Source organism: Arvicola amphibius, chromosome 5 (assembly GCF_903992535.2).
Source record: "Arvicola amphibius chromosome 5, mArvAmp1.2, whole genome shotgun sequence".
In the NCBI taxonomy this organism is placed as follows: Eukaryota; Metazoa; Chordata; class Mammalia; order Rodentia; family Cricetidae; genus Arvicola; species Arvicola amphibius.
In genome coordinates, this window is record NC_052051.1 from 134,742,483 (window position 1) to 134,806,822 (window position 64,340).

Genomic DNA, 64,340 nt, shown 5'->3' on the forward strand with positions numbered 1-64,340 from the left:
TTATGGGTAATAACATAAATAACTAGTATGCTGTTCAGTATGTATCGAGTGAATGCATTTTCTTCCCCTACAGCAAAGCACTTTTTCCAAAATGCAATTCCATTAAGTGTAATGTGAATTAAACAGAGAAACTAAAGCTAAACACAGACCAAAATCTTCTGGTAGACAGGAATGTACTCTAATAACCAGGCAATGACAACAGAATTGCCAGTGTCCGACCCTTAGCTGAGGTATTAAGAGTTCTCTAGAAGAACAGACATGATTTAAGAGAAAAAAAAAAGATGAATTAATGGGATTATCTTTGTTAGGGTTTCTATTGCTGTGCCAAACACCTTTACCAAAAAGCAAGTTCGAGAGAAAAGGGCTAAATTGACTTCCATTTCTACAGCACTGGTCATCAGTGAAGGAAGTCAGGACAGGAACTCAAACAGGACAGAATCCTGGAGACAGGAGCTGATGCAGAGGCCATGGAAGGAAGCTGCTTACTGGCTTGCTCCTCATGGCTTGCTCAACCTGTTTTTCTTATAGAACTCAAGACCAACAGCCCAGAGATGGCACCAGCTGCAATAGGCTGGGCTCTCCCTCATTGATCACTAGTTGGAAAATGCCTTACAGTTGGATCTCTTGGAGGCATTTTCTCAACTGAGACTCTTCCCTCTCTGATGACTCCAGCTAGTGCCAAGTTGATACACAAAACCAGCCAGTACAGCTGACTGCCTGTCAACACAACACACAAACACATCACTATTAAGGCACAACCCTTCCTTTCTCATTCATCTCCAAGACCTCAAATTAAAATAAAAAATAATTTAAAAAATTCCAGTCTTTATAAATTCAAACACATTAAAAGTTCATTCTCTTTAAAATAGCCAATCTCTTTAAAAGTTCAAATCTTTCATCTGTGGGATCCTTTAAAAACCAAAATTAAATACCTTCAAGAGGGAAGAACCAGGGCTCTGTCACAATCTGGACTGAGCAAAAACAAACTGCAACAGCATAAATAACTCAATGTCTGGTTATCTGGGATTCACTCACATTTTTCTAGACTCCTCCAAAGGGCTTGAGTCTCTTCTCCAGCTCTGCCCTCTGCAGCGCACACAGCATGACTTCTAGGCTCTGGCTAGCTTCGCCCACTGTTGCTGCTGTTCTTGGTGGTCACCCCAAGATCGTACTGGCATCTCCAAAATGCTGGGGTTTTCTGCTGCAACTGGGCTGCACTTTCCTCAATAGTCTCTCATAGTTCTCTTCATGGTGCCAATCCTCAACTTCTTTGTATGACCCCTTCAGTCCTGGGCCTTCAAATGCTACTAAGACTGAGCCTTCACCAATGGCCTCTCCTGGTCTCTCACAGTGTCAGGTCTCAGCTTCTCTCCAAAACCATTTCATGCCTTCAAAACCAGTAACACCTGGGTGACTCTTACACACTACCAAGTCCAGCTGCCAGCAAGAGGCACAACCTTGGTCACAGATTCTCTGGGCTCCCAGGAAACACTTCCCAGATTTCACCTCACTGATGCTGGTCTCTTCTTAATCACTGCTAATTGCATAGCTCCAGCTGAGCAGCATCAAGTATTCCAGCAAAGCCGGGTTTTGGTTTAGTAGTTCTGGTATCTTGTTCATCACAGTTGATTCTTCAGCCCCAGCCAAGCAGAACCACAGAATCTTAATTCAAAATAACAAATGGCCCTGGTAGACTCTTTAAACTTCCCTCTGAAACTTTGCAAGTCAGTTGTCCATCCTCTCTGTGCTGCTCTCGACATTATTTTCCAAGCTCCCATAGAACATTCCATAGAGCTCTTAACTCTCAATAGATCTTCTAGTCCAAAGTTCCAAAGTCCTTCCACAGTCCTCTCCAAAACATGGTCAGGTCTGTCATCGCAAGCCCCACTCCTGGTGCTAATTTGTCTGTTAGGGTTCCTATTGCTATGATGAAACACTATAACCAAAGAGCAAGTTGGAAAAGGTTTATTTGCCTTACACTTCCAGATCATAGTTCAACGTTGGAGGAAGTCAGGACAAGAACCCAAGCAATGCTCAAACCTGGAGGCAGGAGCTGACACAGAGGCCATGAAGGAGAGCTGCTTACTGACTTGCTTCCCCTGGCTCGCTCAGCCTGCTTTCTTACAGAATCCAGTACCAGCAGCCCAGGGATGGTACCACCTACAATGGGCTAGGCCCTTCCCCATTGATCACTAGTTTAGAAAATGCCGTACAGCTGAATCTCATGGAGGTATTTCCTCTACTGAGTCTCCTTCCTCTCTGATGTCTCTAGCTTGCATCAAGCTGACGTACAAAACCAAGTAGTACAGGGATTTATTTGAACGGCTATTAGGCTGTGATCCAGATAGCCCAAAAAATGGCTCCCTACCAAAGGAAGGTCCAAGAAACTAGCAGTTATTCAACCCATGATGCTGGATGTCTCAGCTGGTCTTCAGTATATGCCAGAATTCCAAAGAAGTAGGCTGTAATGACGGTGAAGAAATGACCTCACCAATGAGAGAGAGGACACCCAAGCAAAGAGTGAAAGCATCCTTTTTATGACCTTTATATGGGCTGCCACCAGAGGGTCTGGTCCCGATTAAAGGTGGATCTTCCCACCTCAAAAGATCTGGATTAAATGTGTGCATTCCCATCTCAAAATATCCGGATTAAAATGGGTCTTCCCACGTCACTGATTTAAATAAGAATAAATCCCTCACAGGTGTACACAGCCGCATGAGTTTTAGTTAATTCCAGATGTAGTAAAGTTGACAAACAAAAATAGCCATCACAGCTGACCATGTCCTCTTGTCCCCACAAAAGCTCTAGCTAATGGAGAAGTACAGATGGCCAAACAGGAATCACTGTCAATTATGTTACTGGTCAGGCCTGTATCAATCACCCTAGCATGTGGGGGCAGGGGCTCAGCGGTACACTGTGAGAAAAAATAAAGTTCAGGTCTTAGGACACAGTAGTGTTCAGGCCCTTCCCAAACATAAGCCCAGACTATGAGAAAGCAGCTGCAGAGACTATCCTGCTGCTGGGTGGTTGCCTGGGGAACACAGTACTGAAGAGAATGAGAAGAGGGCAGAGGGTGGGAGAAAGCAAAACCTGAGATCAAAGAGCTTGGGATGCTCTGCTGTCAGAACCCACCCCCATCCCTGGCACTTTGATTCCATCCACTGCAAAACTACCTGATCAATTAGCTGCACCACTGGCCTCCTACTGGGAGAGAAAGGAACCATGGAGTGGCAAGCAGGCCTACCAGCTTTGTCCAGGGTGTGCATCTCGAACTTGGTATATCTTCTCATATATACCCGGGCATCCCAGAAATGCTGGATGTGGTCTGCCATGGGACATGAACATGAAGAGGGGTGTAAGAAACTCCACAAACCCATGATCTAAGAGCCCTAAAGGATGAGTCGGGGGGATTTCAAGTTTGAAACCAGCCTGGGCTACATAGCAAGAAGCAAGGGAAGAAGGAAGAAACAGACAAGAAGGAATGTAGGGAGGTGGGGAGGGTGGAAGTAGGGAGGTGGGGAGGGTGGAAGTGGGGAGGTGGGGAGGGATGGAAGTAGGGAGGTGGGAGGGCAGAAGTAGGGAGGCTAGGAGGGGTGAATATGTGCTTTACAACCCACCAAGTTCCAATTTCTTCTAGGGATCATTGAAACAAGAGACTGTCTCCAAGGGCAGGGCCTGTCTTTGAAATAATGACATGTGACAAATTTGAACAATTCGGTGATTTTCCTCCCATGCCTGTATTTTCTCTCTCCCATGCCTGCATTTATAAAAGATAAGGGAAAAAAATGTCAAAGGAAAAACTTTCTGGGTTTGAGTTAGTGTTGCTTTGGTTTGGGGTTGTCTCAGATCTGAAAAGTACTTTTAATTCAAGAAAGGGATCTTCAAAAAGAAGAAAGAGATCCCAAACCCCAACTTTGCTGTGAAGACTGCCTCTGGTCCCTTCAGCAGTCAGCTCCAGGGCTCTGTTCCTTCCGCAGCAAACAAAGCAAGGCTTCACATTGGAGGCTTTGTACTGTTCTATTCTGAGACTCCAAAAGTGAAGACACGCCGACAAAAGGTAGATGATTCCTTCCAGCCACCTCTTAGGTTCCTTTCCCACAACCAAAGGAGACCATCTCCCCAGAATGCCACAGTCCCAGTGTGCTTTCAACTCTACTTTGGGGAGCCTAGACCCTGACAGTCTATGGGAGCCACCCAGTGGTGAGCAGGTGTTTCTGGGTCCTATGGCAAAGCTGTCCACAAATACAAGGGTTCCTGAGCTCAGGTCAGAAGACTCTGTTTACCATCAAGCCCCCATCCTTCTCCCTCCTTCTATTTTCCCTTTTTTACTCTGGAAATGATTGAGAAAGGAGGAGAGGGAAAGAGCAAGGGAGGGAGTGAAAGTTTTTTTATTGAAAATTTCCATCTCTTCCTCTCCTCCTTCCCCTTCCCTCCCCTCCCTTCCACCCATACCCTCACTCCTTCCCTCTCCAGGCCAAGGAGCCATCAGGGTTCCCTACGCTGTGTTAAGTCCAAGGTCCTCCCAACTCCCCCCAGGTCCAGGTAGGTGAGCAACCAAGCTGACAAGGCCCACACAGAGCCCGTCCACACCGTAGAATCCAAGTCCATCGCCATTGTCCTTGGCTTCTCAGTCAGTCTCCACCTCCGGCCACATTCAGAGAGTCCGGTTTGGTCGCATGTTCCATCAGTCCCGTTCCAACTGGAGTTGGTGATCTCCTGTTAGTTCTGTCCCACCATCTTCATGGGTGAATGCACCCCTCACGGTCCTGACTTTCTTTCTCATGTTCTCCCTCCTTCTGCTCCTCATCAGGACCTTGGGAGCTCAGTCTGGTGCACCAATGTGGGGCTCTGTCATTTTCTCCATCCATCGTCAGGTGAAGGTTCTATGGTGATATGTAAGAAATTCATCAGTATGGCTATAGGATCTGGCCTTTTCCGGCTCCCTCTCCTCAGCTGCCCAAGGAACTAGCTGGGGGCATCTCCCTGGATACCCGGGAACCCCTCTAGAGTCAAGTCTCTTGACAACCCTCAGATGGCTCCCTTAATTAAGATATATGCTTCCCTGCTCCCATATCCACCCTTCCTATATCCCAAGCATCCCATTCCCCCGAGCTCTCCCCATCCTCCCCTTCACACTTTTCTCTCCCCATCTGCCCTTGGCCCCGTCCCACCCCACCCCCAATTCGGGATCCTTGAGAAGATAACAAGAAGGTGAACCCAAAGAAAAACATATAGTAATCCTCCTGGATATTGGAAGTAGACAAGATCACTGGGCAAAAATTGGGAGTGAAAGTTTTTAAACACTACCTATCATGGCAGCACTTGTCTCTTGCTTCACGTGTAGGTTTCAATTTTGCAACAAGGATTTGACTGACTCTGCCCCAGTTTGGCCCACCCAATCTGAATATAGTCTCACTATTAACCATTGAATGACTGTGCCAGCAATAGACTTCTTTTCAAGTAGCTATAGGGTTTTGTAAACACCAAGGATTTCATTGTCTGCACCGTGGTAAGGTGGCATGCAAACAAAGTAAGGCTCGCTTCTCACCTCATCAACACAGCTCAAAGTTCCTGAGGCTGTGCAAAGCGTGTCCCATCACATTTGGAGAGACTCAGAAAGCTCTGTCTTCTTCGGGCAACCTTCTACCAGGCAGCAGAAAATCCCGCTTAAACTTGCCAGCCCTCTCAGAAATTAGGGAAGGAAAGCTTCCATCTACAAACTCAGGGCACTGTGAAATAATGTGCTGGGAGTAGAACGGCTGCCAGGTTGGAAGGCAGAGTCTACTAGAATGCTCTCTGAGCTGCAGAGCTGGCACAGACTCCACATAGTCCCCCCTCAGGCTTCCTCTTCCCTGGAAGAGGTGGGTGGGGAGGGCTGCTTGTCTTGCCATTCTCCACCTATCTCCAGGGCCTGTCATCAAGAGGATGAACTCTAAGAATCGTGGTGCAGTTGCCCTCCAGGCTTCTGTGTTGTTTCCTAATACTGAAATGTGGATCATGTAATATAATATATCTAAATTCTAATAGGCAACTCCAAATTCCCATTTTAAGGCAAGAGATAAAACCGCTATAAGTCGATGTCTTTGGAGATCTAATAACTACTCCTTTCCATTTCTTCAGGCATGGTACAGTGAGTGGCAAAAAGATTACTCTGAATTAAATTCTTCATCAGGACAAAGTTTTGAATGAATCAAGTTTAAAACTCAGAACATTAAAAAAAAAAAAAGACTGAAGGCATATGCATAGGATGCTACTGAATCATTTAGAATTGTTATTGTATACTGATAAAGTGGGAAATCTGGCCATGGCAATGGTTTGTCCAGTAGATGCAATTAACACCACACACGTGCTTGTGCACATACATACACACACACACACACACACACACACACACACACACACCATTATAGAGTGTTAATAGTTAATTCCCTATGTTTCAAAGCTTTCAGTATATAAATTCAAAGGCAAAGTTAGCTAATGAAATTTATCAGAGACAATATGACTTCAAATTTAATATCAAAAGAAATTTTGAAAAAGCGATTATATCACAATTGTTAAAATTAAAATGGTAATCTGGGTTATCATGAACTAAATAGTTCGTTTCTGTTCATACACATTAATTATAAATTAGTAAGTAAATAAATAGATAAATGTGGTTTAAAATCTTTTGGCAAAAAGAGAGTAAGAGAGAAATCATGGGACGGATGAAGTTTTTGTCGTAGAATAGAACTTTCTCCATCAAATGCCATTTAAGCTCACGATATTAAACTATTTTATTTAAACAGTGTTAGATTTGTTAATTCATAGTTCAAGCCCTAGGCTTATTCAATGGACCAGTTGTGTATATATAAGGTTGATTACATGCTTCAAATTCTTTTTTACTGATAAATACAACTGGGCTGGGCTGGATTATATGTAAAGCCCTGCTGTGTTAACAAACAAACCCAGTATTCCAGAAGGGAAAATAGAAAATACTGTGAAATTGGGATTCTGCTAGGAAAGTTTAATAAGGGAATTGATTGACCAGATATGGGAGGGAAAGAAGGTGATGCTGTACCCTGAAGCTATTGGTAGCAGCCTGCCACTAACCTTAGAAAAGGAAAAGATATGGATCAGTTCCCAGAACACAAAAAAGATGCCATAGAAAGCCTACAGGGGAGGATTAGAGAGTAGCTTTTCCCTAGAGAGACTTTCTGTACTTCCTTGTGGCCAAACAAAATGGGACAAAGAACAAAGCAGCCCTTAATGCTCCCTAGAGGTCAGCCTCCTGGGACACTGGTGGTAAGAGTCAAATGAATGTGCCTGGCATACAGGATAATCCCCTTTCATTTCCATAAGAATTCTTATTCATCCTTGAATATTAGAAGATTGAGATTTAGAGAAATTAAGAAAATTTAAGTCAAATAAAATGACTAAGTGAAGGAATCAAGATTAGCATCCAGCTCTGCCCATACCTATGATCAAAACTACTGGTGAGAAAATTTGCAAGTAAATGGATGAAACTAGACAAAACTCTCCTGAGTAAAGTAATCCAGACCCAGAAAGATAAATATGATATGTATTAACTTATATGTTTATATTAGCTCTGAAATCAATTATAACTGTACTGATATTTCATTTGGATTTTAATAAATAAAGCTTGCCTGAAGATCAGAGAGTGAAACAGCCCCACTGGTCAGCCTTAAAGACCAGGCAGTGGTGACACACACCTTTAATCCCAGTAGCCACACTAGTTTGCCATAGAAACCAGGCGGTGGTGGAGCATGTCTTTAATTCCAGCACTAGAGAGAAATATAAAACAGGAAGAGACAGCTCTCACTTACAGTCTCATTCTGAGATTCCTGGAGGCAGGATCGCCATTTCAGACTGAGGTAGAGGTAAAAATCAGTGGCTGGCTGTTTTGCTTTTCTGACCTCAGGTTAAATCCCAATTTCTGTCTCTGGGTTTTTATTCAGAAAGCAAGGAGGTGGGAAAGAACTGGGAGGAGTAAAGGGATAGAAAACTATACTCAGGATATTTTATATGAGAAAAGAACCCATTTTTTAAGAGAGAGAGAGAGGAAATTTTAGTTTTTTTCAAGGTCTCACTGAGGAAGCAAACCACTCTGAAGTGATGGCATACAGAAAAATAAACTCAGTAGCGTTCTTGGAGATTCCTTGCCTCATAATGTCATGTCAAGGGTTTTGTTAAGCTTACTTTTTGTTTTTATTTTATTTACATATTTTTGTCTATCGTTTTACCAGACAGGTCCTTTGTGTGTGTTTTTCTATATATATATTACTGCTTCCAGTTTAGTATTTTTATGATATTCCTAAATTCCTAAGTGTGCGAACAAGTGGGTCTCAGCATCATGTTTCTTGTGACTGTCTTTGGCCACTTTCTTTTTCTGCTTTGTCCTACTCTGATGTGTTTGGCTTTGTTTTGTTTTAATTTATTTTGTTATTTTATTATCACCCCTTAGAAGCTTGTTTGTTTTCTAATAAGAGTCATAAAGGGAGCCGGGTGGTGGTGGTGCATGCCTTTAATCCCAGCACTCGGGAGGCAGAGGCAGGCAGATCTCTGTGATTCAAGGCCAGCCTGGTCTACAAGAGCTAGCTCCAGGACAGGTACCAAAAACTACAGAGAAACCCTGTCTTGAAAATCAAAAAAAAAAAAAAAAAAAAAAAAAAGAATCATAAAGGGAGTGGATCTGATGGGAGGAAGGGTAGGAAGGAACTGAGAGGTGTGAAGTAAAGGGAAACTGTAGTCAAGTTATGTTATGTGAGAAAAAAAAATCTAATTTCAATTAAATTTTTAAAATGCTGGTTTTCTATGAATGCCGTACCAGTAAGAGTCTTTTAAACCATTCCAGTTTCAGAAGCGAGGTGTGATGGTTACACGACTTTAATCCCAGCACTTGCAGTCACCATCAAGTAGGTCTCTGTGAGTTCAAGACCAGCCTGGTCTACATAGTGAGTGCCAGACCAGCCAGAGCTCTACAGCGAGTCCTTGTCTCTAAAAACCAAAACAAAATATTGCTATCTCACCGTAACAATTCAATGACATGATGGCGAATAAAATGTTGGCCATGGGACAGAAAAACCAGCAAGTCTTTGGCACAATGCAGGCTATGTTCTTAAATTTGTTTTAACTTTCAATTTTTTTTTTAAACCAAGTTCTCCAATCTTGGAAGAATAACCATTAGTGTCTGATTTAGGAATAGGTTCTTCAGATATTTTTAAGGTTTTTCACAACCGTTTCTTATCACGTGGGCTCCCCCACCTGGCAACGCTTGGAAATGCAGATGTCGTTTTACTTTTCTCTTAATGAGGGCTTTAAAAACTTCAGGTGCTGAAGTTGGGTGTATTAGATATCATATCAAAATAAACGATAGAAAAGGTGTCATGATTAGCCCACGGTGAGCCATCAAGTACGGTTCACACAAAATGCTTTTGTCTAGAACATTCAAAATTAGCCACACCATATTATAATATATAATCTGTACAGTTTCCCTGGGTAACAAGTGTCTGTTTGATGAAGAAAAAAAATGCAGTATGAAACAGGCTAATACTGGGAGGACAGATCAAATGTGCCTCAAAGCGCAAAGAGATAGGTAAAGGATGTCATATGAAATTCATATGAACAAACAAACAAAAACAAGAAATAAATGGAACAAAAGGTTAACATAAAATTTAAGCTCAAAACGGCTACAACAGTACCAAAGGAAAGCTTAGAACATGAAGTTTGGGAGTGGGACTCTTAAACAGTATTCATCTGCAGCACATAAGATTTCTTTTGTTCATTTCTTACAAGCAAAAACATAAACTGGAAAGCATTATGCCAAAACTGTGGGTTTGCACTGTTTTGACATCTGTAGGATATTTATCTTCAGAGTGCCTAAAATTTTCCCAGAATCCAAGAAATGTTGGTTTTTAGTAAACAAAACAAAACTAGGAGGGGCTTGACAAAAAGAGATGTCCTGAAATTGATTGAGCTATGTCTTCTAATTTCACAGATAGGTATAACGAGAGGTTTGCCTGGCCAATGATCAACAGTTCCAGCCACGCCAGTAAGAACCCACTTCATGAGGGAAAAAAGTCATCATTCAAATGTGCATCTCGGTTGAACTTCTCATGATGCCAGCCTACTCACCATCTGCTTACAACTATAAAAAAGATTACCAAAGACAATCCTCCCGTGGAACTGTGAGATAGAAAGTTGTTGTTTGGAGCTGCCATATATTGGAGCAGTGTGCTGCACAATAGCATATAGCTGAAACATTCTGTGTAGCTTTTAAGTACAGGGCACACAGACTTCAACTGCATCAAATTGTACTTTGCCAAACAACACCAACAACAACAAAAAATCAACACACAAAAAATTAGAAGGTTCAGTTTGACAGAAGGGATTTAGAAAAATTTGCACAAAGCATGACATTCCCCATCCGAAGTTTAGAGAATTTGAAAGCTAGTCCTTTGATCATTAAACACATTCCGTGAATGCCCTCCCTGTAGGAGACCAGAATGAATTTCATGGGATGAAAACTCAATAAGCCCATTTCTCTTAGTATTTATGATAGTCACGTTAATTGAACATGCCGCGATAATGAAATTACAAGTAGTAATCAGATCTTCAACTGAAAACTGCTAGTGTCTTTAGGGTTGGCACTATCAACCCTGATATGAACAGCAACCTATAAAGTCCCTGCTGCAAAGAAGACAGGGCTTGGTGTAACAATATCCATTTAACAAGCCAGTCATCCTACTCACATCTCTAACCTCAGCTCCAAGCGAGGCAGAGACAGGAGGATTCCTGAGATCTGCTGATCGCCAACCTGGTTTAGAATACACAAGCCCTATGCTCAGGTAGAGAAGCCACCTCAAAAGAATAGGTCAAAACTATAAAGGATGACATCTGGCACCCTCCATGGCATTGACACATGAGCGTACACTCACAGACACATGCAAGTAAATAAATAACTTATTAATATATATTTATATTATTTTTAAGCATATGTATATGTGGGACAAGAGGCATGCACATGAGTACAGTGTCCTCAGAGACCTGAAGAGGGCACCAGAGCCCCTGGAGCTGGAGTGTGGGTGCAGGGAACTGAACTCTGTTCCTGTGGATGGGCAGACAGTACCCTTAACCACAAGCCAAATTTCCAGCCCCGGGAAAACCAGTTTTAAAAGTCACCAAGATCGACTGTATGAATTCACATTTCTAAAATAGGGGTTGTTTGGTGTGTGAAAATAAATCTGGTCAATGACTCAAGCACTAGCTAACCCATCTCAAGAGGCCACTGAAGTTGGTGTTCTGCTCTTGGTTCTGCTGTATTTACTGGTAAAAAGAGAGATCACTAAGCATTTGGAGACTTTGAGTTGCCTCAAAAACCATAGCTACTCAGGAGAGAGAGAGAGAGAGAGAGAGAGAGAGAGAGAGAGAGAGAGAGAGAGAGAGTTAGAATATTACCCAACCTCAATCCTAAGGAAGCCAACAACTCAGTAAAACCCTGACTTCACTGCTCTTAGAGTTTCTTTGTGGTTTGGTGCTGAGATTTGAGGAGTGGGGAGGGCAACTGTTGAAGGTCCTTCAAGAATAGTGTCACATTGCAATTTAAGGAACTGTGAGCCTCTAATGCCACACAGAAAACTGAATAATAAGGACCCAATTATTTCCAAAATTGGAGGGTTGTCAGCAAGATAAGTACTATTAGTGCCTACCATCTCTAATCTGTGGCACTTCCTTGAGTACTTGGTTTTAGAAAGGCTTGCAGAAATGACTAATTCGGGTTTCTTGACCATGGTAGGGGTTCGCTATGTATACAACCATTAATTTGTAGAATTATAGGGATGTGTGTGGTTTGTTATATTTAGTGGGTTATTATTTGCCTTGTAGGCTAACATAGGATTTTTTTGAAGAATTAACTAAGCCTTTCCAAACGGTGTGAGATTTAACTGGGAAAGTGAATCCATTTCTGTCAGTCACCCTGAACATCCCAAAGAGAGTGTCATGTTGAATCATTTCTCTACCTGCTGACCTGATAGAAGTGACAACATGCCTGGAACTTACAAAATCCACACCAATAAATTTAAGACGTTGCTGGTTTTCTTTTCAACTATAAAAGCTAAGAAGTGAATGGATCACCATCTGTTCAAAATTTTCCATTGGTTTCAGAATCTGTGACAGCAATAGCACACTAAAACGTTTGGAAAACAAAGGAGACCAGTCCGTTTAGTTCCATTATTTCCACTCCACTTTATTTTACTTTATTTTGTCCTTTACTTATTTTTGGTTGGGGTTTTTGGTGTTGAATCTAAGATCTTAAATATCTAGGCAAGTCCTGTGCCATTGATGCAAACATGTCCAGACCTTCTGATTTTATTTTTCCTCACTGGGTTTTCCAGGATGGCTGTAAGCTTGAGACACGCCCACCTCAATATTCTGAGTGGTTGAGATGATAGATCTGTGGCCCCCAGGACAAGCTTGACTGCAATTCATGTGATATAAACATTTTGATCTATTTCTCCTTGATACTGTCTTTTCTAAGCAGGTATTCGCAGGTATTCCTTCTCAGATTGGAAATGCTGAACAGAAATACCAGGGGTGAACTATTCATGGGATGGCATTTCAAGACTTCAAAGCATTAAAAATGGTTTCTTTTCTTTCTTAAATATATATATGTGTGTGTGTGTGTGTGTGTATAAATATGTATATATGTATATATATATATATATGTATATATATGTACACGTACACACCCTGTTTTGAAATGTGTACACATTATAGAATGGCTTAATCTAATGAATAAACATTAGATTTTTATATTGTTATTTTAAACAACTAGGTTTTGGGAGAAAAAACTCAACAATTTCTGAGTAAGTCAAATGTTTAAATACTAAGAAACAAAATTTAAGCCAGGTGGTGGTGACACACACCTTTAATACTAGCACTCAGGAGGCAGAGGCAGGTGCATCTCTGTGAGTTTGAGGTCAACCTGGTCTACAAGAGGTACTTTCAGGACAGGCTCCAAAGCTACAGGGAAATGCTGTCTTGAAAAATCACAAAGGAAAGAGAGGGGAGGAGAAAAAATGAAATTTTAGAAGAATCCATGGAGTATTCTACTAAATTTACTTTAGCATTTGAGGAAGGTCTTTCTCAAGCAAAGCCCAATGACAGAGGGAAATAGGAAATAGTAATAGGCTTTACTGTGCAAACACTGAGTTTTAGTAGTAGACTGTCATCACCCTACTCCCAGTCCTACCCCCAGTCACACAGTTCCTGCATTAGCCTTCCCTGGAGAGTCACCCAGAACCAAGCCTGCTAGTGCCATCTCCACACTCCCAGACTTACTTCCGGATCCATAGGTTTCACACAAGATTTACCTATTCAGCTCCATAGAACCTACCAGCACCATCCCCACATTCCCAAGCCTGGCCCAGTTGCACAGTTTCTGCGCTGACTTTTCTTGGCATCTTGGTTACTTTTCTTTTGTCATGACAAAACACCATAACTAAGGCAACTTATAAAAGAAAATATTTAATCTGGGGACTCACAGTTCTGGAGAATTAGAATCCATGACCATCATGGAGAGAAGCATGACAGCAGGAAGGCAGACACATTGCTGGAGCAGTAGCTGAGAGCTCACAACTGAGCTACAAACACAAGGCAGAGAGAGATAGCTAACTGGGAATGCTGTGGACTTTTGAAAGCTCAAAGCCCACCTCGGTGACATATCTCCTCCAACAAGGCCACACCTCTTAATCCTTCCCAAACAGTTCCACCAACTGGCGACCAAGTATTCAAGCATATGAGCCTATTGGTACCATTCTCATTCAAACCATCACATGTGGTCATTCCCTCCGAGACCACCCTGCCTGTACCACCATCTACACACTCCCAGACATACTTCAGCGTATGCAGATGGAGTAACCAGATTTGTCCAGTGTATCCATAAAATCTCGTGCTATTCTCATTCTCACAGGCACAGTTTTGGTCACCTGGCTCCTACACTAGCGTATCCTCAGGCAGGTTACAATCTCAAATTAGATACACAACCAAGGAAAGAACTCTACATGCTAGGTCGTAATACAAAAGCACAAACATTATAAAACATCAAAACAATACTTCCTCTCCAGACCCAGTAGTCCTATACAAATGTTATCTCATAAGAATTACCTAGTTTAACTCTAGAAATCAGAATTTAAACTAACAATCTAAACTTTATCAAAAAATTCAAGTTTAAGGAAAATTTGAAAAAAAACAACTAACTTAAAGAGACAAATAATAAGTGTCTGAGTTATGTCGAATAATATAGAAATATATGGCTGAATTAAATCATTTAAAAACTGAATTCAGTAATAAATTAGAAATATTGAAAAAAACTCAAGCTAAAAATAAAAAGGAATTTTAAAACACCATAACTCATTAAATGATTCAGAGATAAGTTTCACAATTTAAATTTAAAAAATAGAAGATGGAACATGAGGACCACACAAGCAAAGAACATGAAAAAAACTAAATACATAAAAAAAACATGCAAGAACTGTGGGATGCCATACGAGATAAAATGCAAATATATGTGTAGAAGTACACCAGATCAATATATGTGTAGAAGTCACCAGATCAATGGCCTAGACTACGTCTTCAACAAGATCATAGAAGAAAAGTTACTGAAAGTAAGGAAAGAGATACCCATAAGAGATGCAAGAAGCACACAGAACACCAAACAGATGAGATCAGAAATGCCTCACAAATTATATTTAAAATGTTAAATAAATAGAACAAAAAGGGGGATAGTGAGAGTAGCAAGAGAAAAAAATCATAAGTCATATATAAAGGAAAACTTATCAGAATAACGTCTGATTTTTCAATGAAAATTTTTATTTATTTAAAAAAATAAAAATAATCTTTTCTCATTTTATATACCAATCCCAATTCCCACTCCCTCCCCTCCTTCCATTCCCTCTACCTTACCCTTTACCCCACCCCATCCACTATTCAGAAAGGGTAAGGCTTTCCATGGGAAATCACCAAAGTCTAGAACATTGCTTTGAGGTAGGACCAAGACCCTGCCCACTATAGCTAGGGTTTAAAAGCCAGAAGAGCATATAGCACTGTACTTCAATTCAAGTTCTTAATAATTATGGATGACAACCTAGTACCCAGCAAAACTGTCATAATTGAGGGAAGAAGGAAAGTTTTCCATGATATAAACGGGGGGGAAAGATCCATGTTCCACCAAATAAGTACTACAGAAAATATCAGAAGCAATACTGAAGAAAGAAATAAGTATAACTGAAAGACTACAGAGAGAATAAATATATTTATTGAAACGCAAAATAGGCATTAGAAGACAAACAGCAAAAAATTACAGTAATCAATACATTTAAATACTAATGGTCCCAACTCTCCAATCAAAAGACACAGATAAGGTGATTGTGCTAAGAAACAAAATTCACATCTCTGTTGCCAGCAAGGAACTCACTGTAACTTCAAAAATGGAAGCCACTTTTAGAGAAAGGAAGCTTGGCGAATAGGAACATGAAGTCATCAGGTCGTGCTAGCCTATCACCTGGAAAAATAGAATTCAAACTAAAACAAATCAGAAGAAATAAAAAGGACACTTCATTCTAATCAAAGGAAATAATAACTAACCAAGAAGACTTTACAATCCTGAACATTTATACTCCAAACTCTGGTGCACCCAACTTCATAAAGAGTGTACTATTGCCATTAAATACAGATTAAATCCAATTCAGTAACAGTAGATTAATTCAATAGTGTTCCAGTAGACATATCATCTGGGCCAAAAAAATTAACAAACTCCAGAATTAAATGAGATCATAGATCAAACAATCAAAAAGATAGCTATAGGATATTCTACCCAAACACTAAAGAATATACATTCTACTCAGCAGCTCGTGGAAGTTTCCCTAAAATAGATAATGTACTGGAACACAAAACATATCATTTTTAGATGTGTTTATATATTTAATACATATGAGTGCTCTATCGACTTTGTGCCAGAAGAGGGCATCAGATCCCACTATAAATGCCTGTGGTTGCTGGAAATTGAACTTGGGACCTCTAAAAGAGCAGCCAGTGCTCTCAACCACTGAGTCATCTTTCTCTCCAGGCCCCAACAAAACATATCTTAACAAGTTCAAAAAATATGAATAATTCTATGTATCCTATTTGAGCATACTGCAATAAAACAAAATTTAAGACAGACAAATCTATAATAAGTGCACAAACATGGAAATTAGATAACAAACATAAGACTTAATTATGAGTGGGTCAAAGAAGAAATCAAGAAAAAAAATGGAAAAAAATTTACTTGGAACATCAAAATGAAAGCACAACACAACAAAATCTGGGATGTGTTGTGGAAAATATTACACTGAGTTAATAAAGTAACCTAGACCCGGAAAGACAAATCCCTCATTTTCTCTCTCATTTGTGAATCATAGCCCCCCAATCGGTCTATACATAATATGTATATTCTATAATATAAAATATTATATGACCCGGAATAATTGCAGAAATCAGGAAAACGAAAAAGGACCATAGATGGAGGAGGCAGAGCAGGAGCACTAGAAAGGAGATAGTCAGCCGCAGGTGCTATAAATGGGGAGGTGGGAAAAGCGAGGAGACTGTAATTGGGTAGATGGGAGGCCAGTGCCAAAGTGTGGGGGGGGGACAGATAAATATCTACTAAGAGTGTTTGAAAATAAACTTAGGGAAACATTATATTTAGTTAACAAAAAAACAGCGTTAGGCGTGGGAAACCTCCTTTCAAGTTGTTAGTAAGGGGAATCCAAGATATTCCAAAGATAATATAGGCTGTCACTGTTACCCTTGCCTCCCAGAACTTGAAGGTATGACTCTATTGCTGCAGACCATGCACTTCAGACATAGGACTTGGAACAGCCCAGCTGGAAATGACATAGGAGCCTCTGAGATTAGCTTTACAGTAACTGAAGATGATATGCTGCTGCTGGAGAGAAAAGCTATGAGAGTCCTACTCAGCTGTGGAGCCTGTGAACCACAATCACTAGCACCAGCATGGCAAAGAAAGGGTAAAGAAAAACCACAGATCGATAGATAGATAGATGATAGATAGATAGATAGATAGATAGATAGATAGATAGATAGATAGATAGATGATAGATAGATAGATGATAGATAGATAGATAGATAGATAGATGATAGATAGATAGATGATAGATAGATAGATAGATAGATAGATAGATAGATAGATAGATAGATGATAGATAGATAGATGATAGATAGATAGATAGATGATAGATAGATAGATAGATAGATAGATAGATGATAGATAGATAGATAGATGATAGATAGATAGATAGATAGATAGATAGATAGATAGATAGATAGATGATAGATAGATAGATAGATAGATAGATAGATGATAGATAGATAGATAGATAGATAGATAGATAGATAGATAGATAGATAGATAGGTGGATAGTTAGATAGATAGATACATAGATATATAGATACATAGAGGTAGGTAGACAGAGATAGATAGATAAAAGATGCATGATTAGAGATGTATAAGTCAGTAACAGGAAGGTACTATTTTTAACCCATCATACCAAAGTTTCAAACTCTTTGCTATTCGTTGTGTCTGAAAGCGTGATTGGGTAGCCATCATGTATTTATTGGTTACATTTATTAATTATCACAGACTCTTCAGAAACCAAGTGTTCCCACCAAAATTTCAGGTACAGTGATCCTCACTTGTAGTTGTTACTAGTCTGTGAAGGCACCAGAAACACTGCTTTGGTGAGTGCTGAACCCTAGCTTCTAGCAAAGGCACAAAACTAAATATTTGCAAGCTTTTGGGCATGACACTTGCATCTGTTGGTTAACACACACATAACCTTTGTAAAACTATGTTTCTATGTCAAGACATGGTGTGTGGTGTATTTAACACAGAGTACTCCTTTGTTAATATTGAACTCAACACCAACAAAAAAAAAACTGCACCCATGCCTGAGCAAGGGTCATCTAACGTAAGTAATTTCTCCATTAGGGTTACCCATCCTCCTGTAGTAAACATACTACGCAGCACTTCAGAATGAGGCTTCAAAGCCATTTTAATGAGCAAAACTTCTTCACCTACAAAACTGATGAAGTTGTGACACTAAATAAACCGTGAGCCGGATGCTTGCTTGCATCATTGGACCTGAAACAAGAAGGGAGAAGGAAGGGTCACCTTGTTTAATCTCAGCTGGGAATAAGCACATCAAGCAATTGAAATGTTTAGCTACTAGATCATATCAACAAATGGCGGTGAGAACTGGACAAACACTAGCTGTGGTGTGGCAGTGTTCTGCAAAACCCTGAATTTTAAAAGTGGATAAATATACAAATATGGAAGTAGAAAAGGTTATATATGTGGTTTTGAGCTCTCAACTATGCCTATTAATTCATATCACACACATATGCTTATATATATTCATAAGCTGCCTTTATGAGATCAATTATAACAACACCACACTATATAACAAAAATGGGAACTATTTAAAAATCAGTTCTCTCCATAAATTATGATAAACTCACACAGGGGAATGGAGAACTGTGAGGTCCCATTTACCATGCCTTAAAGGGGCTTTTTCTATTTTGTTGGTAGAGCTGTGGCAAATGTCTGATAGGACAGCCAAGCTCATGGACACAGTTTAAGAATACGGAGCACTTACATTCTACTGTTCGTTCTAACATGCTGCTTGAGGAAAACTGAATGTATTCACATGGCATCTTTGCCACGCTAGAACTCTGTCCTCTCTTTGCCAAAGAGGAGACCTCAAAACTACACCTCCCCAAGTGCAAAGCGTTTTCCAGAAAGGGAGACATCGGGCCATCCGATCAAGTAGGGGAGAAAAGAGATCAATTTCATGTTTGCCAAAGTCAAGTGAGCAGTGTGTGTCAAAGTGGAGAACAGTGGTCAACTCTGGCATGGGCTGCTATGGAGACAACTATGATACGGATGGAAAATGAACCACTGGGGTCAGCAATGTGGGAGTTACTGCCAGCCTTATACACATCGGAGCAATGGGAACATGAAAACATGGAGTTGAGTGGGTTTGGAGTGGATGAAAAGAGAATCAAAGCAATGAAAACAGAGAACCTTTTCAATTTGCAAAGAGAACCAGAAGGAGATGGAAATAGCACAAATTAAAGGTTCAAGAGGAAGGGTTTTGTTCAAATAGGAGGAGTTGCATTTATAAACTGACCAGAGTAATCCATGAATTGCATTTACAAACTGACCACAGTAATCCATTAAAATAAAAATCATGGAGGACTTTAAGACAAATAAATAAATTCAGACAAAATCTGTAAGTAACTACAAGCTTTATGACAATTTAGTGCAAAGGGTTTGTTTATTCACTTATTAGCAATCCTTTCAAAAGACAAATCTGAGGGATATAGGATCAATGCCCAGGATCTCAGGAGTTATGAAGACTTTTCGTTGACAGTCCTGCAGAATTAGCAGAGGAGTCTAGAAATACATTTGATGAAGTATGGCAATCATACAAACAGAGATTTGAAAGGTGTGTGTGATGGTCTTGTCAGGTTGAAAGGGTTTAGACTCACCCAGGAGACGTATCTCTGGGCATATCTGTGAAGCCTCCAGAGAGGCTTAACTGGAGTGGGAAGACTCACCGTGAATATCAATAGAGTATGCAATAGGTTGGGGTTCCAGACTAAACAACACAAGAGAAAGCTAATGAAGGACCACCATTCATCTTTCTCTGGTTCTGTGCAGTGAACACAATGTGACCAGGGGCCCCATGCTCCTGCAGCTGTGCTTTCCCTGCCACGGTGGACAGCATCCTTAGGTTCTTCCTTAAGTTGCTTTTGTCTGGTATTTTGTTACAGCGACGAGAAAAGTCACTAATGCAGTATTTTTAGGCATTCTTAAATTACAAGAAAGACACACACAGCAATTTATCTCACACAGTAAAATGCACTGTAACTACAAAGGGAGACGATGACGCAGACAGCAAGCACTTTGAAGAGGCACAGCTGGACTCTTGGAGGACTGCAGTCTTTTCCTGTCCTAGAGGGTCCGATGTCTTATCCATATTCACAGCCATCTTATTTAGTGTTTGCGCTCTGATATACCTGTGCTAGCCTAGCTCCCTCTCTATCCTTTGGTGGTCCAGTATCTCACTCCTTCTTCTATCATGTTAAGCAATGTCCATCCATTTCTTCTATGTTTCCTTCTATGGGTTGTTTTTTTATGCACACTCCCTTGATACCCTTTTTCTATCTTACCCCTCTGTGAAACACCTGTGATTCAAACTTTAAAAAGCAAATGCAAATGTGTAATATGTTTATGACCACCTTCAAAAAGCATGAGCCAGCTCACTACAGAGACCATATCAAGTATATTTACCACTGCCTTAGAGCTAAGTAAAAACAAAACACACACACACACACACACACACGACCACATAGTGAGGTCAGAAAGACAAAGAAAGGTAGCCTGTCGGTAAGAGGTTGCATATAAACGGTTTCTTAAGAAAAGAATCTGGTTCTGACAGATTGGGATTTAGGAGATTAGATATTAACAACATCTGGAGACTTGCTATAAGGAAGAGCAAGATAGAGGATACAGCCTGAAGTTTCTTTCACTGTAATGGACTGTGAGAGACACAATTACGAGCAGCTGCTGTGTTAGAGTTCTCAAGAGGAACATAACAAATAAAATCATATGTATTATGAGAGAGGACTTACTAAATTTGCCTATGTAGTATGGATTTATTTAGCAACGGTTGCCTCACACTGGAGAGGCCGAGAACCTGGTAGCTCTTCAGCTCATCAGGCCAGAAGGTCTAGAAGGTTCCTGGAAAGTCATTGGTCTTCAGCTCACATTGAAAAGCCAAACAGGATGAGTTCTGATGCAGAGAACGACGGTGACAGAAGTGACAGCAGCAGCAGCAGCAGCAGGAACAGTAGGACAGACACCCGTACCAGCAAGAAGCAAAAGCAAGGCAAGCAAGCTGCTTTTCTGAAAACCTCTTTCTATCTGGCCACCATTGGAAGGTGCCACCCACTCTGAAAAAGGGTCTTCCCACCACCTGCCCTCCACATCAGTGAATCCTTCCTGAACATAACTTCCCAGATCTACCCAGAGACGTGTCTTGTGGTTGAATCCAGATCTAATCAACACAACAATCAAGATTAACCACCAAAATTACAATTACAGAATAGTTACAAGGTTTTCTCTTAAAAATGGCATTTCATCTCAAAAATGTCTTCAGATAAACAAGACCTGCATAGTGACAATGCCAGTCAGCATGTCGATGTGGATAGAAAAAATGTCACAAGGCTCTATTCCTAAACAGAGAACTACAGTCCACCAATGGCTGATGCGGGAGAACCAGTTTTCTCTGAACATGAGCTCCCTGATAGGCTGCCAATCCCAAGTGGTCAGCCCTAAACACCTGTACATATGAGCAACATTAAGTAGACTTGGTAGCCTGTGTATCTGCACACGTGTGTATGTGTGTGTGTGTATTTGTGTGTATGTATGTGTAAAACAATAGTAATTAAAAGAGTAAGTGGTCATAAATTTGAGAGAGAGTGAAGGGGACATGAAAGGAGTTGGAGTGGGAGAGATAGGAAGGGAAATGATGTAGCTATAGCACTCATGTATGAAATCCTCAAAAATTAAAAAAAATAAATTTAAAAAAGTAGCATTTCTCACAAAGGCTCATTATATTCTAACTAGCAAAAGCAAACTGTAGATGACTATATACTTTATCTTTCTTCTTCTATGTGTTTTTCACAAACAATCTTAATTTAGGAAATTGGAAAGAGAAGCATAAATATTACACTGATTGTGGTTCATACTTCAGCAAGAACACAGCTATGAGGAATGCTTGTCCTAGGAGAGAAGAGGCTGTTCAGTGGTTAAGAATACTTGCTGCACATCCAGAAGACCCAGGTTCAGTTTCCAATATTAGCTCACAGCCACTTGTAACTTCAGTTTCAGGTGATCTGAAGCTCTCCTCTGGTCTCCATGGGAACCAGGCACGAATGTGGTAACACACTCATACACCTAAATACATTTTTTTTTCTGGACAAAAAGGTGCCTGTGCCTCTTTCAAATTTTATGGCACCCAGAATCAGCTCAGGTGAAAAGATTCCATGATTCAGTACCCACAAAGGAAGAAATATAATATTCAAATCTACCCTTAGGAAAAATAATCAGAATACAAAACATCAAAGGCAGAAACAACATCAGAGACTTTCAAAGGAAAACAGAAATATAAATGGAGTGAAGGTAAGAAAAGGGTAAAGGAGGCAGGAGCTCAAAAAGAGAATGATTAAACATCTGTTACTGCAGAAAATATTTAAGATACTAATAGCAGATGGTGGAGAGAGACGTGTGCACAGACCATTGGAAACATATAAACAATCACTAACAGAAGTTGTGTAAGCTCCATTCAACCACTAGATCCAAAACTTCCAGATAGTTTGGAACCACCTACAGAGCACATGATTCAAATGATCCAAAAGTTTCTTTCTCATGCATTAGTACAGGTTGCTACAGTAGCTCTGTCCCAGGACACCCCAGATATTCAGTTATTATAAGATAAGGGCTGATACTCAACCTTTTAGTCTAGGAGCTTCTCATGTTGCAAGAATCAGGTATGGAAAGAAAAAGGATGACAAGAGTATAAACCATCTGCCTTGGAAAGTTCCCCAAGATTATAACCTGAGGTCCATCATCTACTCATGTAGCCATACCAAGATGAAAAGCAGGCTAGGAAATAAAATTTTTATTTTAGGCAACTATTACCAGTGGTTGGGGAATGAGGAGGGGCTTTTCAGGTTTTTGGCCTCTTATATAAGAATGTTCATTGTAGCAAGAAAACTACTCAAAAACTATTCAGAGTAATAGTGAAGATCAGAGAGAAGGATACTATCAGAATTCACAACAAGCCACATGAAAGGAGGTACTCGAAATTCATTTACTGTTTGGGCTTACTCTTACAGTGATCAAGATACAGAGAGGTTTGGTTAATATCTTAGTTAGGGTTTCTATTGCTGCAGTGAAGCATCATGACCAAAACGCAAGTTGGAGAGGAAAGGGTTTATTTGGCTTATACTTCCTTATGACTGTTTATCTTCGAGGAAGTCAGGACTGAATCTCAAACAGGGTAGGAACCTGGAGGCAGGATCTGATGCAGAGGCCATAGAAAAGTGGTCCTTACTGGCTTGCTTCCTCTGGCTTGATCAGCCTGCTTTCTTTTAGACCACAGGACCTCCAGTCCAGCAATGGCATCACCCACAATGGGCTGGACCCACCCCCACTGATCACTAATTAAAAGAATGCCTTGGAGCTGAGTCTTATGGAGGCATTTTCTCATTTGAGTCTCCTTCCTTCTCTCTAGCTTGTGACAGGTTGACATAAAACCAACCAGTACAGTTATGGAGGGCACAATTTGGGTGAATCTCCATTTTGATGAACACGCTTGTATTATCTAAGCCTTGTTCACTACACAGGTCCCTTCCATAATACACCTGACTTAATCACATGCACACCTACTTCTACATAAGGTTGTAGATAGAGGAGCCTTCCTAAAAGTTCACTTGAGGACACGTTTCACCTTTTTGTGCATACACCCAAAACCAGTCTAACCTGAATTGGTTCCTTGTCCCTAGTTCCCAGGTTGTGTTTCAGGGTGTGTTGAATAAGAACAAGGCATTATCAATGGCATCATTAGGAGAGTAACTTATGACCAGTATTTAAAGCATATATATTTAGTTTCATAATGATTTGCTTCTAAAATTAATTTAGGGTCAGTGTGATAACTCAGGGAAGAAAATATTTTACCTTCAACCCTGATGACTTGAATTCAATTCCAAAAAACCCACATGGTAGACAGAGAGAATGGGCTCCTTCAAGTTGCCTTCTGATGTTCATACACATGCATGACATGTATTCTATCTATCAATCTATCTACCCTAAAATAATAAAAAATAAAATAAAACCAATTTTAACATGTTAAAATACCTTAAATTTACTCTCCAAACTTAATTTGAAATTACAAAAAAAAACCCAAAAACAAAAATTATATTAGCATGGAACAGTCTTTCTTCCTAGGAGTGTGTCAACTAGCTTTTATGACAATTTGACACTAGGTGGAGTCACTAGAAAGCAAGAAGCCTCAGTTGAAAAGATGCCTTCATAAGATTTGGCTGTAGGCAAGTCTGTTGGGCATTTTTTAAAATTACTGATGGATGTTGGAGGGTGGCCCCTTTGTGGGTGGCCCCTCCCCCTGAGCTGGTGGTGGTCCTATGCTTCATAAAAAGGCAGACTGAGCAAGCCACCAGAAGCAAGCCAGTAAGCAGCAATCCTCCATGGCTGCTGCACCAGTTCTTGCCTTCAGGTCCCTGCCTGCTTTGAATTCCTACCTCAACAAACTGTGACCACTCTATAAAGTCCCAGTGACAAACCAGAGAATGACAGAGATATATGTAAGCCAAATAAACCATTTCCTCCGCAAATTGCTTTTGGTCATAGTGTTTTATCACAACAGTAGTAACCCTAACTAAGACAAATGGTAATATAAAGGTCTGAATAAATACCCCCGGAAATTGAATTTGAATGCATGGGGTCACAGAATTCCAAAAGCCTTGTAACAGTCCTTCCAAGCTGCGTCTCCTTTAGCTATCTAGGTAATGAGCTGTTTTCTGTCCAAACCAGTGTAGCCACTAATAGCTAAGGGCACATGTGTTAAGAACATACTAATCAACACCTTACAAAAAAAAAAACCACTTACTGTGATGAGAATAGTTGGCATGCCAACATTACCTAATCTTTCTTGTTTTAGATGCATAGTGTGATTTTAAAATGTCAGCAGTTGGCACTTCATAACGTCTTTCATTGTTCTCCATAAAAGCGCTTCATAAATATTTATCCAATAGCATCATTGGGACTTAAAAAAAAAAACCTTCTGCTTTACTTCTTACTTAGAAGAATTGGGGGAGCAGTTTCCAAGAGACAGCAAATAACCAACGTCCATGTTCTCTGTTGCTGGTGTCTGGGATAATAATTCCCATAGTTAAGTACCAACTGGCTTAATTTACTTCTGAAGGCTTCCAGGAGAGAAATAAGTTAGAAATTGGAAGGATTTGACAAAATCTCTTTGATTCTGTGGCTCCTCATTTGTATTGCTATTACACAAACTAAAGACTGTTGGGGTTTTTCTTGGCTTCTATATTTAAACTAGTGTTATTGCTCTTCGATAAGAGGAACTTACGAAGAAAGGCCTTTAGTAGTACAAAGCTAGTCCATGTTTCAAATCCCTCTCATTGCAAGGATTTTAGTGAAATCTCTCTTTTGATGATTTTTTCTTAATAAGTGACTTTCACAAAAGGAAACTTTTCCTTTCAAGGTGAATAGCACTAATATACCACCAAAAGGAAAGTTAGTTTTAGTTTTTGTTCATCCCTTTAAGACAGAATCACACTAGTTAGCAACCCTGTCTCGAGAAACAAAAACAAGAACAAAACAAAACAAAACAAAAAGAACTTCAGGAGCTGGAGGGATGGCTCAGCAGGGAAAGAGTGCTTTTTGGCACTCACAGAGGAACCAGCACCCATAGGGCAGCTTACAACTGTGTGTAACTCCCATTCTAGGAGTTCCCATGGCCTCTTCTGGCCTCCATGAGTATTACATATATCTAGCACATATACATACATGCAGGCAAGACATTATACATTGAAGTCTATGAAAACATGAACAGTTTTTTAATAAAATGAAAAATGTTCAAGTCATAAATATAGAAATAGAAAATGTTTTCAGCAAAACTATATGAGATAATTTCCCTAACCTAAAGGAGGTGCCTATCAAGTAAAAGAAGCATAAAGAACACCAAGTAGACTCGACCAGAAAAGAAATTCACCACAGCATATACAATCAAAACATTAAATATACAAAACAAAAAATAGTAAGAGGTACAAGCAGGAAAGACAAATAATGCATTATGCAGAAAGTGAGAGGCCTTAGAACACTCCTAAATAGGTCCTAAACTGGGACTTTCCTTCGAATTCCTCCCCTCAGAACTCAGGAAACCCCTTGGAAGAGGAGCCAGAAGGGATGGAAGGCACCAAAAAAACAAGACACTCTAAATCAACATTATCCGCCCACGCACGAGCTAACAGAAACTGAGGCCGCATGCAGAGGACCTGCACAGGTCTGCACCAGCTGCTCTGCATAGATATTATGGCTGACAAGTTAGTGTTTTACCAGGATTCCTGCATGTGTGAAAGACTGGATCTCTGTGCCTCCTCTTGCTCTCTTTTCTGTGTTTCTTTTGTCCAGTTCCAATGTGTTAGCTTTAATTTTATCTTACTATATTTTACTTTATTTTAGTATCATTCCTTAAAAGTCTGTCTCTTTTCTGAAGAGAGCCAGAAAGGGAGTAGATTGAGATGGGAAGGGAGGGGAAGAAGAACTTGGAAGTGTGAAGGGAGGAGAAATTGTTATTGATAAATGTTATGTGTGAAAAAAAATGATTTTTAGGAAAAAGAAAAGAAGCAACAGCAAATGCTGACCAGAATGTGGGGAAAGGGAAACCCTTATTTATGGTTGGAGGGAGTGCAAACTTGTACACCCATTATGGAAATCACTGACAAAGTGTCTCAAATGCATAAACAAAACAGTAACTAAAAGATTTACCATGTTTTCAACTACATCAATCATGAAAATATCTCAAAAGGACTTTATCTCCTCCTACAGAGATACTGCTCATTCATGTTCATTCCTGCTCTATTCACCTCAGCCAGAAAATGGAAATAATCTAGATGTCCATCAACTGATTAAAAGGGGTTGAAAACAGGATACATATACACATCCGCTGTAAGAGACAATAAACTTATACTATTTTTCAGGGAAACAGGTGGATCAGGAAAACGTACTGAGTGATATATCCCAGACTCAGAAAGACAAACACCAAATGTTCTTTCTCATATGAAGAACCTAGCATTGAATCTTTAGATTTGAGTCGTTCACTTGAATAACAAAAGAAGCCAGGAAACTGGAAAGGGGTCACTGCAGGGAGGGAAGAAAGACCTTAAGGGAGGGTTTTGTGGTTGATTTTAATGCCAACTGGCCACAAATTAGATCAGTTGATACAGACCCTCACCTGAAGAAGGGTCCCGATTACACTGGTTGATGGTAGAAAACCCATCCAGATGCCAGGGGTACAGCAGGGGTACAATCCCTTGCCTTGTGCTGGCTTGGCCTTCCCTCTTACTGAGGGTTAACTTACCCTGTCTCTGCTGCTGATTCCTTCACTTATACCAAAACAAACATTTTCAGGAATTCTTCCTGGAATTGTTCAGTGACTCTCCAGGAAGCTTCCAGGTTTTCTGTGCCAGTTGGGACTTCTGAGGTACCAGCCTTGTGGCCTGAGCAACTACAGGGTTGTTGACCTGCCTAGTAAGAGACAGCCATTGTAGGACTACCCTAACTGCTGAGGCATGTTCCCTCAAGGATGGAGCAACTAGCAAGTGCTTAGGATCTCAGCCTCTCAGCTGGGATTCAACTATTGATACTATTTCAACGTAAGCTGTCATACTATATTATTTTATATATTATAATTATATTTGCTCCATTGATGCTCTTTCTCTAGGGAACTCTATTACTGGAGGGGTTAGTAGAACACATGGTATGAAGATGGAAAGGTGAATAATGGGGAGGAAGTGGTGGACAGGGCAGAGGATGAGGGAGTGGGGGAAGGAATCACTAACTGAGGATGTCTAAAACACTGTACTGAAAACTGCTATTTGAAGTGTACTTATGGAGTTTAACTGAAGTTACCGTGTGCAGGAGTGAGCAATTAATGCTCATTCAAGAAGATCTAGCTTATCAAACAAAGTTCTGTGCCAGGTGTATGAACTCTACCCTCGAGTTGTTGATTGGGAAGGTCCCATAGTCCCCAAAATGATACACCTGGTGGTAAAATTCTATCTATGAAGACACCATACACTGTTTACAGGTCATAGAAAATGGTTGGTACTGAGAAGAAATCTCCCTGCCTTCTGGCTAGCTTTCACAGCATTAGAGGGTGCTGTGAGGGCTCCCAAAGGGGACAGTCATCAACAGTCTTACCTAACTGAACCTCCCAAAGGGACAGTCATCAACAGTCTTATCTGACTGAACCTGTGCGTTTTTTCCCAATGCCCATGGGAAGAACACTTACCTTCCTTTTCTACAGAAATCTTGGCATCTAAACCTTGCCTACTGCCCCATGACCTCAAGACCCAAGGCCCATCTATGCCCTGACATTTCCAGCTTATTTTTGCCTACCTTATCAGCTAGCTTTAAAGAGCCTAGTCACTGCCATCCTCCTTTATCCCAGGGTTCAGAGTCACAACTATATTATTCGCATTCCTGTGGGTCTGAAATGCTGTCTTTTGTACAACTGTAACTCATATTGGAATAGTGTCCTGTTCTACCAAGCATGAGACTCTGGAGTATCCCTTTTCTGCTAGAGCTGTGCCACCTCTGTGCTCTGTTACCTAGGGGCACAGACACTGCCACATCCCTTCTACTGAACTATATCTCAGTCACAAATGTGTGTGTGTGTGTGTGTGTGTGTGAAAGAGAGAGAGAGATCTGTACTCTGCTGAGCTTTAAGAGTGAATATGATTCTAAGTCCTAGATTCCACAGATCCTGAGCTCAGGACCCTCACTTCCCAGAAGCTCCAAACATACCTGCTCTAGCTGGCTTGCTGCTATGGCTTCCAGTGAACCATATACCTGGACCCTTCCCAAATAGCCCTGTCTTGAAGTGAGTCTTCAAAAGTTCATTTTCATTGCACTTAAAATCAATATTTACCCCCACTCCCAGAAAAAATTATGTAAGAATTTCTTTTCCTCTTGTTCTGAAATGTATTATCCATGTTCTTTATTAAAAGCAAGCTCAAACAAACCAACAATCACAAATGAAGAACAAAGCTTTCCTAGTTGTGCTGGGATTTACATTACTAGGTGAATGATTGAAAATGGGAGGAACAGAATGTGGTGGATATACGGGGAACTGGAATAATCTACTCAATATGATGGTGTCTTTGGCCAGGGAGGTTTGGACATGACCATAATTATGTCTGGGAATAAGGAATCGCCAGAGTGTTGTGATTAAAGGCATGAACTACATTGCCTCACTTGGAAGAGGAACTCCGTTGAAGAATTGCCTCCATCAGATTGGCCTGTTCAAATGTCCATGGGGCATTTTCTTGATAAATGATGTAGGAGGAGCCAGCCCACTACGGTGAGTACCATCCCTAGGAATGTGGTCCTGAGTTGTGTGAGAAAGTGGGGTGAGCCAGCCATGGAGAACAAGTCAGTAAGCAGTGTTCCTTCCCAGTCTACTTCAGTTCCTGCCTTGGCTTCTCTTGATGGTGGACTGTGACCAGGCAGCCAATTAAATCCCTTCCTCTCTCAAGTCGATTTGGTTAGTTCTTTTTCTTTTTTTTTTCTTTATTTATTTTTTCCATTCAAAAATTTACACTTCCTCTCCTCCTCCCATTCCGCTCCCGCTTCCCCACTCACCCTCCTACCTCCCTCTTCCTCCTTAAGAGAGGGCAGGGAACCCTGCCCTGTGGGAAGTCCAAGGCCCTCCCCCCTACATCCAGGCCTAGGAAGCTTTTTGGGGGGGACTAGGGTCCCCAAAAAGCCAGTACATGCAGTAGAAACAAGTCCCAGTGCCTTTATCATTGGTTTCTCAGTCTGTCCCAATTGTCAGCCACATTCAGGGGGTCCATGATCCCATGCTCATGCAGTCCCAGTCCAGCTGGCTTTGGTGAGCTCCCATTAGATCAGGTACACTGTCTCAGTGGGTGGACCAACCCCTCGTGGTCCTGACTTCCTTGCTCATATTCTCCCTCCTTCTGCTCTTCAACTGAAACTTGGGAGCTCAGTCCAGTGCTCTGATGTGGGACTCTGTCTCTATCTCCATCTGTCGCCTGACAAAGGTTCAATGGTGATATTCAAGATATTCATCAGTGTGACTATGGGACAAGGCCATTTCAGGCACCTTCCCCTCTACTGCCCAAGAACCTAGCTGTGGACATCCCATGGACACCTGGGAACGCCTTTAGAGCCAAGTCTCTTGCCAACCCTAAAATGGTATAGTGAAGAAGCAATCCTTTAAATCAATAACTATAAGAGGCCAGACTTTTGGTAACAGAGAAGACAGAAAAATTCCAGACTGTAGAGGGCCCATAGGTTGAATTACCTTGTTGACAGCCCTTAGATCTGTCACCATTCTCCATTTACCAGATTTCTTTTTTACAACAAACACAGGAGAATTCAAAGAACTAGTTGACTAGTTCTCATAGAATTAGTTCTGGTTATTTTTTGTCAGCAAGATACAAGGTATAGTCTTTCTAGAGGTGAAAACCTCAGTTGAGGAGTTGACCCCATCAGATTAACCTGGGGGACACCTTTGGGGTATTTTCTATATTGAGAATTTATGTGGGAGGTCCCAGCTCACTGTGTTGTGGATGGCAGTGTGTAATTTAAGCAAGCATGCTCGAACTATCGGGACAAGCTAGCAAGCAGCATTCTCCCATAGTTTCTACCTCTATTACTGTAGAGTTTTCTGCCCTGAGTTTCCCCAGTGACGGACTGAGAGCAGATGTCTAAGCTATTGGTAGTGGTGTTTATAAAAACAATAGAAAGGAAAATAGAACAAATTTTCAGCGGCTCTCACTTAAAACTTTAATTACAGAAAAATTAAAATTTAAGGAAAATAATATTGAAATCCACATGATTCTTTTGGTCAGCATCAGCAACTATGAAAACATGAACCTGACAAGAGTACTCTGTATCAAATCCAAAATCTCTTTTCCCTCTCTACACACTTCCTTCACTGTGTGCTTTCAAATGCTGGGAACATAACGTGCATCTAGTTTCTCAAGCTGAAAAACAAGTAATAATGAATGATAACTGACATCAATGTTTAATCAATTCCAAATCTCTAGTGATCAACAAATCTATTATGTGTGTTATTTTTATCTATTTATTTACCGTTTTTTTTTTAACTTGCTTGCTTGTTTGATTTTGGTGTTCAAGACAGAGTTGCTCTGTGTAACAATCCTAGCCAGACTGGAATTCTATTTGTAGACTAGACCGGCATTGATCTCACAGAGCCTGCCCAGCGTCTGCCTCCTAAGTGCTGATATTAAAGGTGTGTGCCACCACCACCATATCTGTTTTATTTTTGTTTTCAAAAGATGTCAGGAAGTCCAGCTATTGTATTTGGTTGAAATAATTCTCAATTTGCTTATATTTACTTTCCTCCTGTCTTTTTTCAGAACCTGGTATAAGCTTACAATAATATAACAGTTTTTACGCTTAAAGTCCATGTTAAAATCCATTTATTCAGTACAAATTCTCAGTTACCCAGGTCATCTTTTAGAGTCACTGTCTTCTTTTAAATCTTTTATTTTATGAAAGAAATCTAATTGTGCACTGAAGACACATGATTAAGGCCTTGGGTTCAATCCCCAGCACCTCATCAAATGCAGATGCTTGTGGATCCCTCTAAGTCACTTACTCTTGAAGTAGAGGTAAGAGGGGCAGTTCTTCCAGGTCATCCTTGGCACAGAGTGAGTTAGAGAGTGGTCTGGCTACTTGAGACCCCGTTTCAAGAAAAACAACAACAAAAAGAATATCAAGTTCAGCAAGAAGGCTCAGCAGGTAAATACAATTGCTGGCAGGCTTAAGGACCTGAGTTTGATTTGGGGGTATTTAATTAGCTCAGATCTCATATTTCTGCTCTTTGTTCTCCACAAGCCTGCCTGCAAGACCTCCCATGGCAGCACAATGAACCTCACCATCGACAGCCAATCCCACTGTCACCCGGGAGCCTCCTCTGTCTGTCTCACCCATCTCAGATCAGTTCTCAGACTTAATCTCTATTTCCAAATCCAATCACAACTGATCGTTATCCCTACATTATCTTCTTCATGACCTCCTCAATTCCAGCTTTGATTATGTCATGGACATCACTCTATTTCTTGTTATTGTTCTTGCAACAGTATGGATAATCAAACAGCCACAGTCGTCCTATTGACATGGAAGTCATATCATGCCACATCAATTCTGAGCGGCAAGATAAGAATCCTCATTTCCCGCAGGAAAGTTCACTACGTGTACAGTGCACACAATAAATACAACATGTCCTTGAATATAATTATTTTACTTCTGGAGCTGCTGGTGAGTTCCAGACACCCTGGTATCTTGGGCTGTCTTCTCATCTCAGGACTTCGTACTTAGTGACTTATTAGTGTACTTAGAGCTTTCCCCAGTAGCCACGTGGCTATTAATTTCATCACCTTTCTCTAGGTTCTTCTTCAGGTAGGCAGGCTTTAGCTTTTATATCCCCATTGGGTTGTAAAATTGCACCCACTTCTCTCATCCACGACTTGCTCACTATGTTTCTGTATCTCCGCAATACTTGCTGCCACATGATATGTATCTGTCTGGGTTCATTTTCTGTCAGCCTCCCCCAGTGTAATGAACCTCAGGTAGCTGAATGTGCGTTTTTGCTTTGCTCACTTCTTCACCATCAACACACAGTATATGGTGGTTTGTCATCAGGGAGTGAACGGGGAACATAAGGAAAGTACCTGGACTTTATTGTGTCTACTCTGCAGATATACCTGGTGTGTATGAAATTGAAGTCCTACTAAATAGAGCATTAATGTTAAGAGTTAGGCAAGACTACAAAACAGTCAAATACAAAACAGAAGTATCCTAGAATCATACTGTGTATGAGCATAAGCACAGACAGACTTGCGGCACAAGCAGCATCTGTGAAATCTACCAGACAAATGGGGACAGCTGTGCAGGAAACCAGAGCTGCAGAACTTTGTTCAAACTGAATGAAGACAAAGGTCAGTAGGGATGGGTAGAGAGAATGTCCAAACAGAGAAGCTAAACCTGATTAAATAAACACCATAGGTTGATTTACTGTTGAAGGGGACAGTCACCCATAGGGCGCAGACAGAATGTCCCTGTGGCGCAAATACTGTTCTCATCGTTTCAGTTTTCCCCCTCATTCTGTCCGCTCTAGCTCCCGGATCTGTGACACAGACTCCAGTGTGACAGTTGTCTGCAAGGTCTTTCCACTGAATATGAACACAGGGAATGAAAAGGTTGTGACACAGCAGGCATAAGAAAAGGAAGTCTGCCTAAATGTCAGCTGTCACCACATCCTGACACAGCTCATAGTCCTAATAGATGGAGAGAAGGTCCTTAGCACCGCTGCTTTACAATAAAGAAAACCACAGTGACGAAGATTCTTCAGGCACAGTTTTCCACAGCCAGCAACAAAAGCAGCAGCAGCATCCAGACAGACTTCTCTACACACCAAAGGCCTCAGGGTGTAAGGAAATAAATGGTTGGCCATGAACTAGGAAGCAATATGAGAGTGATAGAGAACATGCTCATGCACACTGCAGAGATATTCCATCACCTGAAACATCCAACTACAGCCCTGCTACGAAGATGACAATTGTCTTTACAATTTGGTAAAGACAAATGGATACCTTTACCAAAAACTACATCCAGATCATTTCCTTTAGGTTTACCCCAGCTTGAAGGATTGGCAAAGATGCAATCCTGTCCACCTCCCACCAAAGCACCCCAGCTTCTAAGCTGAGTATCCCCATTATAAAGGCATGCTTCTAAATGTCTTGTTACCTGTCATCTCTTTAGAGAAGAGAGGTGGTGAGGGTTAGAAGTTAGATCTGAATGCCCCTGTCCACTTTTCAGAAAATCCTGAGTGCAGTGTATGCTCTCACTGTAGGTCAGCTACAGGAGCCACTGCCCACTGTGCTCCAGGTTCTTCACTTGAATCCATCCCTGCCTCATCTGTGGAAAGCAGCAGGGCTATAAATTCAATAGGACTTACACACTCTTCTGTTTCTGGCCCTCCACTCTCAGTGTGTGTTGACCAATCGATGAGAAGCATGGATCTAGTTGGTTTCCAGAATCACCTGCATTTCCAAGAATAGGAAAGTGAAATAAAACAAACAGTGGTTTTTCATTGTATTAACACTTCCTTTCTTGGCAGAAAAAGCTGGGCAGACCAAAAACAGCAATGGAATGGGGCTTGGACAAAGCCAGGGAATATGAAAAAGCAGCTTACTGACTATTCTGGACAACAACACTTGAAATAAATATCCTGGCCCATGACTCCACATATGCAACCTGAACTAACGTCACACAACACATGGTCTGAGGTCCTGTGCAGATGCCAATTTTAGTTTCACCCAAGACAAAGCACATTTGACCTTTTCTGACTATAGATTCATTTTCCTTAATTCTTGTCATAATCAACTCCCCATTTAATGCAGAGATTTGGTCCAGTGTGAGCTTGACAGGTCTTACACGTATACTACACAACCACTGCCAGTTTATATGTGGAGCTGTCCAGCAGTATCCAGAAGATGCTGTTTCCTTGAAGTCGTCCACCAACTCAGTCTCTTCCAGTCTTTTCACCTTTCTTCCACAGCATTCTACTTGAAAGTAGAAATATGTGTATTCTATTTAGTTCTGGGCATTTATCAATATTTTATTCTGTGCATTTTGGCCATCTGTATTGATTATAATCTGCTGCAAATAAGAGCTTTCATGAGAAGGCTTAAGCAATGCCTTAATCTATGAGTATCATGGAAAATCATTAGGAGCTGGTTTAATGTTGCGTCTTTTAGCAGAAGAACAGTAGTGGCTCTCACCAGGGTGTATGACCAGCATAACCTTAAGTTGTTGTCCAGATATGGTTCCAAGTATGGGTACCATCCTGTGGAGTAATATTATATCCAATCAGGAAGGAGTTGGTTACAACCTTGATATTATTGTAACTCTTCCACTGGTGGTTATGGCTTATATGGACAGGCAGTATTGTACCTCACAGAAGTCATACCCAGATATGATTAATGTTTCATTTTCTCCTCTGCCTCTATGGCCAAAGAACTATGAAAGATAGCCAGTAGGATCATCTAGGTCCATATCAGTTTGGTGTCTCCATGTTCTATAACTCAGGAACATGGTGTTTTCACTACATCAGATTCTGGAAGGTAACTAAGAGCACTCACCATAGCCTGTAAGTATCAGGGTTATCCTTGGCCAACAAGTCCAAAAAAGCTAAATAATTCTTGGGTCTGGGCTTCTCATTTGTTACCCTGTGGAATCTAGCAGCAATACTGTTGCTCCCGTAGAGAGCAACTTCATCTTCTTATGTGTGTATACAAACATTTAGGAAGGTTCTACTTTAGTAGGATACATACAGCATTATGAAAATCTTATTCTGGTATTTATTCCACCACTTCCCTCCCCTGCCAATAGGCCTAGGAGCCCTGTCTGCTCACAGTTCTTAGAGAAAATGAAAGCTGTCTGACAGTGGAAGGAATGCAGGTCCCTCAATGAACTCTCAGCCAAAATAACCAGGAAAACTGCATTTCCAGTCATTGCCAGGAATGGGAAACTGAAACTGCTTCTCTATGCTGCTTGCAAGTCATACACAGTGCACACACGGAATGTGGGGAGACAGGGAAGCCAGAGAGGGGAGTTTGGGTGAGCCTCCCTGTTCCACTTAGATCCCTCACTGTCTCTCCCATCTTTCCCTTTCACACCCACGCACCCATCCTTCCTCCTCACCACAGTACATGCAACACCATGTTTTGTATTTTGCAAACGTTCTTATGCAGTCAGGCTGGCCTTGCAATGCAGTGGAACAATTGATGAGCTGTGCATGAGTGAGGACCTCACATAGGTTTACCACACCCACTAAAGCAAGTGTGGTGAAGCGGGATCACTGTGCAGTCTTCTACCCATCAATGGTTACTAGGATCAATGAAAGACTCCCGACTTAAAAACTTAGGTGCAAAGTGATAAAGGAAGACACCGTACATGACTGCTTCCCCACAGCCTCCACATGTACATGTATTGTTGAGGGCACACATATTCATACACATACACACATACACACACAAACACACATATGAGTATACAGCACAAACACAAAAGTCAAATTTGAATTCTAAGAGTGCTAAAATAGTTTTTTTGTAAAATATATTAAAAATTAAAAAGCTATTTCTAGCTAAGACATGAACAGAAAATGATTCCCATCTTCTGAGTCTGTTTTAAGCCTTACCCAACTGATGGAAAAAAACGATGCATATACTCTTTACACTAATCTCATTTTGTTGTTTGCTGCAGGTGTCAGTTATTTGAAATGCTTCTTATTTGCAGGATGAATTAACTGTTGTATGTCTATCAGTAACAGCTGGAAACAGAACCAGTGACAACCTCTGTAATCCTGTAGTGCACTCAAAAGAGACCTAATTGCCTTACTTAGGGTTAGCAGTTTCAGAATGACATGCTTGCTTAGTTTCTTCATTAGAATTTTTGAGGAATTTAAATGTCATCAGTTGATTATAAAAGGGTATCTGACCTCAGGACACACAATAACTTCATTAGCTGTTTGATACTGCAACTCTAAACATTCATTCATTAGTGGATTCTAGTCATAAACATAGGACATTGAACCTATAGTTTGTGATTCTAGAAAAGCTAAATAATAAGGTGAACACAAAGAAAAACATATATAGATCCTCCTGGAAATTGGAAGCAGACAAGATCACCCGGCAAAAGTTGGGAGCATGGGAGTGGAGGTGGGGTGGGGGGAAGAGGTGAGGGGGAGAGAAAATGAAGAAGAGAGGGGTTAGGGAGAGCTTGGGGGAGTGGGATGGTTGAGATGGAGGAAGGAGGCAATCGTACAGAAAGCAATCTACTGATTCAATGCAATGCCCATCAAAATCCCAGCAAAGTTCTACAAAGACCTCAAAAGAACTGTACTCAACTTCATATGGAAAAGTAATAAACCCAGGATAGCCAAAACAATTCTGTACAATAAAGGAACTTCTGGAGACATCACAATTTCTGACTTCAAACTCTACTATGGAGCTACAGTACTGAAAACAGCCTGGTATTGGCATAAGAACAGACAGGTGGACCAATGGAACCGAATAGATGACCTGGATATCAATTCACATATCTTCAAACACCTGATCTTTGATAAAGAAGCAAAAAATATCAAATGGAAAAAAGAAAGCATATTTAACAAGTGGTGCTGGCATAACTGGATACCAACATGTAGAAGAATGAAAATAGACCCATATCTATCACCATGCAAAACTCAAGTCCAAATGGATCAAAGACCTTAACAGAAAGCCAGCCACACTGAACCTTATAGAAAAGAAAGTGGGAAGTACACTTGAATGCATTGGTACAGGAGACCACTTCCTAAATATAACCCCAGCAGCACAGACACTGAGAGAAACAATTAATAAATGGGACCTCCTGAAACTGAAAAGCTTCTGTAAAGCAAAGGACATGGTCAACAAGACAAAACGACAGCATACAGAATAGGAAAAGATTTTCACTAACCCCACATCAGACAGAGGTCTGATCTCCAAAATATACAAAGAACTCAAGAAATTGGACACCAAAAGATCACATAATCCAATAAAAAAATGGAGTACTGACCTAAACAGAGAACTCTCAACAAAGGAATCTAAAATGGCTGAAAGTCACATAAGGAAATGTTCATCATCCTTAGTCATCAAAGAAAAGCAAATCAAAACAACTCTGAGAGTCCACATAAAGATGGAATATGCACAGAGAGTCTGGATTATGTATATTATTGTGTTTTCTTTGAATTTTTTCACTGAAGAGAGACATTTGATTTGGGGGACTGCTAAGCTAAACCAACAAACATGATTTAAAGGTTTCTTGACTTCAAAGTTTGAGTCTAAGGATATATTGCTTTGGAAAAGAGGTTCTTCTTTTGTTTCCACAGATGATGAGGACCTATGGAATCCTTCCAGACTAAAGTGGGCCAGCAGATCTTTCTTGGGGTACCATTAGATAACAAATTAATTAAAACAGACTTGCTGTCATCAATTACGTGTGTTGTTAGTCCCTAGATATGAGGTAAATAAAATCTCATTGGATAAGGACTTTAGCTGCCTCTGGATATCCATCCACAAAGGGTGGTTTGGCATATGGACAGCTTCAGCTAATCAGTTTCTGAAGGGTAGCAAGTTTGAAATGATGGAAAATTCCTCCATGTGTGCTGGCTAGTTTTATGTCAACTTGAAACAGGCTGTAGTCATCTGAGAGGTGGAACCTCAATTGATAAAATACCTCCAGGAGATCTGGCTGTAAGAGAACTAGCCTATAGGGACATTTTCTAAAGTATTCATTGGTTGGGGTGAGGGAACCCACTGTGGGTGGGGATACCCATGACCAACTATCATGAGGAAACATTAATTGGGGCTGCCTTACAGGTCAGAGGTTTAGTCAATTATGGTCATGGCAGGAAGCATAATGACATGCAGGCAGACCTGGTGTAGAGAGGTCCACTGAGAGTTCTACATCTAGATCCATATGCACAAGGAAGAGAAAGTGAGTCACAAGGCCTGTCTGTAGCATCTTAGAGCTCAAAGCCCACCCCCAGAGACACACTTCCTCCAACAAGGCCACACCTACTCAAGCAAGGTCACACCTCTACTAGTGTCATTCCCTATTGGCCTGTGAAGGTCATTTCCATTCAAATCACTACAAATATAAGTATCACAATATATTACATTTTATAACTGAAAAAGTCCCACAGTCTTCACAAGTTCAAACAATTTGAAATTCGTTTTTTTAAAAAAGACAAAGTCTCTTTTTAAAATCCAAAGTCTTATACTTCACAGTCTCTCAACTCCAGTAAAATAAAATTTTTAATTCTTACTTTAAGAGGGAAGAGCCAGGAAACCATCACAACCAAATCAAAGCAAAAACAAATTCCAACTGTGTAAATAACTCCATATCCAATGTCTGGGATCCACTCACAATCTTCTGTGCTCTTCCAAAGGTATTAGGTCCCTTCTCTGGCTTCACCCTCTGCAGCACTGACTTGGGCTGGCTCCACCCCACTGCTGCTGCTGTCCTTGCTGATCATCCCATGGTACTGGGCATCTCCAAAAATGATGAGGTCCCTTGATACAATGAGGCTGCCACCAATAGCAACTCTGGGACTCTCTTCATGGTGCAAACCAAGCTTCCGCTTCTCTCCATGATCTTTTCCATCCTGGAGCTTCCACTAATACTGAGGCTGCATCACCTCCAGTGGCCTATCTGGGCCTCTCACAGTACCAAACCTCAGCTGCTCTCCATGACCCCTTCATGCCTTCAAACCACCTGAGAGACTCTTATACATTACTAAGTTTGGCTGCCAGTAAGATATAAAATTTTGGTGGCCTCTGGAATGCAGCTTCTGTGCACTGACTCTGAGGAAACTCTTCCCCAAAGTATTTTTGCCTCCGTGATGTTGCCTCTTCTTAATCACCACTAATTTCTTAGCTCCAGTTGACCAGCATCTATTGTCCCTGTAAAACAAAGACTTACTTCATTAGCTTTGCTCTTGTTAATTACAGCTAATTCTTCAGTCCCAGCTAACCATAACCACAGATCTCATTTTTAGTCTTTAAGTGACTTGCAAACTTCCCTCTGGAACTTCACAAGTTAGGCCTCCACTGTTTGCTTTATTCTCAACATTCTTGTCTTCCAAGCTACAAAGGAAAATGTCATCAAGTTTTGAACTCGTAATGGATTTCTAGGCCAAAGTTCCAAGGTCCTTTCATAGTCTCTCTCAAAACAACATGTCAGATCTCTCACTGTAGCCCCTGAACCTGTTACCATGTTATTTTAAGGTTTCTATCTCTGCGATGAAACACAATGACCAAAAAACCAGCTGGCGAGGGAGGGGAACTGGAAGCAATTGTTGATGTAGAGACCCTGGATACGGCTTACTGGCTTGCTCCCCATGGCTTGTTCCAGCTGCGCCTTTTTAGACCCCAAAACCACCAACCCAAGGCTGGCACCATCCACAAGGAGCTGGGCCCTCCCCCATCAATCACTAATTTACACAATGTTGTACAGGTTTGCCTGAAGCTCAATTTTATGAAGAAAATTTTCTTTTTTGAGGTTCCCCTCCTCTAAGACTACTATGACTTGTGTCAAGTTGACAAAAAACTATCCAGCACACAGGGGTCAAGAGAAAATAAACTCTAATGGGTCCTGGAAGATCTTCTAACCTCATTAGTAAGTTTTGGAGCCTCCTCTCACTGGCTAAACATTAAGTTAAAATGCAACTTTGTTATTGCAATCTCTGTTTCCTTGAATTGTGGAATCAATGAAAAGAAACAAAAGCATGTTAAGTTTCACTTTCATGTTCTTGGAAATGTAGGAAATTCTGGAACAAAACTGGACCCACTCTCCTATGTGATTGGATAGCACACTCTGAAGGTGGGACAAAAGTCAAGACAAAAGAAGTGCCCAACTTCCTTGTTTCTGCTGCAAAGACTCCAGCACAGCTGAGGGCTATCCCTGTCCTGAGCAGTGAGAGCATCCCCTGGACACAGGATTTTCTGGTAACTAAGACTTCAAATCTGAGTTCTCACCCTCCTCTGTCTCTTTCCTAGAAAACCTGTGACTAACAAGACATTTAGAAAGGAATCTTCAGAGTTGGGAACCTCAGTTTGAGAGTTAGGGGTCTTTGATTGGAGGCAGGCAGGACTGACTTAAAGATGTTCTTAAGTAATTATTCAAGTTTAGATAGACCTAAAGCAAATAACAAGGTTATTATAAATTACCTTAAAAATTACCCAGTTGTTTTAGATTTGGGTTTTGTTTGTTTGTTAGGGAAAATGAGCATTTCGATATATATGTGTTGTGAATTATAACTATAGAATATATGAAAATTGTTTTGTCTCAATCTTGTTATTGCCCAGTATTCTTTTCTTTTCCCATTCTACCCAGTTCAGGATATTTATTTTAAACTCCAGTGGAAACTAGATTCGGATAAATGTTGCCCTCTGTAAGATGCTTCTGTAACTTTACTAGGAAACAATTTTAGGGTTTGTTTTTGTTTTAAAAATATTTGTATTTGCTATATGACAAATTAATGCATCTCTGTAATATTTTGATCATCTTCACCCACTATGTCTCTGTCTTTTCCCATTCTTATTCTCTCTGTGATCCTTCCTCTTCCCATGGATGCCCCTATGTTTTGTCTTTTTTACATTTTTTTAATATTCCACTGATTTTAATCAGGATCACTTGCTTGTTCTGGTGTGGGGTTATTTACTTGATCATGGTCAACTTTCTAGTTGTCATATCTCTAAAGAAAAATGAATCACTCTCCCCCCACCAGTCTCTAATCCTAAGCTAAGGATAAGGCCTCATGTGCCTCTGATCTTGTTCATGCTGGAATGTGAACAAGCTAAATCTTACGTAAGTCTCCTGCAGGTAACCCCAGATGCCAGGAGTTTATACCTGCAAGTGCCCTGTTGTAGTCAGAGGACATTATTTCATGCCACTCCCCCTGCCCCAGCCTCTGTTTTCTGTACTGTTCTCCAAACCTGGTTAGGGTGGAGGATTGATTAAAAATTCACTGTTTTATTTAAGAATGATCATCAACCGTCATTTATTCTCATCATGTTGACCAGTTATGAGACTGTGCATTAGAACACTAGCCACTGAAAAGAAATAAATAAAAATTTAAAAACCAGACAAAAACTAAATGGGGAATAAAGAACAACAACAAGAAAATCTTTGTCAGAGCAAGGCTGAGAGCATCAGTAATCTCTGGTACAGTCCAAAATATTTAGAAGGAAATTTGCCCATTCACAAAACAGCAGCAGTTGATGCTGAGGGGCATTTTTAATGAGGGAATCCTCTTTAACTTGGTGGGTTTTATCATGAAGTTGGGGCGCTAGTGAAGAAATGCATCCTTTTGTACTGATTAATATTTCATGTCACTATAGTTTGTTGTAGTCATACTCTGTGTAAGACATTTAACACAATTTTTTCTTGTTTATTTTCCTTTTTCTTGTTTTTGTAGTTCTTTGTGAATTTTGTGCAATGCATTTTATTGTTTTTTATAACATTTATGTATTCATTCTCTGTGTCCTCATACACCGGGGCTAGGTGCTCACATGCTAGAGCATGCTTGTGGAGGTCAAAAGACAAGGTGTGGAAGTCAGTTCTCTCTGCTATGTGAGTCTTGGGATTAGAACTCAGATCATCTGGTTTAGTGACAAGTACCCTTGCCTGCTCAGTCATCTTGCTGGCCCAAGACAGTTTTAGAGTGTGCATAGGTAGACCAAGACATGGGGACCTAAAGGATGGGAGGCTTTTGTAAAAAGATCCCCAGCAACTTTGTCTTAGGAACTTTCCCCAGGCTAAATGCAGAGGATCCAGGCTCTTGGTTGCCCTGATAGATCCAACTACTTTCATTTTCATCCGGGTCCAGTCAGCTTTTGTGAGTGGCCAAATTTATTACCAAATAGTCAGTTTCAGTTACTATCAGTAAAGCTTAAATCTGACACCATCTCCCATCCCCCGCTCCACCACCCCCACCCCTCACTGCCTCCATCAGGTTTAGTGAGGCTGACTGAGAGTTGAACCTGGATGTCTGTCCAGCTTGAGAGGCAAGTAACAAAACTCAGAGACCCTGGCATTTTAGTAGGACTTGCCTAGCCAGGAGGCCAGGAGCTGAGAGCACCCCCACCACCCTGTAGAGTCATCATTTTTCTGAGTATGGGGAAGAGGGTCTGGCTTTGTGGCTGTTGTGGATGGTGCTCTGCTGTGCTGCTAGCGGTGCTGGGGCTGAGGGCCTGGCCCTGTCAGCAGTCAGGCCATCAGCAGGAAACAGAAATAGTTACCACTTTAAGGAAGCATAAAGTTTAGAAATTTATACAAAAATGTACATACCAATTTAGGTACTGAAACATCTAATCCCATAATATTATATAAAAATATGTTATCTACTAGCCATGAATTGCTTTTGGATACAATTTTTTGTGATTTATCACAACCTTTATCTTATGGTTCTGATGAATATTATTTGAGTTAAAGTCTACTTTTGTAAATGTTACCAAAAGAAAATCAGTATCTTAAAAGAACCTTATTGATATAAATAAGATTAATTTTAGATTTGTATCAATGTAGTGAGCTTTGGCTTTAGGAATTTTAATAACTTTTAACTATAGCTGACTCAGTCATGCCCATATCCTTTTTTAAAAATCTACAGCCATCCTCTGTCTTAGAACAAAACTAATTAAAAATCCTTTCCTTCAGCATTTCTAAAACTATATATCAGCATATGTATGACCTTTTAAATATTTTTCTCCTCCTTATTGGACCTTTTTACTTTTTTTAATATTGTGGACATGATGTTATAAATATAACTTTTAGATAGTAATGCTATTTGTTTCCCTGACAAACTGGGAGGGACGTTAAATGATTGATTTTAATAGGGCCCTAAGCTTAATCAGACCAACTTGTCAGAACAGCCCTAGAAACTGTTACCAAAAGTGAGGTTATGTCCCCAGTGTACCAGCCAGAGCTCTGAAAGGGGGCAGAAAACAGAACACCGAGATTCCTTAAACTAGAGGCTACACAGCTCGTACCCCAGAAGACAAAACAGAATGGATGTGTGCTTTTAAATTAGAAAGCAGTGGAATCCTAACTCAAACCATTTATTGGCCTTAAGACACTGAAACAAATCTGTGGATGCCTTTCTGAGCAGTGACTGTGCTCAGGTCTGAGTTTTCATTAGTCATGCTAGGGCCTCTGTTGTCTCTTAGTATCGAGAGTTAACTATGATAGTTCCAGCCACAATGTGTCTTAGAAAAGCAAAGGTCATTGTAATATAACACAGACAATTATTAACCCAATTGGCCAGAAGCTCAGGAAGAACACACATTAACAATTGTGAAGGTAAACTCAGCTTTCACCAGCAAATCTAAGTTATTGGCCCAAGATTTATTTAATTTATGTGTGCTAAAAAGCAGTTAGTCTCATCCAATAATTTCAGTTTAGCTTAATCCCCTCGACAAGGGAATTTGGTGCCATGGAAGCAAACATACAGATAGAACACAATATATACCTACGTATAATCTTATATCAAATACATTTTAAGACAACCAAAGAATATTTATGAAATTTATCCTGTCACGTTATCTTTAAAGTCTTCTGCTCTGATTATCTTTTCTGTATCTCTAAGTGAACTTCAATCTTAAATCGGTTCTTTAAAAGTTTTAATTTTCAGTTGAAGCAAATTAGAAAACTGTCTCGGTAGGTGGTCCCTTAGACAGGATGATAAACAGAATGTGGGTGAAGGTGGAAAACAAGCAGTCAACATGAAAACTATTTCCTTTACTCAGGTGAAATCTTGACATTGCTTTTTACAGAACCAAGTTGTAAAATCACAGATCCGGAAGGTTTTGGAACATGGAAAGCACAAATGATCTAATCAATAAAATAAACACAGATCCCAGCCTTTCCCTCCTGAAATACCTTTATGTGGCTCTATAGGATGAGAAACTCCATCTCCTTACCATTAGGAAAGATTCCAGGTCTGGGATTCTAGAAGCACATTGGGGAAGATTGTTGTTTGAGTAAGAGATTTGTTAAAAGGGTTGTGAATGCCATAGACAGACAGGCAGAGGGCAGCATGACACAGGCTCTGAGATCAGGCCCATGTGGCAGAACAGGGAATCCTTTCTTATGGGTCTGTGCCACATGATTGATGAGAAGCCTAGAGTGCATGCTTGCAGTCAAGGACTCTATGGGTGGGGGAGCAAGAATCTAGGGATAAAAGTGGTTTTAGTCATGGAAACCAAACCACTATCATTTCTGTAATGATCACCAACCAAAATGGTTGCTGAGGTGCCCCTGGTTAGTACTTTAGATAGCTATAAATTACACCCAGGGTTTCTTCTAATCTTCTAAGACCTCTTTTGAAGAGTTGGTTCAAGGGTCCTAAAACACTGGCCAGATTAGAAAAACATCTGACGATTCAGAAAGGCCACAAAGATTTCTCAGGACCATCAGGCTAATCAAGAGCTGAAATCTGGGTTCCTGAAATGTCTCCCTTCCTGCCTTTATCTCTGTCAGTGGAGTAGGGTCTTTACTGAGACAGGCTTCTTCAGTTTAACCAACAATAGAAATTCATTGCATTTAATCCACATCATAGTGAGCTTAAGCCAAAATAAACAGGCAAAATATAACACATTGGATAAATACTTATTACCTAAATTAGGTAAAGTAGGCATGGGGCTATTTCCAAAGTGATGCTTTAATTCACTGCCTAGCAAAGGAAGCATAGCAATTTTCTTCATGGGGTCCATAGACATTCATATAGGCATAGGCCAGCTTTTAAGCATGCTCATTTTAGAATTACATTCCCTGAGCATGCCTATTATTAAATTGATGGACAGAAATGCCTCTCAGAATCACCAGCTTCCACAATAACATTTTAGATGGCAATAACAAAAAGGATAGTTTGAAGGAACTGAATGCAGGAAGAAATCTGTCTATGAAGGTACCGCACTGCTTAGTCAATAAAGGATTGGCACATGTTCTTATCCTACCTGAGCATCCATATATGGAAGCTAATCTCACATGGCTGTACAGCATTCAGAGCACCAAAATATTTTTTTAGAAAGGCCAGTAGCTTTACCTGTTTTCCATCTCATGATAGCTTCTTGTGTCCAGATTTACACGAATACAAGGAATAGAGAGAGTCTAGTGTCACCTGAAGGTTGATAGCCCTCTTTGCTCATGGTCTCTGCTTCCTTGTTTCCAGGACTCTGTGGGCTATGGAATGATGCATAAAATCTTCCAGGAGATCTTAATGCTATAGAACTGAGTTATACATGTCCATCTACTGTTGTTCCAGCAGTAACTGACCTAGTACCTGCCAGATCCCCCTTTCCCACAGGGCCATCTATGAAGTCAAGCCTATGAACATAACGCAAGCACCAGTGCAGATTGGCAAATTCAGGTTTCAGGAGTTGCTGTTATCTATATCAACTCAGCCTCCTGAATGCTCTTTCTCCTGTCTCCTGCACATGTTGTCTGTGTTCATTTGTAATACTGCAGATGCCCTGCTTATACTAGCTGTGTACAAGCATCCATTGGGATGGGTGATGTCCCTAACAGGACTTTTCTGGCTTGGCTGTTGATTTAATTATTCAGGGAGGCCAAGTGTCTTCAAAAGAAATTGGTCCTAGGACATATCTGTGTGGCATGGTAACTGGACTGGCAAGCATTACACCCCATATAAAAATACATTATATTTTGCAAAGTTTGGTTCCATTTGACCCTAGAAAGAAGCTTGTCCATTGGCCTCCAATCAAACTCTTTATTGGAAAAGTGTTATAATTATAGATTAGGAAAAGTTTATGAATACATTTTCAAGTGAAGAGACTTCAGTAAAAGAGCAAATTCAGAAATTAGACATGCCGAGCAAATACATAAGGGACTGAGTAACAACCAGAGGCTTGAAAGTGTGAGGGGCCATTAGCAGATCTAAGAAGAGAAATAAGAAGAAAATATTTTCCTTGAAAATACTATGAGTACTGAACAGTTCACAAAGGCCAAGTAGCATTCATGATAAAGAATGAAAGAAGCAGGTACAGTCAGTCATGCAGCCCAACAGGGAAGCCATGACCAAATACAGCTGATTTGTACTGTAATCTAGAATGTGAGGAGCCTCTGGTCATGGAGTCTACATGGCACAGAGGCACAGAGCAGACTGAAAAGTTAAAATGGATCTACAAAGAGATAATGGACACTAAAACATTAAAGTCTCGTGTGATGGTCTCAGATCCTGCAGAAAGAATGGCCCTACTGTGTCACTTACAGGTGAACTCTAGAGAAGCCAAACGTAGAAGGCAGAGTGATGGGCAAATCTGTGTCAAAGGACACAAAGTCGCAGATGTGTAAAATGAACACAGTGGGAGATCACAGGCATGATTGCAATCATTAAGGATGGTATGTGGCAATATACTTGAAATTTGATAAAATTTAGATCTTAAATTTCATAAACATCCTCCTGACTCTCCCTTCTTTCCTTCAGTGCCATTAATTGCTCACAGTCATGGGTCAACTGTTCTCTTCATCTAATGAGCGCCACCAAGATTTGGCCTCCAGCTTTACTGAATATTTTAAGAAGTTCAAGGTAGGAAGCAAAATCATCCCTCAGGAAACCATAGCTTCAATTGAGTTAAGTCTGTCACAAGGAAACATGCAGGGAGCAAACACTTCGATCACTAATGCATTAAAAGAAATGGACAGCACCCCACTCAATGTTGCTGTGACTGGAGAGTCTGGGTCAGGGAAGTCCAGCTTCATCAATGCCCTGAGGGGGATTGGGCACGAAGAGGAAGATGCAGCTGAAACTGGTGTGGTGGAAACTACCATGAAGAGACATCGCTATACGCACCCCAATATTCCCAATGTGGTTTTTTGGGACCTGCCTGGGATTGGAACCACAAATTTCCCACCCAAAGATTATCTGGAGAAAATGAAATTCAACGAGTATGATTTCTTCATCATTGTGTCTGCCACACGCTTTAAGAAAAATGATATAGACCTCGCCAAAGCAATCAGCATGATGAAGAAGGATTTCTACTTCGTGAGAACCAAGGTGGACTCTGACTTGAAAAATGAGAAGGAATTCAAACCACGAACCTTTGACAGAGAAAAGGTCCTGCAGCAGATCCGTGATAGTTGTGTGAGGATCTTTCAGGAGAATAAGGTTGAGCAACCACCCATCTTCTTGATCTCTAATAACATCTTATCTGATTATGATTTCCAAATCCTGATGGACAAGGTGGTGAATGCTCTCCCTGTACACAAACGTCACAATTTTATGCTCTCCTTGCCTAATATTACAGATGCAGCCATTGAAAAGAAGCGGCAGTTCCTGAAGCAAAGGATTTGGCTCGAAGCCTTTGGGACTGACCTACTCAATATGATCCCTTCACTGACTCTCTTAATGGACAGTGATGTGGAGAATCTTAGGAAAAGCATGAACTACTATCGAGCTGTCTTTGGAGTGAATGATGCATCCTTGCAGAGTTTGGCTAAGGACTGGAAAGTGTCAGTGGATCAGCTCAAGGCAAAGATGAAGTCTCCTCATGTGTTTGAAACAACAAAGAAAGAAACAACACAAGAAAGGCTTTCAAGACTTTATGAGGAGTTCTGTTTGGCTAACGGGCACCTAGTTGCTAAGAATGTTTATGTTAAAGAATTGTTTTACCTGAAATATTCTTTCCTTGACATGGTGACAGATGATGCTAATGCTCTTCTCAGAGAGATATGTGTAAAAAATAACTTGGTTTCCGATTAGGCTGAAATCTTGTAGCTGTCAAAAATCAGAATCAATGACAGAAAAATAGGACACTGATATTGCAAAACAACATACTGGGTTATTCAGGCCATGCAGGCTTTATCTATACTTAGTGATCATATATCCACATTAGCTGTAGCAGGGGGATCAGATATGTGTAAATATGCTTAAAGCTAAAAGCTATCTACTCACTTTGAATAAACCCTCAGATCGAGTAATTGCACTTTTATCTGAATTTATTTTATATAAATCAGCATCCATTTTTAGGTTTAACACTGTGGTGGGTGGTTTGATCAACTGACTCTAGAATCACATGGGAGATGAACCTCTGGACTTGTATTTGGGAAACTATTTTGCTTATGTTAATTGAGGTGAGAAGCGCTGCCCACTGTGGGTGGCCCCATTCCCTAGCTGCTGATCCCTGACTGTGTATATGGAAAGAGAGGCTAAGCTGAGGCACACCTGCACTCATACACTGCTCTCTGCTTTCTTAACGTAGGTGGAGTGGACTAGCTGCCCCCAGCTGCTGCTGCGACTCCCCTATAACCTTGAGTTTCACACTTATGTCCTCTCTTCATAGTAATACCACAGGAAAAGCCATAACTGGGCTGGAGAATTGGCTCACTTGCCTTGCAAGTCTGAAGACCTGAGTTCAGACCCACAGAGCCCACAGAAAGCCACTTATGGCATCTGAAATCCATGTACTCCTGTGGGGAGACAGGTGACAGAGGCAGAGAATCCTGGAAGCTCTGGGGCCAGCTAACCTGCCACATGCAGCCGTTAAAAAGAGACCCTGACACAAGCAAGTGGAAGGTAAAAACCAATGCCCAGTGTTGTCCTCTGAGCTCTGCATGCATGCAATGTTATGTTCATGCCTGCAATCACACATGCAAATGCACATACACGAAAAGCTTTTTCTTTAAAACAAAGAAGGAAAGTTTGGGGCAGTAGTCAATGGTATAATACTTGCCTTATGTGCATGGGACCTCAGCTTCAAGGCCTAGTACTCCAGAAAAAGGGTAAAATGTGGGGTAGAGAAATGGCTCAGAGGTTAGGAACAGTGGCTGCTCTTGCAGAGGACAGGGTTCAGTTCCCACATAATAGAAATAACATAGTAGCACATAGTAGCCTATACTTCTTCTCCAGAGGATATTATACCCTCTCCTGACCTCCACAGTACCAGGTACTTGTATAGTTAACAGATATACATGCAAGGCAAACATTAATACAATAAAAATAAAGAAAAAATAAAAGATATATGTTTAAATAAAGAGCACAAGAGAGAGAAGCAATAACCATAGAGGTCACAATAACCTTAATAATAACAGAGATTCCTAAAAATCCTTAGTCAGAATCCTTGAGAAAATACTAAAGAAGCTCTTTAATTTTGTGTCAAAACTAGTGAAGATTAAGAGATTTCTCTTCTTTACATTCATAGTTTTTGAGTGTCATGGTTACTAAATGACTGATTTAGTACATATCAATACCAAAAGCCAATTAATAAATTCTTTCTGAAAAAAAAGACATTTGTTGCTACTTGACTTTCCCAACAATCCATAATAGCTTCACTGTGGCTGTCCTTGATATTACTATTATTGGCTGATTATCTCATTGCACACTATCTGGCCCACATTTTTATCTCTCTTAAAATGAAATGCAAATGAACAGTATATTTGTTAGTAAGACTAAAAGAGAAACACAGAGGAAAGAGAATTTTTAACTTTTATTTAATTTCATTTTTTAAAAAGAAAACAAAATGAAAAAAGAAAAGGAAATCTTTTTTCATTTTACACACCAATCCCAGTTCCCACTCCCTCCCCTCCTCCTACTCCTTCCACCTTCTCCCCATCTTCGATCCTCTCCTCAGAGAGGGTAAGATGCATTGCTTTGGGGAAGGTCCAAGGCCTCCCTACTAAATCTAGACTGAGCAAGGCATCCATCCAAAGAGAATGGGTTCCCAAAATGCTAGCACAAGCAGTAGGGGTAAATTCCGGTGCCATTGCCATTGGCCCCCCAGTCTGTGCCAGTCATATGACTGTCACCCACTTCAGAGGGTCTAGTTTGGTCCTGAAAGAGAAAATTTATTCATGGTGGGGAGCACTTTCTTAAAGTTTGGGCTGCTATATTCCTATAGACTATGGGGAATAAACAGCAAAATTTTGTTCTCACACTTCCAGTGACTGATATCTGAGATCCAGGTGCCTGTGTGGCCAGACCCCTGGTAATTGCATTCTTTCTGGTTGAACCTCACAAGGCCTTCCATGGTGCATCTATCCAGAGTATGGTTCCCTTCTCACTTCTTCTTATGGCCCTATCACTTGGGATCCGTTTTCATGACCTAGTCTAAATATAGATGCCTCCCAAAGCCTTTCCTCCTAGCATGAACCCACTGAGCGGTTGGGCTACTAACATATGATTTCAGGGGTAAAAACAATCAAGCTATAACAGGTTATGCAAATTGTGCTGGTGGTTCAGTTGCTTTCTTAGTAGAAGCTATGCCAGTCACCTTTGCCACATACTCCAAATTATTTTTGCTGTAAACTCAGATGCAGACTTACAAAAGGATGACTAATGAAAGACACTAGACAACACCTTCTCCACTTAAGGAAATAAAACCAAAGAACAAGCAGATGATGGTTGCTGAGAATATTTAAAGAATGTTGGAATACAGTGCACATGGAAGTGAATTATGGAAAATGAAGGCTCCAGGTAGTAAGGTCGAGAAGGAAACAAAGTACCTTGCATAGAGTGCTCTGGATTCCCATCATGAGCTTGTTCGAATGTGGCAAGTCCTCTTACAACTCAGAAACTGTACATAGTAGACCCTAGATTTTCCATAATTACACGACAGAGTCGTGGATTTTTCTGTAAGGCAATACTGCAGCCACCAATGGTTTTGAACTCCACAAGGAGTTGTAATGAAATACACACTATTGCACTGTTCCCCATGGGTACCTCTATTTATATAGCTATGTAAGCTATTGGGGCATGATGTCATTTTAAGACCAAATCTAGCCACTCCTCACCCCAACTTTCATGTATGATTCACACTCAAAGGCCGCTTGAGTGGCTCCATCACAGTACCACAAATTATATGTACCACTTTGGTTGTGTGATCTGCTGCAGATCAGGGTCTCAGAGTCATCAGTTATAGTCTGTAGAGATACCATGGATATCCAAACAGAACCAAAGCCTATGCAGCCTCTAACAGAATACCCAATTTATTCAGGGGAAAATATTTTCCAGTTTAATTCTCCTACCCTATTGGTAAGACACTGACACAGCAGATGTATCAAAGAGGATGAAGAAGTATGGGAATAAAAGGCAAATTGATGCTACCAAGAAAATACAAAATCTTCTGTCAGTGGACACTGCAAAGGAAGCTGAGGAAATGCCAGTAAAAGAAAGAATAATTCTAAAGAAATTTGCTGAGGATAAAGAGAATATATAGCATCATTACATTAAAAGTATTAGCATGATTCATTCTATAAAAAATGAGAAGTTCATAAATGAAGTAGATATCTTTGTCAAAATTTTGTAGGGCTAGAGAAGTTCATGGGTAAAATATTTGTTCTACATGTATGAAGACATGATCCATAGTGTATTTGTTGCTGTTCTCTAGAGGAACAGAACTGATTAGATAGAAAGATGATAGATAGATAGATAGATAGATAGATAGATAGATAGATAGATAGATAGATAGATAGATAGATAGATGGATGGATGGATGGATGGATGGATGGATGGATAGATAGATAGATAGATAGATAGATAGATAGATAGATAGATAGATAGATAGATAGATAGATAGATAGATAGATGATACACAGCTCGATGGACAGACAGACAGACAGGCAGGCAGGCAGACAGAAAGATAGATAGATAAATAGACAGACAGATAGATGGGCAGATGGATAGACAGATACAGATATAGACACAGATTAGAGTGACTTAAAATTTTGATCCAATCTGTTCAACAATGACTGTTTACCAATGGAAAGACCAGGAATCCAGTAGTTGTTCTGTCCACGAGGCTGGAAACCTTAGCTGATCTTCAGTTTAGGCTGGAAAAAGGAAGAACAAGGCTCTAATGCCAGTGAAGTGATGAACTTGCCATTAAGAGTGAGAACAGCCAGATAAAGAACAAGACTTCCTTCTTCCATGTACTTTATATAGGCTGTTAGCAGAAGGTGTGGTCCAGGATAAAGGTGGATCTTGCCACCTCAAGGGATCCAGATTTAGTGTAGGTCTTCCAAGTTCAAATGGTTTAATTACCAAAAAATCTAGGTCTCACACAGGTGGAACTAGATGCTTGGGTTTTAGTTAATTCCAGATATGGTCACATAGACAACCAAGAACAGCCCTCATACCAAGTAAATCCAGATATATTACTGCATTTCTGTAACCCAGTGCCACAGCAGTGGGAGAGCTGGCAGAGACAAGAGAGTGCCTGGAGTCTTGCGGGCCAGCTAGCCTTGATTATGCAGTGCAAACAAAAAGAGACTGCCTCAAACAAGAAGGAAATCAAGGACTTGGAGCACAAAAATGGATACCACACACACACACACACACACACACACACACACACATTCTCCTGGAAGAGAATTCCAAAGAGCAAGAGAATCCACCCAACATTGGACATTAGAGACACTTTGGTCAGACTTCTCAGTCCAGAACTGCTGAGAAATGAGCTTGCATTGTTTCAACTCTGCATTTATGATAAGTGATACCAAATGCACTTATTAATTCCTCTACATGATGGAATTGGTTGTGGTTATCACATGTATCAATCGTGATCCTCTATAGGCTTTACCTGCAGTGGCATCAATTTACTTTTTTATTTGTCATATTTGTGTAGTATATTTGTTTTATATTTACTTTAACCTGATATAAAGTGGGGGTTTTTGTAGATTGTGCATAGAATAGTCTTGATCGTTTTTCTTTAATACATTTCAAGAAGTTTTTTTGGTTGGTTAGTTGGTTGGTTGATTTTTTGAGACAGGGTTTCTCTGTAGCTTGAGAACCTGTCCTGGAACTAGTCCTTGTAAGCCAAGGCTGGCCTTGAACTCACAAAGATCTTCCTGCCTCTTCCTGCCAGTGCTGGTATTAAAATCATGTACCACAACCACATGGCTAAAAGTTAATATTATAATTGGACCTCTGAAACTATCAACATTTTATATTTGTGTTAATATGTTTATACTTATGTCTGTCTGCCAATTTGCTGTTTTCTATTTTCTTACCTGTTATTGGGGGGAGGGGAGAGTCTCCTTTCCTTGCATATTTTTCATTAAATGAGGATATATTACTTTCCATTTCTGGCTTACTATCTCATAGTTTTATGTTAAAAAATAGTCCTCAGGTTTACAGCGTACACTCATTACTTGTATAGGCTGCTGATAAAAAGTATGCATAGCAGGTAAATTCTCTTCTTCCACCATGTAGCTTCTGGCATATGGTTCTGAACATCAGACATACAGGCAAGAGTCTTAAACTACTGAGCCTTCTTGGTGACTTTCCTATCATAACGACACCTTAGCATGCTTCCAATGTCCTTCCTCTCAACATTTTGTCATTGTAATCGTCTTTCTTCTAATAACTCATATGGTTGAGGTAATAACACTTTTATGTCCCTAAGAAATCTCAGAAACTAGACTGGACAAATTGCTCAGTAGGTTGGAGTGCTTGCCACAAAATAATGAGGACTTGAATGCAAAGATTAACTGCAACAAGGTAGAAGCCAGGTGTTGCCACTCTGTGGGAGGGATGAAGACAGAAGATATGCCAAGGCTTTCTGCCCATCATCACAGCTCCAGATTCAACGAGAGACATTTGCATATAAGTAAGGAATACCATGAAATAGTAGGATACCTGTCATCTTCCCTTGATTTCTATGCATGAAGAAACATATTCATATTTGCATACACACACAAATTTTCTTTCTGTCTCTCTGTCTCTCTCTGTGTGTCTCTGTCTCTGTCTCTCTCTCACACACACACTTGCACATATACCATACACAATACACCATATATATACAATGTACACACATACACAGTGGCATAAACACCACACACAAAATCTCAGACACTATCTCAAAATTACTTGTAAAATTTGGCTGAAAAAAACAATGCCTAAAAACTCCTGCTTCATAGATTCATATGTACTTTTCAACTAATATGGAGAAAATCCATTTCTCATTTGAGCATCATAGCTCACAGCTAGATTTCTACTGAACATTTAAATAATTACAGCCAACATTTCTATAACTTATATTTGATTCACCAAGTCCTTAATGTCCTCTCCCTCCATATGTGTTTTAACACTGTAACTTTAACACTGCCGACACTGTAAGGGAAGTACCATTTGGGCCACAAACTTAGGACATAGGCAGCACAACAAATTTCATACCAAAACAAAAACAAATGTCTGATTTACCAAAATCCACAACACTAGGAAAGTCATTAAATGTACAAACCATGCTTTTCTGCTTCTGTGGTTCCACTTCTGGCTAATTGTTAACTAACTGTGTTAACCCCGGATGTGGGTTCATGCTTAAAACTCTGAGAAAGGCTTGAGACTGCACTGGAATCCCAAATACCTAGTATAGCCTCCAGCCAGCTAATAAAGACATTTTTCTGGTTTAAACCCATGTCTGAATGGTCATCTCTGATGAACACCCCACAACAACACAGATTTCATCTATTTTGTAAACCATTTCTCAGTTGATATGCTAACATTGTCTATTCTTGGAGCCTTGGAGTTCCACCCTAGCCTACTTCCAATCCAGAAGCATTCTGACAATGGCAGACTTTGCTCTGGTTACGATAGTCTTTGGTTAACAAAGCAAGTTTGAGGGAATATAAGGCTGCATTATTGAGTGAAGCATCACTTCCAACTCTTCTGTTTCTGTAGATAGTGAGGCTATTACTCCAGGACCAATGAAGCCTGGGCAAAACATTGGGCTACAAATAGAATTTCCAGCCTCAGTTTCCTCTCCTTGCCTCTGCTCCAGGGAACAATATTCACACCATGTTTCTCTGACATTCTGGTGATCATAGTTTAAACATATGGTTTTCATAGTCTACAGTGGACCGGAGTCACTGATGCTGGACGTTTTCTTCCTGTACATACAAAGAAATGCTAGCATTAATTTTTTTCTGAAAGACAGTGGTATTTGCAGACACTTATGCTCTCTGGCTTCTAGTCAGGTTCAAACAGGTCTGGGGTGTGAAATTTGTGGGGTGAGTTGTCAGAAATATCACTGAGAATGTTCAAGTGTCTTTATTCACTTACCACATCAGAGATACAGGATATACTAACCTGGGGTCATGTTGACTTTCTGTTTCCCTTCCTTAAAATGGCTATATTTGTAGGAGGATGAACATTAGTGGTGGATACTCTTGGTTGAAATGTTGACTATGTCAGTAATTAACTTAAACTCAAGTAGCTGGGCACACTAGTTGGGGATTTTTTAATTAAATCATTTGAAATGTAAAGATCCACATTTAATTTTTAAAGTGTTTAATCTGGACCACACCTTCTGCTGTCAGCCCATATAAAAGACATGAAGAAAGTAAATTTCTTCTATTCTATTTCTTCTTGCTCTCATTGGCAGCTGCAATATACCTTCTCTGGCTTTAGAGCCTACTTCTTCAGGATTTTAGTGTATACAGAAGACCAGCTGAATCATCTAGCTGATTTCTTGGACCTTCCATTGGTAGACAGCTATTGTTGAACTAGCTGGACAACAGCATATAGGCCTTTCTAACAGTCCCATTTAGACATTCATGCTTAGAGAATTTCATCAAGAGGACAAGTGATCTATTTACGGATGTAATCCAAAGGTTTGTAGCTTATAAGCCAAGACAACCTTGGACTGATAGCAACCACTATGTCCGTTTACCCTGAACCTGAACTTAGGGAGTGAGGGGATGGAGAAGGAAAATTTAGTTGGAAAACTTAAAGAAATTCTAGTATTATAGTTAAGAGATACTCATTTCTAGCTGAATTCAAAGAAATGTCAGAGTGTAACAGCTTATCCATAAAAAAAGCTATCATCTGTCCAGTGGTAATGCAACATGACAGTGTTCTTAAGAAGAATTAGTAATTCCTCAGAGGAGTGTCTGCCATTTCCACTTTGAGCCACTCAGTGGTGCTTTAAAAACTTAAATTAAGAAACACTTTGGAAAATAGAAAAATATATACCTGTGGGGTGTGGGTTTGACATTCAGGGGTACAATCTTTTAAAATTTCACTTCATATTAAATCAGATATATGTATCGTGGGGATTAAAGTATGGCTTGTGAGTGCAAGGGCAGTCAGAAGCACTGGCAATCCTGGAGCTAGAATTAGAGGCAGTTGTGCGCCACCCGACATGGGTGCCTTTAACATGTCAGAGCAGCACATGTTCGTAACCATTGAGTCATTTCTGCAGCACAGGCATAAAATGTTAAGAATGTCAGTTCCGTGTCTGAGTGAGATTTCTCCATAGAAGAATTAAGAGACAGGTGGATCTGTTTATGAAAGGTAGAGAGGTCGATCTCTGAATCTGTCTCTGCTACTTTGGATAGCCCTAAATTTCTACTATAGTAACTTGCTATGTTTAAGATGTGACAGGTCTGGGCAATATAATATAATTAATTATGATGCCCTCCTTAGTTTAAAGAATCTACTCAGAAACCACAGGTGCCCCCCTAATAAGCACTACATCTCCCCCAGTGTGTTTCCACAGTAGGCTGACACATGCTAACACTGTGCATCTTTATAATCATTCTTTACGATCGCTATGCCTAGAATCAGGTAATCAGCTTTGTCTCCTCTGACAAAGGTGCAGAGCAGTGAGCCTCTTCTAAAACTCTTCATTACCTTGCAATGTAACCCAAGGAATGCTAGCTGTGGCCATTGCATTTGTCTGGATCTGTGGTCAGATTTGCAGTGTCAAACAGCTAATGAAGCTTTTGTGTGTCCTGAGGTCAGATGCCCTTTTATAACCAAGTGATGACATTTAAATCCCTCAAAAATGCTAATGAGGTAACTAAACCAGTATGCCATTCTGAAACGTAAGCCTAAGTCAGGCAATTAGTTCTCTATTGAGAACACTACAGGGCTACAGAGGTTGTAACTGGTTCTGTTTCCAGCTGTTACTGATAAACATGCAACACTGAATTCATCCTGCAAATAAGAAGCATTTCAAATAACTGACCTCTGTAGCAAACAATAAAATGAGATCAGTGTAAAGGGTATATGCATCGTTATTTTCCATCAGTTAGGCGAGGCCTAAATCAGACTTAAAAGATAAAAATCATTTTCTGCACACGTCATTGACCTGAAACGGCTTTCTACTTTTTAATATATTTTACAAAACTTTTAGTATTTTAATAAAGTCAAACTTGACGTGTGTGTGTGTGTGTGTGTTTATGTGTGTGTACACTCAACTGTGCAAGTACACGTGGAGGCTGGAGGTGTCAATGTATGGTGTCTTCCTCTGTCACTCTCCACCTTATTTGTAAAGACAGGGTCTCTCATTGATCCTATTACCACTGATGGGTAGAAGACTGCACAGTGATCCCACCTCACTACCCTAGGCTATAGTATGTGTGGCAATCCTAAGCAAGTGCTTAACCACTGAGCCATCCCTCAACCCTCAATATTTCACTTTATGAGATAAATGGTCCTACAGTGAACATCAATGTCTGTAATCCAAACACAAATATATTATGCAACTTATAAAATTTTATATAAATACATATTAAAATTTTATTGAAAAGAATCAAAGGGTAAGACTGGGGGTGTAGTTCAGGTTTTTAGAGTTTAGAAAGTTCTGGATTTAGCTGTTATGAACAAATCACACCTGTGATGCCAGCGCTGGGAAGCTAGAAGTGAAACAAACCAAAACTTTAAGTTCATCATCTGTTCCATTGCAATACAAGGCCAGCCTGACTGAATAAGAGCATGTTGAAAAACACAAAACATGGTGGTGAATGTGCTGTGGTGAGGAGGAAGGGTGGGTGAGTTGGTGAGAAAGGGAAAGGTGGGAGAAGAGATGGTGAGGGATCTACATGGAGCAGGGAGGCTCACCCAAACTCCCCTCTATGGCTTCCACTTCTTCCCACATTCCGTGTGTGCACTGTGTATGACTATCAAGCAGCATAGAGAAGCAGTTTCAGTTTCCCATTCGCAGCAAGGACAGGAAATGCAGCTCTTCTTGTTATTTTGGCTGAGAGTTCATTGGGAGTCCTGCATTCCTTCCCCTGTCAGAATGGCTTTCATTCTCCTTAGCAACTGTGAGCAGACATGGCCTACCCAGTCCGTGGGAAAACAACAGCAACAACAAAACACCAACAAAATCCACCTAAATTACAACCCTGGGAATGAGCTCCAAGTCTCTGTTGAACCCAAGTCACGACTCCCATTGAGACCACCAGGACCCAGTCAAGTCCAGAATGCAAAAGCAAGGTTTATTCAGAGTGCTATTCAGCCAGGCTGGGGTCTCGCCTGCTACTCGACACAGCACAGTAGGGAGGAGAGGCCCCTCATCATTTGGGGTTGACATTATACAGGCAAAATCTGCAAGCCAGGTTTATTTTGTGTCAAAGGAGTTAGTCTTACATAACAGCAGGTGTGTCTTACCTCTAATAAACCCCCTCCCCAAAATGGTTATGTCGAGTAGGTACCCACTCTCAAAGCCCTCCCCGAAGCGGTCGACTTTTCTGCTCCCTGATAGACCACAGAGCTAGGTGTTAACTGGTGGCCTGCGGCCAGGATGCCAGGAACACTTTGTGGTCTGCGCTTTGAGCTCAGCGTCTAAGTTAGACATCCTGTTTACAACCAGCCCTAGATGTCTTGCATTTGAACCCAGTGCACTCATCAGTTACTAAGCAAGCAAAAAGTCCCTTAAAGCCACATGGGAGCAACATCCCTTTCCTCTATTACATTGAGGGGGACATAGTTTTGTTGGACCATCAGCTGTATTGCCCCAATCTTTGCTTCATGAACTGTACTAAACTATTTATAATACAGGGCCCAAACGTTAACAGCAACAGGGGAATTATTATGGGTCCCACTAATCCAGTTACTAATGTAGCTAGCCAAGGGGAAGATAAAAACCAGGACTCAAACCAACCCTGGAAAGTCATGCTCCTTTTTTTTTTTCACTTTTCTGATCCTTCTCTAATTTTTGCCACGTTATCCTGAATCGCACCTTAGTGATCTCGGTAAAAGCAACATTCTTCTTTTAGTGCCATACAGAGACCTCCTTGTAGAAGGAATAAGAGGTCTAATCCCCTTCTCTTTTGTAGGGCTACCTCAGCCAGCGAGGTAAGGGACTCTTGCAAGCAAGGAATAGACAGTTCTCCTCTTTGGAGATCTAGGTCCAGACATATTCTCAGGGCTGAATATTGGCTGCTTTGCTGGACTAAGGCTGCTGCACCAGTGCCTATTCCGGCAGCTATCCCAGTTTCCACTAAGGCACTTGAGTTATTATTTCCCTCTTGGGCCTTGTCATTTCTGATCCTGCTATTTGGTCCAACATTTCTTCATAGGTATTATACATAAGTCTGGGGAGTAGGCATACCTGGACACAGTATCCGGCTGTTTGGTTAAGAACCGCAGCCGAGATACATGGGGTTATTCCTGTGGAGCAGGCCAACCAAGAGTCCTCATGGGAAATTATATGACTGTGGGAGTCCTGGACAGGGACAGGATCAGTTTTCTTGCAAAGATGTTGGTGAGACAATGGGATTGACCCTCTGCATAGTCCTCTGCCCTTTGTTTGACTAAGAGTGAGCATGTCCCCAGATCGCCATAGACATGCAGAGTCAGTTGTCTGGCTTGAATAGCTCCCCCAACTGCAGTCCCCTAAAGGAAGGGAAGGGCTATGTTGTGACATAGTCAGCAAGCTCTAGTAACATTGGTGTTGGTTGAATTCAGAAACAGGTAGGATTGTTGTAGGACCTGTAACATGGAGCTTTTCGTATCTAATGGGGACCGAGAGGTTGGGAGAAGGTCAATGCGAGCACAGGGGCGAGGTCTGTGCTTCTTATCCTGTCTGGCTGTGGCAAGCATCTTCCTATGGGGCATTTGCACCAGTTACTGGAAATTCGTAATAATTGCATTCGGTCCTATAGCCACTGGTGGACTTGCTGTCTGAGGTTCTGATTCATCTAGCCGGATGGCAAAAAGAACTGGGTTTGTCTCCTTGCCAAACCATCTGAGTTAGGAGTGCGTCAGCATTCTCCAGCTATAGCTGGCTTTCCAGCCAGTGGCCTCTTTACCTGCTTTGGTGAATTGGATCTTAATAGGGCTACCAGTGGGGTAAATGCAGAGATCAATGGGAGCTGCAGGGTTGGGGTTGTGCCAGCCGCAACAGGGGCATTTTACCCAGCTTACCTTGATGTAGTCCCCTGTAGTTTCTAGGTACCAGTGCAACCGCCCCGTGGAGCAACAGCTCCAAGTCCGACAATAGTAATCGTGGGCCCCAGCAGGCATTAAGCCTCCCCTTTATATGATATCCTGGGCAGACATAAAATAAGGGCCCATGGTCACTGGGTTGTATGCGATGGGTGTATATGCTGCAAGGGTCAAGAGTTATATGTGGAAACCAAGTCCCTGGAGGTGCGGTCTTTAATGTTGTGTTGACATTGCTGGTGGCCACATCATAGAGTGTCCAAGTGAGGTTCTGAGGCTGATGGGGACTTGGATTCTCTAGGAGCGTGTGGCTCCCCATCAGTATCTGGAGCAGGAGCAAAAGCAACAGTAGAAGTAGGGTTGTCATTGCAGTGAAATTTTAAACGCATGGGGATGCTAGGATCTGGGTGAGATTTCCAGGTCTTCTCTACCTGCAACTGGTGGAAGTGGGTGTGGTGAAGCCAGGGAACAAATCTGTCTACTTTGAGTGAGGTGGCAGTCATGAGAATTACCAGGAATTCCTGGAATTGCCATTCCAGTGCAGCTCAAAACTAAAACGTTGATGTGGCAGGATCAGAACCCAGTTTCTGGGCTGGATGCTATGGAGCATGGGGTGGGGAGTAAGCAGTAGAGTAAATCTCTTTTAGTCTTGGCAAGATCTCCACCCTAATTTGGGAGAGTGCTCTCAAGCTTTGGGTTAAGTCTATTTTCCCATCCTGTGCAATGAGTTCAGACTGCAGGCTGGGTATGAGAGAGGGGTGGGTGTCCAAACATAATCTTGAAGGGAGTTAAACCCAATTGATAGGGGGAATTCCTAACCCTAAATAAAGCATAGGGAAGGAGGGCCACCCAGTACTCTCCAGTCTTAAGGCTAATTTGGTGATTTTAGGGTTCGATTCATCTGTTCAACCTGTCCTGAACTCTGGGGCCTGTATGCACAATGTAATTTCCATTTGGCTCCCAGAGCAGTGACTATTCCCTGACTTACCTGAGAGATGAAAGCCGGGCCATTATCTGACCCTATCATGTGTGGGACACCAAACCTGGGAAGAACTATTTCTAGATTCTTCTTGACTACAGTGTGTGTAGTCTCATGTTTAGTTGGAAATGCCTCATCCATCCTGAGAAAGTATGTACAAAGACTAGCAAGTATTTATATCTATATTTGCCCAGTTTGGCTTCAGTGAAGTCTGTTTCCCAATATATTTTAGGGTGAGTTTCTCTTGCTCAGCTACCTTTTTCTCCTTTGTTTGGTAAGCATTAACCAATGGACATGCCTGGCAATTTTTAATAATGATAATAATTTAGTCACTTAGTTGACTGGCATGCCTAATCTTTAAGGGTGACCTTTGGAGTAAATCCTTATGTTTCTTAGCCCCCATGTGGGAGGACCAAAGAGCCGATACAATAAATGTTGTCCCATGGGTCCCACCGAAATTGGCTGTGGTGCATTGTCTAGGCAATCAAAAGGGGAACGGTTTGTTCACCAGAGGAAGTTGCACTAAGTAAAGCATACCACTCCCTATCAGTCCAGACACACCCAGGCCATGCACTCTTCCCCCCACCTAATTTGAAGAATTTTCCCATTAGGAAGGTACCACCAGTCGTTTTCTTTCTAAGCCTGCTCAACTTGTGTGTCCCAGGCATTTTCCTCTTGCTTGTAACAAGAAGGTGGGGGGAAGAGTGCGTGGCCCGGGTGTGTCTGGACTGATAGGGAGTGGTATGCTTTACTTAGTGCAACTTCCTCTGGTGAACAAACCGTTCCCCTTTTGATTGCCTAGACAATGCATCACAGCCAATTTCGGTGGGACCCATAGGGCCTGCAACAGGTGTAGGATTTCCTGTTTATATTTGATAGTCTTTCCTTCTGTTGTCTGCAAGCCTCCCTCCATGGATATATAAGGTAACAAAAGCTTACCTTCTATCTGTATAACTGTTCATTCTTTTGTCCTTTCCCAAGTCCAAGGCCTTTACCAGGGCTATTAGCTTGGCCCTCTGGGCTGATGTGTCAGGGGACAGTGTTTCTGCACAAATCACCTCAGTGTAAGGGATCTGGTCAGGATGACCAGCATGGGGCAGTAAACAACCCGTGCCACTCTATCCATAGTCTCCAGGTCGAAGGTTTTCCCCCCGCTGGCCATCGAACATTGAGCAAGGGCCATTCCACTGAGCAGAAGGTGGCCCGTTTGTGCTTCTGGACTGACACTCGGTTGTTGTTGGCTGTATACTTAGCTTCCTGCCAGTGAGCAAGAGTTAGATCCAGAGGGGTGGACGGGGCTTTTCCAATAGTCGTAGAGGGAGAGGGGGAATGGCTTAGAATGAACAGAGCAACAAAGACACAGACTCTGATCAAAGCAAACAAGGAACAAATCCAGACCTTGACAATATCCCAGGACAAAGAACAAGATACTTCCTCTTCTCTTGGCGAGGGAAGAAACCCAAAAACACTCCTGACTTGGAACCGAACTTCCACAAGACGTTCTTGATCGCTCCCTGCCAGAGGCAGTGAAACCTGACGTCAGCTATCTCGAGGCTTGCAGCAGCCAGTCTCACTGGCTACAACCTCAACACGACTATCGAGACTTCTCTCCATCCCTCCAGGATCACTGTCAGGACACTTCTGTCCCAGTGAGGGCCTGGTTAACACTTGGACTGCTTTCACCCAGAGAGTCCCAGTATGCTTTCTCTCTCTCTCTTCAGAGAGCTGCTCTGCCCTGGAGAGCCTTTCCTTCCCTCTGCCGAAGAGCTTAGAGAAACACATATATCAGACAATCAGCACATAAATATACATCTAACCGGTATTAGAACAAACCTCTAGACCTTGGGGGTCCCAACGGGTGTCTCCTAGTTTCGTGGCCAATGCACCAAATGTTGTGTCCAAGTTGCAAACCCCAGAGAGACCACCAGGACCAAGTCAAGTCCAGAATAAAAAAGCAATATTTATTCAGAGTTCTATTCAGGCAGTCTGGGGTCTCCTCCCCTGCTGGTCACAGAGCAGTAGGGAGGAGAGCCCCCTGATCATTTGGGGTTGACATTATATAGGCAAAAACCACAAACCAGGATCATTTTGTGTCAAAGGAGTTAGTCTTAAGTAACAGCAGGTGTGTCTTAACTCTAAAAAGCCCCCTCCCCAAAGTGGTTATGTCTAGCAACTACCAGTTATGTTTAGCAGGGCTCCCCCTCCCCAGAACCCTACCCGAATTTCTGCTCCCTGATGTACCACAGAGCTAGGAGTTAACAGGTGGCCTGCTGCCCGGATGCCAGGAGCACTTTGTGGTGAGCTCAGCTACCTACCTAGACATCCTGTTTTTAATCAGACATAGATGCCTTGCATTTAAACACAGTGCCCTAATTAGCTATTAAGCAAGCAAAAAGTTCCTTAAATTTTTCATGTCCTTACAATAACTCAATATCCAATGTCTAGAATCCACTCACAATCTTCTGTTCTGCTCCAAAGAGATTAGGTCCATTCTCTGGCTTCACCCTCTGCAGCACTAAATTGGGCTGGCTCCACCCCACTGCTGCTGCTGTTCTTCCTGGTCATCCCATAGTAATGGCATCTTCAAAAATGACGGGGTCCCTTGATACAATGAGGCTGCCACCAATAGCCACTCTGGGACTCTCTTCATGGAGCCA

The 64,340-nt window shown here is 41.1% G+C and overlaps 1 protein-coding gene and 1 long non-coding RNA gene across 3 annotated transcripts; one reads left to right on the forward strand and one right to left on the reverse strand.

Annotated features, from left to right (window-relative positions):
• Nucleotides 1-4,823: 4,823 nt before the first annotated feature.
• On the reverse strand, nt 4,824-33,973 carry LOC119815076. 2 transcript variants are annotated; one of them, XR_005285499.1, is made up of 4 exons: nt 33,746-33,973; nt 18,134-18,196; nt 8,825-8,994; nt 4,824-4,883 (listed from the first exon to the last, which is right to left on the reverse strand). It is a non-coding gene; the product is annotated as an uncharacterized LOC119815076 (long non-coding RNA). The 2 variants fall into 2 exon arrangements; XR_005285498.1 differs by having other exon boundaries at nt 18,130-18,196.
• A 6,396-nt stretch (nt 33,974-40,369) lies between these two features.
• On the forward strand, nt 40,370-48,517 carry LOC119814409 (interferon-inducible GTPase 1-like). Its single transcript, XM_038330099.2, has 2 exons — nt 40,370-40,527; nt 47,025-48,517. The coding sequence occupies exon 2, from the start codon at nt 47,046-47,048 to the stop codon at nt 48,297-48,299; it is 1,254 nt and encodes a 417-aa protein (XP_038186027.1). The 5' UTR covers nt 40,370-40,527; nt 47,025-47,045; the 3' UTR covers nt 48,300-48,517.
• The last annotated feature ends 15,823 nt before the right edge of the window (nt 48,518-64,340 follow it).

What these genes read in the sequence shown, in the direction of transcription:
- LOC119814409 (XM_038330099.2), top strand. Translation starts at nt 47,046, where the DNA reads ATGGGTCAACTGTTCTCTTCATCTAATGAGCGCCACCAAGATTTGGCC.